General features: G+C 32.6%; 2 protein-coding genes across 2 annotated transcripts; both read right to left on the bottom strand.

The window, feature by feature from the left end:
- Window positions 1–37,344: 37,344 nt before the first annotated feature.
- LOC126890985 (uncharacterized) lies at window positions 37,345–40,899 on the bottom strand. Its single transcript, XM_050660166.1, has 2 exons — window positions 40,636–40,899; window positions 37,345–38,170 (listed from the first exon to the last, which is right to left on the bottom strand). The coding sequence occupies exon 2, from the start codon at window positions 38,119–38,121 to the stop codon at window positions 37,345–37,347; it is 777 nt and encodes a 258-aa protein (XP_050516123.1). The 5' UTR covers window positions 38,122–38,170; window positions 40,636–40,899.
- A 10,015-nt stretch (window positions 40,900–50,914) lies between these two features.
- Window positions 50,915–51,640, bottom strand: LOC126890984 (uncharacterized). The gene has a single exon (XM_050660165.1). It carries the CDS (start codon window positions 51,638–51,640, stop codon window positions 50,915–50,917), a length of 726 nt encoding a protein of 241 aa, XP_050516122.1.
- Between the last annotated feature and the right edge of the window lie 20,449 nt (window positions 51,641–72,089).

Below are 72,089 nucleotides of genomic sequence, written 5' to 3'. Positions count from 1 at the left end.
TATGGGGGCTCTAGTTCTCGAGGTCGGCAGTTGCCCCTTGGTGTCGACCCGCTCTAGTTTTCCGACGGCTGTACGATCTTCTTACAATTACGACGAATGTGGCCTACGTCTCCACAATTCCAACATCTAGGCTCGCGTCTCTTTGGCATCTGATTACTTAATACTCTCCGTATCATTTCCTCCAGACGTTCATCGTTGTGTTCGTCACTTTCTTCAATGGTTCTTACTCTATGGCCTCGTGAAGTTTGACTAGCCGTTTCGTGTTCCAATGCAATAGCAAATGCTTCATCTAAAACTTTCGGTCTTGCTAGTCGTAAAGCTTTCTGTAGTTCATTATCTTTCAGCCCATTGACGAAGGTATCTACTGCAATTTCTTCTAAAACGCTGTCTGGCACCTCTGGATAAGCCAACCGCACCACACGAGCCACATCTGCTTCAAATTCTTGCAGATTCTCACTTGCTCGTTGACTTCTACTTCGCAGTTGTGCTTTGTATACTTGTTGTAGATGGGCATCTCCATAGCGTTTTTCTAGACGAGTGAACAAGGTCTGGTAACAATTTTCTTGACCCTTGGGAATTGACCTTAATATATCTGCAGCATCACCTCGTAAAGCAGCAGTCAAGGAAACAGCCTTTTCTTGTTCGGTCCAATGATTGGCGGTCGCAATAGCTTCAAACTGTCTAAGATATATGGACCAAGAGGACTTTCCATCAAATGGTGGTAATTTGAATCTCATATTATGCGACGTTTCGTCTCTCGGTAGTTCATCTTTCATTAAAGGATCTAACGTTGCTGCATTAACTGATGGTTGTACTTTTGTATCGGTTATCCTGCTCTCTAGCTGTTTGATCTTTTCTTCTACGGTCTCTACACTTTTCTGCATCTTATCGAATGTTCTAGAAACTTCTTCAAATTTCTCATTGTTCTGTTTACAAACTTCTTCTAGTTTTTCGTTGTTTTGCCTACAGACCTCTTTAATTATTTGAGAAGTCTCATCGAATCTTTTAGCAACATTTTCGAATTTCTCGTCGCTTTTTCTACTAACTTCTTCAAGTTTCTCGTCGCTTCTTCTACTAACTTCTTCAAGTTTCTCGTCGCTTCTTCTAGAAGTTTCATCGATCGTTTCAGAAACAGTTTTTAATTTCGATAAGATTACTTGTTCTGCTGACTGGAAGTGGAACGTCTTTGGGTCTTCTCCGTTCTTCGTGAGGACATCCTCGAGTCGTGCTTGTAGGACTATCTTGAGCCCACTGCTGTCCAGATCCCGTTCCTCGAGCTGTTCACGGAGCTGTTTTACTGTAAGTTCTTGTAGCAACATCTTTGGTCGGCACACACGTACTTTCCAAAATGTCTTTTAACAGTCTTTCCGAATACCGAACAATCAACGCACTTTAACTATTCCCGACGAATAAAGTCCAAAAGTATTTTAAAGTCTTTCCGAATACCGAACAATTAACGCACTCCGGTTATTCCCGACGAATAAAGTTCAAAAGTATTTTAAAGTCTCTCTGTAATTCACTTATTTATATCGCACTAAGTTAACCGAACACCGACACCAACTGTAGCGTGATTAGTGTAATTACTTCTAATTACAATAAAACTAGCGGTTCGTAATTTATATACGACTTTATTTATATAAGTTACAGACGAATTTATCTTATACACTTTAGCTTAAGACTAACTCTATTTACAAATATGTCCTATTTATATATGCGATACAGATATTCCAGAAATATCTATATATCTCCAGCTATGTCCATGTGACTCGACCGCTTGCACGTCATCGGCGCTGCATCGGCGTATCTCGAAACATCGATAGTGTTCTGTGTGTGCGGAGACGGGAGCTGGTATACGAGGGTAGGTCAATAATTATTTTGTTACAATATTTATGTTTCGGTAACAACGTTAATACAAGTTTGGGATCTTTACCATTAGGAGGTATTATATTTTCAGGGCAAAACGGTAAGTCGTTGTGATGATCATGTAATGTTTCAGGATATGTTAAATCAACTTCCAAAACATACCCCTTCGGAGATTCATCATCGATTGATAAACAAATAAAATTAGTGATTTCTACACCATCTAACCACCGAAAATCACCATGTGGAAGATATTGACTCATGGCGTAACATAAAGATTTGTCGCGTCTAAATAAAGAATATAGGAGGTAGGTTTAGAACAATCATAATTTTCACAATACTGATTATTTGCAGTAGCAAATCTAGTGCTACATTGACTTATACCTCCGCGTATCCCCTTTTTAAAAAAACGAAGCATATCAATATCTGTTAATAATTCAAGCTGAATATTAGTTTTACGCAACATGGCATCCCAGCTAAGTGATGGAGCTGTTAAATATTGAGCAGGATCTAATTTATAATTAAATAAACAATTACGCCGAAAATTTTCAGAAACATCAGCTAATAATAACATCGGAGTACTCTCCTAAATTTTTACAATCAAAAACTTCCCAAACTTGCTTAGCTCGTAAATATTTTTCATCGAAAATACCTTCACCTTTTAAAACATTGAAAAATTGTTCTTGCGCAGGTAAAGATACCTCATCAAGTTTTGAAAAGTTATCCAAGTATGAATAAGGGCAAACACCTTTCTGTCGTAACAATCCGAACTCTTCATTTGACCGACAATATTTTCGTAACTCTAGACATTGATCACCGTTGAGAGTTTTACTTAAATTATCTAGTGAATGAGGTAAAAATCTGAAAGAATCTACAAACCTTAATTTTAAATATGTATTTTGCTCTAAACCGCGATCAACTAAAAGTAATTTGGTGAATGATATATATTTTTCTTTAGTTTGTGCAATAACATCAAATTTTTTCGTTATTGTGAGCTAATTTTGTTATAAAAAGATGTGCATCGTAATTAGTTAAATTATGCATAAAAACAGGAATAAACTTCGGTAATTTGTAATTTAAATTACAATCGGTATGAACTGCCCCCGAAAACAACCCCGTTAAATGTGAATGATCTCTAACCTTCATTTCGTTAATATCAAATGGTTTATCACAAATGTGACAACACTTACTTTCAAACATTCTAGTTCGGATCTCTGAACAGTAAACATATCGAATACCTGCTCCGCATAGCAATTAGTGATAAGTTTTTAGTGTAATTACTTTTACGATTAAGGTTGTACATTTAGATTATAGTTTTAACAAACTGTATAAAGGTAAGAGATTTTAATATATTTATTTTCCAATGAGCGTTACATCTGATGGGGGTAATAAACCCCCAGATGATATGATTATTGAGGAAAATGACATAGGTAAATATAATTTGGATAACAAATATTCAGAAAATGATATTGGTCCCTATTATGTTACTGTAGAACCAAAAGAAAAAACAAACCGTTTGTCAGCGGTAAAAATGGGTTTCTATCTTTTTAATAATAATACATTTAAAAATGACGTTTTAGATATTAAAAATGTAGGGAAGGACAAAGTTAAAATTATTTTTAAAAGTTTTAATGTTGCTAATTCAGTTATTGGTCATGAAATAATAAATTCAAATAAATTAATAGCGTACATTCCTCTTTTTTTCAACCACAAAAGAGCCATTATACGCCAAGTGGATACATTCTTTGACGAAAAATATCTATTAGAACACATTGAAAGCGATAGGAAAGTTGTTGAAGTAAAGAGAATGAAGCGCAAAATTATTGATTCAGATAAAGAAGTACAGTTAGTTTCTAGGCAAATGATTAGTTAACTTTTTAGGAAACAGCCTACCGCAAACAGTAAAAATTAATTTGGTTCGTTTTACGGTAGAGCCGTATATTTATCCGGTAGTTCAGTGTTTCAAATGCTTTAGATTTGGACACACGGCAAAGTACTGCAGGAGTACAAACTTTAAATGTAAGAGATGCAGTCAAGAGCATAGTGACGAGAATTTTCAATGTAATAATGTAGAATTCTGCATTCATTGTAATAAAACTGGACATCAATCTATTTCAAAAAAGTGTCCAAAATATCAAACTCAACACAATATTAAAAAAATAATGTCAGAAAAAAAATATAACCTTCAAAGAAGCAGAAACACTAGAAAAAAATCCAACTTATTCTAAAATAGTACTTAATAATAGATACGATTTATTGAACAATCAAGAAAATTTTCCTTCTCTTCAACATAATGAGGATAGTAATTCATCGGCTAAAAATTGGGTACCTAAGCCAGTACATCATTTTCCTAAAAAGCGTAAAGCTAACTTTTCCATAGAAGTTAAAAATGCACCTACTTTCACACCTAAAGCAATTACCCGACCATCTACTTCAAAAACCATTTTACCCAATCCTTATAGAGACGAATTTCAACAATATAAAGAAAAACTTCAACTAGGAATTTTAGAAAAAATACCCAAAATCTTTGAAAATATTTTCAAAAAATTTGAAATGACGGTACCAAATAAACATATACACAATAACATAATACCATAAATACATAATAACAATATGAAACACAAAACGAAGTAAAATACATATTAAACACAATATCAATTAGTGATAGCGAAGACGATAACTATAGTTAAAATGTTACATATACATCAATGGAATTGTAACTCAATTATTAAAAATAAAGCTAACTTACAATATTTCTTAAATTCTTCTAGCTTATCATTTGATATTATTATTTTAAATGAGACTTGGTTATCCAAGAAAAGAACTTTTTCTCTTAGTGGATTTAATTTTGTTCATGTGGATAGACAAGATGGTTACGGAGGGGTTGGTATACTTATTAAAGACAACTTATGTTTTTCGGAGTTAAATTTAATAAAAAATTATAACGGTGATATTGAACTTTGCGGAATAAAACTTAATACTTTCAAAATTTCTCTGGTTTGTATTTACAAACCTCCTAACGTAAAGGCTACTACAAATGATTGGTTATCAATATTTTCACAACTACATGGTGATGCATTGATATATGGTGATTTCAATGCCCATCACACCAATTGGGGATCCGCACTAAACAGTACACAAGGGAACAAGTTGTCAGATGCAATCGAAGAGACTAAATTAACTATATTAAATGATGGTAGACCAACTAAACTAAGTCGTCCTAATGAAAGACCATCAGCTATAGACCTTACTCTTGCCTCCGGAAGCTTAATAAGCCAATGTGAATGGAACCCATTAGATGATGATTTCGGTACCTTACATATTCCAATTGTTATTTCTGTAGGTAGGGACCAACATTCTCCTTCTCCTAACTTAACTAGGAAATGGATTGAATCTACTGCCGATTGGCAGCTTTTTCAAAACCTGGTAAATGAATATATAATAAGCAATAGGGAAGATAAAAAACAAAATAATAATTTTGAATTACTTACAAATGCTATAAATATTGCAGCTTCTAATTCTATAAAATCTCGTACCTGCAAAGTAATGAATCACAAAAAACCAATTTGGTGGGACGAAGAATGTACCCGAATGGTTTCAGAACGAAAATCGGCATTGATTGATTACAATCAATTGTCAAACTTTCATAACTACATCAACCTTAAACATGTTCAGGCCAAGACGAAAAGATTGTTTAAGACAAAACAACAGGACAGTTGGATAAAATTTGTTAATGGATTGAATAAAAATACACCAATATCGAAAATTTGGTCCTTTGCAAAAAAAATTTCAAATAAAAATTCTTTTTCAAAAAAACCACCTATTTCAGAATCCATTATCAATCAAATTTTCGACATAATATCTCCAAGTCTTGCTCCGAACATTCTTAATAACTTTCATACAGATCAAAGAATATATGAAATTGAAAACCCGTTTGATATCATAGAATTGGAAGCTGCAATAAAAAATGGGCCGAGTACGGCCCCTGGAAAAGATTTCATTACGTACGAAATAATTAATAATCTATCGAGTGAAGCTAAAAATATCTTGTTGGAAATATATAATGATTGGTGGGTTAATGCAAATTATATTAACCAACTAAAAGAAATAACTATTTGTCTCATTTTAAAACCGAAAAAAGATAAGGATATGGCAACTTCTTATCGTCCTATATCCCTTATGTATTGTCTAACAAAAACTTTTGAAAGAATGATCAAAACACGTGTTGAGTGGTTTATTGAACGAAATGCCTTATTGCCGCAAAATCAATATGGTTTTCGTAGGGGTTGTAGTAGTTTAGATGCAGTTACCCATTTAGTTAATGATATTCAGATGACACTCTCAGAAAATAAATATTTAGTTAGTCTAGTTCTTGATATAAAAGGTGCATATGACTCCGTGGATTTAAATTTACTAAAAAATAAAATGATAAATATTGGTCTCAGTAATAATGCTTCTCATGCTATAGTGCAGATTTATCACTCGCGCAATATTTACATTAGGGATCATAATAACGTATTACATGGCCCCAGAACTGTCTATCAAGGTATACCTCAGGGTTCTATATTAAGTCCTACACTTTTTAATATATATTCAGCTGATATACACTCCTTGGTTAACAAAATTCACGGAATTCACTGCATTCAATTTGCGGATGATATATGTATATATTCCATCCAACAAACATATGATGGTTGTGTGGGGGCTTTGGAAACCATGATGCAAACTGCAATTAAGTGGACTCACGATACTGGTATGACATTATCAACAGAAAAATGCTCAGTTCTCTTCTTTACCAGGCACAGGCTGCGCTCGCCGAGGAACCTAGCCTTGTGTGGGCGTACCATAGCAGTGGTAAATGAATATAAATATTTGGGCATAATTCTAGATACTAAATTATTATGGACTAAACATATACAGTACGTCAAAAGTAAATGTGACAAAGGTTTTAATTTATTAAAATATGTCACAAATTGTAAATGGGGCGCCACTCCAGATATTGCAGTTATGTTTTACAGAGCCTATATACGATCTATTATGGATTACGGATGTTGTCTCTACGGATCCGCGAGTAACACAAATCTATTATATATTGATAGACTCCAGTACAAATGTCTTAGGACTTGTATGGGATCAATGAAATCAACACCTGTGAATGCTATATTAGCTGAATGTAATGAACAACCATTACGGTTCCGTAGAAAACTGCTTGCCCAAAAATATATTATTAAACTAAAAACTCGGGAGTCTACAATGATAGACAAGTTAAACAAATTAGCAATCGAAGACCTAACCAATAAATATTGGAAAATTAAAAACAGTCCACCACTAGCAGAAGCTGTTATCGATACCAAACACCTTTCCGTTACTTACGGCAATTATAAAAAACTACCAATGTTTAACATAAATTATATGCAATTAATTAAAAAACATAGAGTCATAATACCGAAGTATACAGAGTCCAAACAAATCAACAAAGCAATACTAAATTCCGTACTAGAAGATTTTGTAGACAAAGACATAACTACTCTTTACACTGATGGATCTAGGACGATAAATGGCGTCGGTTGTGCCGTTTTTATTCAAACCGCCAACCAATCATTATTGTATCAGCTCCCAAAACATAGCAGTATATACACTGCAGAATTATTTGCTATTCAAAAAGCCATAAGTTGGTTAATATCAAAAAATATTGAAAAAGCAGTTATTATGTCAGATTCTCAATCTTCATTGATGTCTATTCAAAGTACCAAATTCGAGACGCTAAAATGTCCAATATTATGCGACATTAAAAGATACCTTCAAAATATTGATGTAACTTTTGTTTGGGTAAAAGGACATATAGGGATAATGGGTAATGAAAAAGCTGATCAATTGGCTAAACTTGCAATTACAGAGGGAGAATTCTGTAATATAATTACTGAAAGAGATAACAAAAATATTATACAATTTAACATCCAGTCGCAATGGGAAAATCAATATATTAATCTAGCAAATTCATCATTCAACCCATACTTTAGTATTCATCCAAAATTGCCAGGTTCTTCTTATTTTAAATTAATGCACACACACTCTAAATTATTTTCCGCCTGCTTATTTCGTATTAAAACAAACCATGGCAAATTTCCTGCTCACTTATCCAAATTAGGTATAACACAAAATGCATTATGTAGCTGTGGGTCTTTCGGAGACTTAAATCATATATTTTTTAATTGCAATAATTATAACTTAAATACAAAAATTCTAATACAATCACTTATTCAAAAGAATTATTTACCACCTTACCATATCCATAATGTTGTCTGTACCACTGATATGAACATATTAAATCTGCTAGTTAGTTTTCTCAAAAGTAATAATATATATTTATAAATGTATATAATATGAATTTATTTTATTATCGTACATAATTATCTTGATAATTATGACATAAAAAAAATCTGTGGCAAATGGACTTGCATCCAAGCCAAAAACAAGAGCACACACACACACACACACACACTTACTTTCAAAAAATTGTAATTCCTCTTCCGTTGTGAGTTTTTTCATGGGTTTAATATGTTTAAGGTATTTATGATAAATAGTGTAAACTTCTTTTTCTAGTTTTTGAATAAATGTTTCAGCCACATTATCACCGCGGTAAATAATGAGTTGTGATAAGCTATCATCAAAATAACATTTAATATAAAAACCGAATGAATATGGTGTGTGCTGGTAGGTTTTAACAGTAAATGAGGAATTATCAGAAGGTGTCGCATGTTGTATCGGTTGTAGTATACTTTCAAAATCAGCGTATATAACAAACGGAACTTGCATTTGTTTATGAAAGTTGGAAAACTGTAAGATATTTTCTTTTTGTAGATACCCGAATTTATTGAGAATCATGTCTGTAGTTGGAAGCTTAGTATATACAAAGTTACAATCATTGTCTTCATGTTTGTGAAGACGTTCCAGGGATGATAAAAATTGTAAACAACCATTACATAGAAAAGTCTGACCATTATGATGTGATTTTTGACTTGATATTAACCGCGATAAATTTTTAATATAACAATAATGGCTATTCCCGTTATCATCAAAAATAAGTAATAAATTAACATGTGTAGATTTTTTAGATTTTGTATGATACAGTGGTCGAACGATTTCCAATTGTGTAACATTATTTTTAAAACATTCACTGATCCCAAAAACGTTAATTGAAATATTATTTAGTAATTCAAATTTTGGTGTATCAGACAATTTCATAGGGAATTCTATAATATGGAACTGTAAGAGACTAGTATAATGCGGATAAGAAGTAGTAAGATTGGATTTACCTGTCGGGTTAAAAATGGATGCGTTTACCGCCCAACCAAAACATGCTTCATCTTTATTCATTATATTAATAACCGCTTTTTTACCTCGATTTGTCGCGGTAACCTGATATATGAAGAAGATCGTAGAGGGTTGTACTTATTGATATTAACTTATAATGATTGGATTTGTAAAAGACTCCATCCAGATTCCTTTTCTTGTATTTCCGAAACCTTGGGTAATATTTCACTAATAAAATCTTGATATGCTTGTTTTAGATTAGTGAAAATAGTAATAATTTGATTTTGAGTATTAAATGATTTTAAATCATAAGTATCTTTTTCAGGTATTGTATACATAAAGTTCAACATTAACTTTTATCACTTTAAATTCGTGTAAATAGTTATGTAGAAGACTCAAAACGTTACCCTCAATTTCATTAAAAAATTCCAAGTGGCCAGTGTGATGTTTGCTGCTAGTAAGACGGTAACTACTAATACGATTTTTAAACGAACTTGATAGTTTCTCAACCCCACTGTCTAGATAATGAATAACACTTTTGTGTGAATTACTACGTAAATGCCCTGTTAGCGCTCTTCCACAAAATTTTTATAACAATCTTGACATTCTATAATATTGGATCTAATCGTAACTGAACGGGTATTAGATGCTTCTGCGGTAGGACGGGAAGTTGCTACTGCAGTAGCCGAATAGTTTATATTAGCTGATGTATCAACACCTGAAAGTTTCACCTTTTTCACTTTATTATTAAACCGTTGTGGGCAACTTTCCCGTTTATGTCGAGTTACACTGCTTCTGCTGGATAAAACTTATAAACATGAGTCGCACTGCTTGTTTTTTGACTGAAGCTTGGTGAACGTATGACACAAAAATAAACAACGACGAAAGAAGTGTGATGTGTAAATATAAACCGGTTTTCGAATACCGGTTTTGAACTGGAAATACCAGTTTTAAACTGGTAATACCGGTTTTGAACTGGAAATATTTATCCTCGTTATTTTCAAGTAATAACAGATTAGTATTCCTGACTATTAGGTAGGATGAAACAGTTTTTACCGCTTTATCGCGCTATGTGTGATTTTTTCTAAAAATAGTGATAGCTTCACATTCTAGACGTCAAGACCTTTCATTAGAGTGGTTGGAATGTGGAAGTAGGATGAAAAAACAGGTTTTACCGCTTTATCGCGCTATGCGTGATTTTTTCTAAAAAATAATGATAGCTTTGCACTCTAGACGTCAAGACCTTTCATTAGAGTGGCTGGAATGTCTAAGTAGGATGAAAAAAACAGTTTTTACCGCTTTATCACGCTATGCGTGATTTTTTCTAAAAGATATTGATAGCTTTGTACTCTAGCCGTCAAGACCTTTCATTAGAGTGGTTGGAAGGTGGTGGTAGGACTAAAAATAAAAAAACCTCAAAAATAAAAATATATAAAAAATATAAAAAAAAATGGGAAAAAATAAAAAACCTCTATACCAGTGTCAGGTAAACCAAAGCCTTTAGACCAGTGTCAGGTATTTACCTTGACCGGTTATCCACCTTTCTTTGTTTGAGAACTGGTTTCAGAACTGGTATTGTGTCGGGATGATTTAGAACTGGATCTACCCTACCACTTTGTTTGGTTGAGTTCACTTATAAATTTAAATTTGAGATGTTCCCTCGATTATTCCAGTCGTGTTTTTCACCCGCCGCTGAAATGGATTTAGATGATATTTTGAATTTTGAAACTATTAAATGTCACACACAGTGTGTAAGTGCCGGAAAGCGTGTTCTGTGTGAAGAGTCGGAGGTGCCGCCGTCGAAAAAAAGACGTGATGTATTTAGTGTTGATCCGTCGGTCGTCCCTCCAGCGGTATCGGGAGTGAGGGATAGCAGAAAGAGAGCGCCGTCAGAGGAAAGTGTCATTTATGTGGGGAGCGAAACACTCCCCCTAAATCAGCCACGCAGCGAGATGGGTTGCTTAATTTTAAAAATTAAAAAAAATACAGCGGTGGCGGCGCAAACTTTCAAAGTAGCGGCGGAGGTGCACGCTTCTCCAAGCACTTCTACATCAAAATTACACCACTCTACATCTTTCGAAGATATTTTCGACCCTGAAGACGGGACACCTGATGTTAACCCTTCACTTCAAACCCACAACAAACCCTCTATCGAGGGTTACCCCTCTATCGGAGATATATTAAATATCTACGAATTGGGATCATCACCTGAAGAGGGATTAACACAGACACCTACGACTGAACCTCAAGCTGAAGAGGAATCAACGCAGAAATCCATGACTGAGACCCAAGTCTGGGAAAAGCAACTAATAGCAAAAACAGAGCCCTCACTCACTAATGTAGTGACAAGAGTTCTCCAAATCCCCAGCCGCGCAGAATCTTACCACCAAGCATTTTGTGAGGATTTTAAGGGAGGACTTGTGTCGGCTCTTGAACGTCATTAAGACCGTACTCAGAAAAGATTGGATGAGAATACAAAGGATAGTGAACTCCTTAAGAAAGCCATCCAAAATATTTTTTCATATGCTGAAAAAATTTCAGAGGCTTTCCACGAGGAAAAAATCCGCCTCACACAGGATCTCATCAATACAAAAACTTCCCTGACCGATGCTGTGAGATCAGATTCTCGAGGTAAGAATTTTTAATTACAATATGTTGCAACAATTTTACTAACAAAATGTACAGCAATGCTAATAATGACAATCACAATACTGATAATGTTTTCCATGAATTTTTACAAACGAAAATTTAATTTATTCTCTATTACGAAATTTTAATTTATTCTTCATTAAGTGTGATCATTAATTTTTGTACACCATTATGATATTTTAATTTGTTCTACATGTTGCTATAGAAATTATTAACTATTTAGTAATTTTTTTTCCACCAATTTTAACAAATTGGCAAAATTACCTACTAAAATCACTAGCCAATTGTGTCTGAGTTTAGCGAACCGACTATACTAACAAAATTTAGAGCAATGCTAATAATGACAATTACAATACTGATTATGTTTTTCGTTTGTTACAGACTTATTCAACAAAAATGCCGCTGGTCATGTCCTGAGATGCGGGATGCGGGATGAGGGTGCATAAAGTGGTATATATTGTGTGAGTTTTTATACAATTTTTTACCTAATCTAACTTTTACTTTTTACGAGCATAATAAAACAGTTTTTTACGAATTTTTACAAATCCTCTATAACGGAATTTTAATTTGTTCTTCTATAGTGTTTATAGTGTCTTATACTGTTTTCTAGAATGTTGCTATTTCTTTGTTACAGATTCTACCCCGTAGGTGACCCCCTGCGACCCTGTATAGTTAGTATTAATTATTTTTTAAGTGTATATATTGAATCATAGTTTGTATTTATGTTTATTTTTAGTTAGTATTAATAGGGAACTTGCATAAATTTTTAAATTCGAAAAAAATGTTATAAATCACAACAGAACATAATTTAAAACATGTATCAAAGATAAAAAAGTTTTGTTTGTCTTTCGTTTGGCCCCTAAAGACGATTAAAAATTCAAATTCAAACAGGTGGTCCAAAACGCATCGTGACGTCACTTGGTTTTACATTTACATTTTTCCAATAAAGTAAACAGAATTTTAAATTAGACGTTATAAACGTCAGTAGAAAATACATTTATGTGACGTTACAAGTGTTTTTGATCGTTTGACCTATTCATAGAAAATTTGTACTTTTACAAAATGGTTTTATTTTCAATAGTAAACCTTCGTTTCTTTCCTTCAAAAACAGTATAAAACTACAATTTTAACAAACTGGTATATATTATTACAATGACATACGATAAATGTCATTAGAATATAAATATTTTTGACTTATTCCACGACGATGAGCTTGCCAAATACCCAAGTAGGTGGAGGCCAATAAACTAAAGAATGAGAAGAAGAATATACCTAAATATAAGGTTGTGTCTAGGTATACGCTAACGTGTACGCAAATAAAAAAGTTAGAGTGTCAGTGATTTCTTATTTTTTATTTGTTTAGTGTTTGTTTTTAAATTAACTACGGAGTGCGGACAATTATTTAGTTCTTTTAATGAGTTTAAGAACATTTTAAAACAGTACGCAAAAGATAAGAGACTATAAATTAATATATATTTTTTTTAGTTATAAATGAAATAGTATTTCCGTAAAAGATTAAAATAAAAGGAAGACCTAAAGCTTTCACAATAATAATTAACTTGTTTTAAAGCTATTATCCTTGTGGCATTTTTGTAATCAACTATTCTAAATGGGAACTAAGCCACAATTTAACTAAAAAATTGATTTTATTAACGTTTCGACTTCTAAACCGGATGTCGTTGTCAAAATACAAAATATTATTAAATTAAACAAAAATGTTGTTGCTTAGTAAAAAATTTTTTCCAATAATTTATTTAATCTGACTAATTTTTGTATTTTGACAATGACATCCGATTTGGACGTCTAAACGTTAATAAAATATTTTTTTAGTTAAATTGTGGCTTATTTTGTATTTAGAATAGTTGATTATAATAATTCACTTATGTATAAAAATTATTTTAACAATATTTTGTACCTACATGTCATGTCAACTAAATACATATAATTATTTTGCTAACCTAAATATATTCTTTTATATATACACATTGATTTATTACAATTAAGTTTGAAACATCTGAATATTTCTGCTTCCCGTCCCTTAACAAATATGTTTCCATCAAACAAACACTAAACATATCAAAATAGCATGTACCAAAATATATAGTAACTGCGCAAGCTAAATAATGACGTCACTGGCTTGATGAAGTTTAATTCGCGTCTACCTAACTTTTTTATTTGCGTACACGTTAGCGTGTACCTAGACACAGCGAAATATAACCATAATAAAAACTAATGCAAAACTATGTGACGTCACGTGCCGTTTGAACTATTTTATACCGCTGAAGACTTTAAATATGTATTTCTAAGTTATTACGAGTTTTTGAAGCGTGAAATTTTGGAAATCTCATTTTTAAACAAAACTGAACATTTTTATCTAATAAAATAAAAATGTGTAAGTTTCCTATTATTTTTTAAGTGTATATATTAAATTTTATTTTTTAATAAAAACGTATTTAACAACATACATGAGTTTTTCTTAGTTTAAACTTAGAGAAGTATTTAATTTTTATAAAATGATATTCATGTCAAAGGGGGGTAAGAAACAAATTTACTTTAAAAAAAAGTTAAAATATTATTTTAAATTAAGCTTTTATACCTATCAAGTTCATATTTTTTTTTTATTTAAAGTAAGCCGCATCAACCATATTGGTTATTAGCGGATGGATTTAGTGTATACAATAATGACTAAAAATAACATAATTATATGTGGTACAATATGTTACAGTCTCTTAAAAATTTCACAATATTTTCACTGGTACAGACACTAAAAATCTCCGTTATAACTGATGGAATGTTATAAGTTAGTCTTTCAGCACTATATTTGGGACACTCTCTTAATACATTTTTCACTGTTAACGGCACATCACAACTCGTACATTTTGGTTGAGGTTCCTTCCTCATTAGATATTCATGTGTAAGTTTGCTGTGTCCTAATCGAAGCCTGGTTAATACTACCTGAAAGAAACGGCTAGGAGAGTTGTTATTCCATCGTCCAAAATTTGGTTTTATTACTTTCAACTTTGAAGATTTTTCTTCCCAAAATTTAGTCCAATTACATATAAGGTTTTGTTTGAAATACGGTTTGAGATCTTCTGCTAGTGGTTTAATTATCGGTCTGATATTTGGAGAATTTGCTATTTCTCGAGCATTTTTATCAGCTAGTTCGTTTCCTTTAATGCCTATATGTGACGGTACCCAAACGAAGACTAATGTTTTGTTCTTCAGCTGCTGAATCTTGTTTTTAATTAATTTAGCAATCGGGTTGCAGGTGTGCATTTTTGATAGTATATGGAGGGAATTAATTGAGTCAGTAATAATAAGGAATTTTTCTGATTCGACTGTTTGTATATGGTTTAGAGCTCTGTATATTGCATACATTTCTCCAGTTATCACAGTGTATTCTGTGGGCAATTTGAAGCTTTTTATTGTGTCTCTTATAACAAATGACGATCCTACACCAGAAGTTGTTTTAGATGCATCTGTGTAAACTTGGATATATTCAGGAAAAGAAGAAAGTATTCTATTATAATTGCTTATAAATATTTGTGGATTGGTTTCGGATTTATGGTATGATAATAGTTGTAAATTTAAAGTAGGCAAAGGTGTTAACCAGGGAGGTGCCGTGTTTACATTTGCTGAATGTGTTGAGGGAAAGTTAAAAATTTCAATAGAGTTTAAAATGTTTTTGGTCCTTAATTGAAATGGTAAATGTGTCCTTATGTTGATATTAGATAACGATGATGATTGTTTTGAAACGTAGGATAAACTAAGTAATTTTCGTCGTTCATGTAATGATGGCTCTCCAAGTTCTCACTCGAGGCTTGCAACAGGATTGCTGTAAGCTCCAGATATTATGCGTAATGCATTGTTGTGTATAATGTCTAAGATTTTTAAATTTGTCTTTGACGCTGAAGAATATGCAATACATCCGTAGTCCAATTTTGGTCGGATTAGTCTTCTATACAACAGTAGTAATGTATCTCCGTCAGCACCCCATTGTTTGTTGGCTAAACATTTAAGAAGATTTATACCATTTTGACATGATATTACCAATTGCTTAATATGTGATTTCCAACTTAAAGTTTCGTCGAATGTTAAACCTAAATATTTTATCTCTGTACATCGTTTCAATAACTTTGTGCCGAATTTTAAGGTAGGTATGTTAGTGTGAATAGGCTTTTTGGAAAAAATAATATATTGTGTCTTGTCAGCTGAAAAATTGAATCCACTCGTATTAGACCAACTATCAATTTTGTTTAGTTCTTCTTGTAAAAATTTGACCATGGAATTAATATTTTTTCCTTTGACTAACATTATCATATCATCAGCGTAGAATCTAGACTGTGCAGGTCTCTTGAGATTTTTTATAACATCATTCATTGCAATTAAAAAAAGTGTAGGGCTAATTACAGATCCTTGTGGTGTTCCATTGTCCTGAGACTTAATAGTAGAATGTTCTCCATTACTTCGTACTGAAAATTTGCGTTGATGTAGAAAGTTATTCAAAAATGCCAACATGTTTCCCTGAATTCCCCAAGTTTGTAGCTTTTTGAAGTTATACTTCTTTACCGGCGATAGAGGGTGATTTTTTTTTATGTTAAAACCTATCAGCCCGGCGCATGCGCATTATAACTTTGTTCTGATTGGATGTTCAAATGACATGTCAAAAATTATCCGATATGGCAGCTGTGGTTTGGAGGTAAAGGTAAACAAATGTATAATATATTAGTTTTATTGTTGTGAGGACAGAAACAAAAAAGTTTATAATATTGTAGTGACTTTTAAATAGTTTTTAAAAGCAACAGGTACGTAATACTTGTTAATGTATCATGGGTATAAACCTACCTATTTGATCTGCCAAAATACATAGTATGTTATACTTTTATTTATATAATTTGATTACCATCAAAATTTCTATCAATATTCACCTAATATATTGTTTTTTTACTCTGTTTTGTTGTATTTTTTCAATTCTAAATCATTTCAATTCAAAATTAAAATAATTTGATCAATTTTCAAAATATCAAAATATCACAAGTTTCATCCGTTTAGTTAGTCGATCTTCGTAAATAATGACACATAGTGTCCGTGGCTAAGCGAGAAGACGAATGAATTCCAATACCAACCGCTCTTATCAGCGCTAGTTCGAGTCCCAATAGAAACTTTCCTTTTTGTTTTTTTTTAATACATTTTATGATTGTAAGTATATTTATTATATAATTGTATTTTCAGAAAATACGTATTTAGTTAAAAAAAAAATTCGACAATTAATGTTCAGACATCATTTGTGGCTTGTTTAATGTGTTTGTGTGTGTTTTATTCTTTTATTATTTTAATTTTTGGCACTGTTCTAATAAAAATGTTTGAGAAGTAGTAAGTATAAATTAGTTTAATATTTAAACAAAATATAAATAAAAAGTATATTAATTTCGTTTATATAATAGAAGTATAACCTCTTACGTGCGTACAAAGTACACACACATTCTTTTTTTCAATATTCTGTATCGCCATGCCAAATCAAATGCTTTGTGGATATCAAAGTAAACAGCTATGCATTTTTGTTTGTTACAGAAGGCTTCATTAATTTGACTTTCTAAATGTAAAACATTATCTGTAGTGGATCTTAAGGGACGAAATCCAGCTTGTTCCGGTATGAGTAAATTGTGATGTTCCAAATGCCACATAAGTCTATTATTTATTATTTTCTCTAGCAATTTGCAGGTAGAACATGAATAGAATAGAATTTATTTCATCAAATATACAAAATTTCTTTTGTTTTTGACAAGTCAAAAGAGTACGTACCTACATTATAAAATTTTGACAAAATTTAAAAGATAAATATTATAAATTATAATGAACAGATGTACAAACAGGTACTAACAAATTTAAACAATTTAACACACTATGTAAAAACGTAAAGACATGAAATAAACTTAAAAACATGAAATATCGTCATAATCGGCAAAAAAAACTAGTAAACTGACCAAACTAGTTTACTTATTATAATGTATTATAAGCGGTACCTAAGTACTCTGTCTTTGTGTAAAAACAATGTTTTAAAAAGTGTGATTTTATTTTATTTTTAAATGACTGTAAATGAAGACTTTTTACTTCATCTGGCAAAAAATTGTACAAACTAACATCAGTTGAGTTTTTTATACTTTTCGTCAACCTAAAACGTTGTGCTCTAATAGCATCGCTCGATCTTGTATGGTGATCATGGAAGTTGGAGTTTATGTTAAACTTACTTTTGTTGGAATGAATTTCAATCAGCGTCTCATATATATAGAGTGAAGGTAGTGACATAATACCTAACTTCTGAAATAAAGGTTTACAGTGTTCCCTATACTCCTGCAAGTATCCTCACTACTTTCTTTTGTAACTTAAAAATTCTGTCCGCGTGACAAGAGCCACCCCAAACAGTTATTCCGTACTTTAAATGGCTATGGAACAGTGCAAAGTAGATCACTTTAAGGGTACTTTTAGGGATCATAAAAACTAAGTTGCGTATCAAAAATATAGTTGTAGCGTTGATTGATAAATACGGAAAGATACGAAAGCCTACGCATTATTTTGTTGTCTTTAAAACCTGCCCGTATAGTGGCGCGCCTAGCTTAAATTTGTTGGAACTAGCCTTAGAGGGAAGTGTAAAATTCTCCCTACTTAAGGAACTAGCCAAAACACGCGGTTATTTTACGTGGCCCGTATTCAAAATTTTAACGCAGCAGTCACTATCATATTAATCTGTATTATTTTTTTTGTTTTTGTTTCTGCAAAATTGTTGAAAATATAAATTGACTATAGAGTTTTTTTCACTAGTCTTGACCTCACAAGTAAATACTTTTCGAGTTATTTGCGAGTGAATATATTCATTTCTCAAAAAATAGTACGTTTTTAGACGGATTTTCGCAAATAGTTTAAAAAGGAAGTATTTCACCAAAAAAAGATTCATAGCAAAAATACAGCTTATCAAAAAGTGAAAAAAATGTTTTATATAAATATGACACAATGAAGTCGTAGACCCAGTAAAAGCATAGTTGTAGCTAATTAAAAGTAGGTTCTTATTATTTGTCAAATTCAATATTGAATATTTCTACATGAAATAACCAAAAAATTAAGAACTTTTCGGGGAAAACTCATCATAACTTTTTTAAAAAGTTTAAAACAGCTTTATTTTTTTGAGTTTCTAGTATCAGAAGTAAACAAGTTGCGCTCAAAATAAAGTTGATCCCTTTTTTTTTTGTAAAAAAAATCTAAAAATCATCTCCTAATTAGCATCTTAAATGAAATTAATCAGTAGCGCTTCATAAGTTACTTTACGTATGTATGCTTATAGAGGATCTGCAAGTTTCATCGGTTCAAAGTGCTTATTTTTGAAAGGCTGTAGTTAAAAGGGCTTCAATGAGCCACTAATCACGGCATTTTTTTTTCAAAATAAAAAAAAATACTGTAAAACTAAATTTACGATGAAACTTACAGATCATATTATAAACAATACATAAGTAAAGTCACTTGTGAAGAGGTTACAATAATTTGATTTTATTCGTCTTGAGGGGCCAAACGAAAAACACAAACAACTTTTTTTCTTTTTAAATCGTGTTCTGTTGTGATTTATAGCAAATTTATAATTCTCTTTCGAAATAAAAATTTTATGCAAGTTCCCTTTTAGAGGGTGATTTTTACGCTTTTTTAAAACTATCTTTTACAAAAAAGGACCAACTTTATTTTCAGTGTAACGTGCTTACTTTAATGCTAGAAACTTTTTTAAAAACAAAAACAAAGCTTTTTTAAACACTTTAAAAAAGTTGCGATGAGTTTTCACAGAAATGTGCTTTATTTTTTGGTTATTTCACGTTGAAATATTCGATTTGGAATTTGACCAATAAGAACCTACTTTTCATTAGCTACAACTCTGCTTCTACTGAGTGTAAAGACTTTATACAGATATTTTTTTTTTATTTTTTATAAACTATATTTTTATTGAATTATTTTTTCGATAAAATACCTACTTATTGTGTTATTTGCGTAAAACCGTCTAAAAACGTGATTTTTTTTTGTTAAAAAACGAACATATTCACTCGCAAATAACTCGAAAGTATTAGCTTAGTGAAAAAACTCAATAGAACAAAACTTGCTACAATTAATCAGTTTATCCATTTGCTAGATACTAGAGAGTATTAGACTTATTGATATTACAGCTACCTAGCCTTATACAAAGTGGATTTAGAAAGTCCACATCTACATTAGACAACCTAGTGGATATTGAATCTGTAATTCATGGGTCATTTGGATGTGATCAAGTATGTTTTACTTATGGCTATCTTTTATTATATTTTATAACGCGTGCCATTTGGGGATTAGATATAAGAATTCTATTAAGTTGGTCAATTCCAGGAAATATAAAATTTATTGGTAATTTCCTGTATAGACGAAACTTATTCGAATAGATAACGTTATTTTAGACTCAAAAATCCAATTAAACGACATTCCTCAATGGTCTACTCGTTGAACTTTTCCTTATTGCCATCAATGACATCGCTAAATCACTTAACCCACTAGTCATTTAGAAATTAGAGAATTGGTCAAACACTACTGGCCTAGAATTTTCTCCCACTAAAACGAAAACAATAATCTTCAGTAAAACTCCAAAAAGCACATTATACCACCAAAAATCTACCTAAAGAATTTCTTCTTCTACTTTTTCTTTTATATAGGCAGTACTGCGTGTTTTTCTCCAACTGTGCCTTTCATTCTGTCCCTAAATTGTCATTCCATCTTTTCCTTGGGCGTTCTATACTTCTTCGGCCTAAGTGACTTGTCCCTGGCTATTCTTACTATCCTTGATTCAGACATCCTGCTTATGTGTTGATTCCACTCTTCTTTTCTATTCTTTACCCAGGTATTTATATTGTCTACCCCACATATGCATCTGAAATCCTTCTTAAGATCTTCATTTTGTTGGTCTCCAGACGTCTTTGTATTTTGCTTGCATCTGGTCTTGTTTCGGCAGTGTCAGTCATAACTGGTCTAATAACTTCAGTCAAATGACTTATATATTCGGTCCTTTGTTTCCACTCTAAGGTGTTTGTTTTTCGAAATTGTGTCGTTTAGGCATCCGGCCGTTCTACTGGCTTTAATTATTAGTCTTTAACCTTTTCTTCGATATTATTGTCGGCTGATAGCTTAACCCGGGAGTAGTCGCGCTCACTTCTGTAACGTCGATAGTCGCGTGTGAGATTCTATCTCAAAATACGAATTTAAAACAAATTTTTATTTTTTACTATTTTTATCTACTTTTTATATTGAAAATATATATTTCTAACAATTTGATTAAAAAAACCTGTGTTAACGGCCACCTGCCAACGTCGGCCACCGGTCCTAACGGCCAGTTTAAAAATTTCCCAAACCAATTATATGTAGACTACAAAAACTGACAATACCGTCCACCTTTCTATATCGGCCAATAGTTTTTTCATTTTTAGTGGCCGTTACTGACAAATTTTACTGTACAGTAAAACCTGTGTTAACGGCCACCTGCCAACATCGGCCACCTGTCCTAACGGCCAGTTTAAAAACTTCCTAAACCAATTATATGTAAATCTAAACGGGAACTGGTGTATGTTTTCAAAAGACTGATAGTGTGTAAATAAACACACTTTTATTTACACACTATCAGTCTTTTGAAAACATACACCAGTTCTCGTTTAGATTTATATAGAAGTGTGTACAAGTCAAACAGTCTTTTTCTATTCAATTATATGTAGACTACAAAAACTGGCAATAGCGGCCACCTTTCTATATCGGCCAATAGTTCTTTCATTTTTAGTGGCCGTTACTGACAGGTTTTACTGTATTACGAAAAAGGATGAAATGTGAGATTCTATCTAACGGCGCGACTACTCGCGGGTTAAAGCTAATTGGCTCTCCCCAAAGCCATAAATTACAAAAAAAGAAGAAGAAGAAAAAAAATTCCTACGCATTACTACACCCTTCCTCGAGGCACTTACGAAATTTTTTCAAAATTGCAAAATTTTTCATCAAGTTATCGCGAAAAGGGATAAAAATTGAGATTCTATCTCACCGCGCGACTACTCGCGGGTTAATTCCCAGGTATTTACTTTTATTGTCTAAGTCCAATATGCATCTTATTGGTTCTTTAGATATTACTAAGCTTTTTGTTTTTTGGGCTGATATTTTCATATTCATTTCTTTTGCGTTAATGTTGAATTCGTGCAGTAATCTTTGTAGGTCGTCTTCGCACTCTGCTACTAACACGGTGTCATCAGCGTAACAGAGTATTTTTATCTCTTTATCGCCCATTTTTACCCTCTTTTTTTCTTCACTTGTTTTATTATTGCATCCAGCGTTATGTTAAATAGTAGAGGGCTTAGTGAATCTCCTTGCTTGATTCCTGTGTTTGCTTCTATATGGATTCTGTTATTATTCCATTGACTTTCATTTCTATTTTATTTCGTACATAAATGTTTTCTATCCATTTTATAATATGAAGTGGTAAATTTTTGTCATATAGTAGGTGTATCACATCTTTTAATTGTATTCTATCAAGCGCTTTCTCTAGGTATATAAAACAGAAAAACCCTCGTTTGTTATATTCTAATGATTTCTCCGCTATTTGTCTTATCACAAAAACTGCATCGTTATGATCTTCCACTTCTAAATCCTTGTTGTTCAACCGATATATTTATGCACGCCATTATTTTCTTCATCAGTATTTTTGTTGTGAGTCTCAGTATTATAGTGCTCCGTAAATTTATCCCTCTATAATTACTGGGGTCTGCCCTATCACTTTTCTTAAATAACGCTATCATCTGAGTGGTACTCCATTCTTCTGGAATTCTTCCTGTATTTAATATTTTACTTATCAGGATATTCAGTTCTTTGTGAAGTCTCTCTCCTCCGTATTTTAAAAGTTCATTAGCTATTCCATCTTTCCCTGGTGCTTTTCGATTTTTCATATGTTTTAAGGCGTTCGTTATATCTTCCTCTTTAATTTATGTTTGCTCATCGGATTCTAATCCTGGTTTTCCAGTTCTTCATGATTAGCTGTTTGATACAGGTTTTCTAGGTAAGTTGTCCATGTATTTGTATCAATATGTTTTACTTCTATCAATTCCTTCATCTCTGCTGTTTGACCTCTTATCATTTTCCACATTTCCTTTTGCATCCCGTATAAGTCGTGCTCCATCTCTTTTGAAAATGCTTACCAATGTTCTGTTTTCTTCCTTCTTACTATTGAGTTTACCTCATTTCAAACTCTCTTATATTCTTCATATGTTTCTCTCGTTCTTTTGAATTTTTATTCTAGCTTGATTTTCTTTTTTTCTTGGCATTTTATTTTTACTTCTTCACAGATCCATGGTGTTCTCCTTTTCTTTCGTATATGTTTACTGTTTACTTATCTAACGTTCTCCAAGTACGTCCGTTGCTGCCATTTTGATATTATCTCTAATTTTCCTCCAACTTTCTTCTATGTCTTCATCTGGTGTTATGTAGTTTTCGTTCACTACTTTTTGCAGTCTTCTCTGGTATAGATTTCGTGTTGGCAAGTCTTGTAGCTGTTCTACCTTTATTCTTGTCTCACATTTAATAGGGTCTATTTTCCTGTTTTTTTTTGTAGATGTATTCTGATTTTTCCAAGTACTAGGTTGTGATCACTTCCGATATTAGCTGCACTTAAACATCTTATGTCTAGTACTAGAAAATGATGGATGTTTCTGTTTGTCAATATATAATCAATATCGGATCTGTGTGTTCCTGTATTTTTGAATGTATATTTTTGTTGATCTTTGTGTCTGAAGAACGTATTGTTTATTCGAAATTCGTTCTGAGAGCAAAAGTTAATAAGTAGTTCCTAAAGAGTTTACAATAAATTATTCAGAATTGATTAACTTCTTGGGAATAAAACTGGATAATCGTCTATCTTGGTAAGACAATATACACTCACTCCGACTGTCAGCTCAAACGGGCTAAAATTAATGAAATATCTCTCATAAACAATGGGATGTCGACTTCCAAACTCTTATGACTGTTCACTGAAATTTGGGTTTCAACCTGAGATACAATACGCTAAAGTGTTACGTTTGGCTTGTTATCTTGTATGGAATGAAAGCATGGATAATAAAGGCGAGCTCCACTAACAAACTTGAAGTCTTTGAAATGAGTGCCTGCACCGAATGCTTAAAATATCATGGACATACTTAGGGACATATTGCGAGGAGAACGATATACTTGTCGGCAACTGGAACTCGAAGGAAACATAGAGGGTAAGAGAGGTCTAGAAAAAAGATGTCATGGCTGGGTAATATTCGCCAAATGATATTAATGAAATTACTCTTAATAGAATAATATAATCTTGACTATCTAATATCTCACCTGACAATACAATGCACGGTGGACGCCTACGCAGAAATACACGACACCTTTAAGAAGTAAAGTTAATAATAAATAATTCAATAATTATACTTAGTCACTCTTTTCCCCTAACTCGGAAAATATCGACCGAACGGAAAAACTTGGAAGAAATTGTAGGAAATCGCGATTGCAACAATTTACGAGTCCTTGCCATTTTTCTCTCGAAGAGTTTAAAGTGGCCGAGCGGGTTACTAAGTCAATTTCATTTAAGTAAATACGGTTGCAATATCTCCAAACAAAATACCTATACAATCATCAGAAGAGACTGTAATTAATGAAAATAACTACCTAATTTTTTATCGAGATTATGAGGCAAATAAGAAATGTACAATATCTAAAATCACCCACTGAGTATTTTTCTCGTTAAATAAATTTTTTATTAAATAAAATATATTATTATATATACGTATTATATAAAATTATTAAATAAACTTTAGAATATTCAATAATTTGTTTCAAGAATTCAAATTAAAAGACAAATTACAACTACAATTATTCTTGCTAATTTAAAACCGAGTTTAGAAAGTAATACATAGGTACACTCCAATAATTATTTTAAAGATTGCCATTGTTATCGTTGAATGAGAACTCAAATTTAAATGCATCAAAAGAAATAAATAATTTTTATTATAATCCGATCAACCCGACCGACCACAAATTCCGATAACCAAAGCTACCTGAATACGTCTGTCTCATCGTTGTCTCAGGTAAATTTAATCTCGTACCTAGAAAGCTGCTAACGCCATCTATTTCTAAAACCACTGGTGTCGTATATAAACGCTCATTTAGTTTCGTATCTTCCAGTATAATTTATCAGTCAACGGTTGTAGCAAGTTTAGAACTTAAGTAGTCTGTATGAGCACTCCAGTCCAAATTATCATCTAGGAAAATTCCTAAGAGTTTAACACTATTCCTAAGACATACTTCCGGTCAGAACTAAACATCAAATTCTGATTTTTGTCTTCATTTAGCTTCAGACCATTACGCAAAAACCAGTTTTTTGCTTTCTGAGTATCACTATCTATTTTAATTTTCAAATTATGATGATTAATGTCAGTATTTATGAGAGTGGTATCATCTGCAAAGCACACACATTTTATGGGAAAAATATAGTGAAATAGATCGTTCAGATAAATAAGAAACAAAGTGGGTCCTAGTATTGAACCTTGAGGAACCCCGTATTCGACCGTGTTCAAATCAGAATAGCTATTATTAAGAAAAACTGCCTGTTTTCTATTTGTTAAATAAGATCTAAATAGATTGAGAGTGGTTCCCCTTATACCATATTTATGCATTTTTTCAAACATTAATTTATGCGAAACACAGTCAAAAGCCTTGGATAAATCACACAATGTCAAAGACACGAAATGACCTTCCTCCATGCCGTCGACTATATCTCTCACAATTTTCTGTATAGCTTGTGTAGTGCTGCACTTTTTTCTAAAGCCATATTGATTACAGTGAAGTATTTTGTGTTTATCTAGATATTCTGTCAAACGAGTATTAAGAATGCTTTCAAAAATTTTACCGAAAATGGGAATGATAGAGATGGGACGGTAATTTCCAATTTCATCTAAAGACCCTTTTTTGAATAGTGGCAACACTTTTGTTACTTTTAGTACATCAGGGAAAATCCCCTCAGTAAGACAATTATTATTGTAGTAAAAAAAAGTAAAACTAATTTGTCAATAACAATATCAATAGTTTCGACAATTATTTTTTTGTTTAAGAAATAAAAATCTGTACAATGTGAATTTTTCAAGCCACGCAAAACATTTCTGATTTCAATATCAGTAACAGGTAGTAAAAATAAAGAGTGGCAAGGAGAGTGTACATCTTTCAAAATATCTATAGCTACATTTTCATTTGTAGAACTGAAAGAACCTCTAATATTTTTAGCTACTGAAGTAAAGTAATTATTGAAATCGTTTGATGAGATCGTACTAGGACTAACTTTTTTATTTTGACCTTTATTTCTGTGATAGTTTATAACTTTCCAACTGTCACGAGATATATTTTCAGAATTTGAAAAGAAATACCCATAAGCTAGTTTTTTCTTTAATGATATTGTTGATCTATAATGCTTCTTAAACTTATTATATTCACTATAATTTTTTGTAACGTCAGCAATTACCTTGACTGTGGAAAGATTTTCTCGCATAAGTTGACCATTCATCATCAAACCAAGAAATTGGAGCTTTATTCTGACTTCGCAATTTTTTTAATGGAAAATTCATTTCAGTTAACTTTTGATACATTTCAGTAATAAATTGAGCTAATTCTGTTGCTGTTTTGAGAGAAATAGCTAAAGACCAATCAACGTTATTTAACGAATGTTTCAACTTCAGTATGCCATTACTCGTTATACGTCTTGTGTATGTATTTGCACTATGATTTTTTTCAGATTTTATTTTTAAGTTAATAAATTGAGCAAGATGATCAGAGATACATGGGTTCACAATTCCACAACCAACTATCCCACTGTTTATGTTTGTTAAGATGTTATCTAAACAAGTTGCTGATCTAGTTGTTATTCTAGTATATTCATTAATATTTATTGTTAAGCCAAAAGTAGAAATTAGATCACGGAAATTTCTGAGTTCATTAGAAGATTTTTTAAAATCAATGTTGAAATCCCCAATTATTATTATTTCCAAAAAATTAGCAGAGCAAAACACCAATAACTTTTCAAAAAGGTCTAGAAATATTTTAAAATTCCCATTTCCGGTTCTATACACTGTTACTAGAATAGTTTTAATATCTGTAATTTCTAATGCACAAAATTCACCCTCATATTCACATGATATACCATTCAAACAAACTGGTCGTGTAGAAAATTTATTATCGCTAAAAATTGCAACACCTCCATGTTCTCTTACCTTCCGACAGAAAAAAGTTGACAAAAAGTACCCATCAAACTTTAATGTTGTTAATTCGTTTTCTCTGAGCCAATGTTCAGAGAAACATAATATATTGTATCTTTTATTTTTCAAAAAAACATTAAGCTGATCTATTTTGTTTATTGTGTGTGTGTGTGTGTTTATGTTTTATTGGCACTGGTTTAAGCAACCAACTGGCCAGTCAATGTGTTTTGAATTCTCTCTTTTACAAAATATATGCTTAGTATCTAAATTTAAAACTATTAGTACTACTGTTTTTTTTTACTCTGTTTTTTTTATTATTTTTTTTATTATATTTTTTAACATTTTTTATTTTTTTTTGTTTTTTTTTTTTTTTTTTTTTTGTATATTTTTTTATCGCGCTAAGACCTAAACCCGATTCAACCTCGCGGAGGTTTAGATCTTAGTAACTTTTTATTTTATTTAATTATTTTTTTTTTATTTTTTTTTCTTTTTTTCTCAGAGCTTTAATTTTAAACAATTAACATGGTTGTACAAAATTTTATAAACATCTAGATTGTTTGATTGTAAAAGGTATATAAGATTAAAAGGAAATTGTACATTAACTTGAACTAGATTGGCAAAAAAGTTTGATATTTCAATAAAATGTAAAGGACATTCTAATAGCATATGTTGTAGATCAGCTAGCTCTCCACATAAACATTCATCATTATCTACAAGTCCTATTTCTCTTTTGTAGACTGGAGTCAGACAGTGATTACTTCTTATTCGACAAATAGTTTTGATAAAGCCTTTGTTGGAAACTTGATTAAACCATGTCTTGATGGGAAGTGTAGGCTGGATTTTTTTGTAATAATTTCCTTTGTCTGAATTATTGTATTGTTCCTGCCATTTCGTCCGTTTGATAGATCTCATAATAGAAATTATGTCTCCCATAGGAAGTTGATAAGTATGCAGAGTGGATTCCTTCGTTGTTGCTTTTTTAGCCAGATCATCTACTATTTCGTTGTTTTTTATACCAATGTGTGCTTTTATCCAACACAATATTATATTTTTGCCCGATTTCAAAGCTTCACTGTTCATTGCTATGATGTCACTGATGATATAATTTTCTGCAAAATTATGTACATTATATTTCAATTTCTTTACAATGCTTTGGCAGTCTGTAAATATAACATAATTGAGTTCTTTTTGATTAATACATATTTTGTATGCTTCTTTGATTGCAATGAGTTCAGCTGTGAAAATTGTCATTTTATCAGGTAATCTGTTGTTTATTTTTATACTTTTTTGTGGGTAATATATAGCATATCCAACTTTTCCTTCCATTTTTGAACCATCCGTATATAATTTCTGATAACTCCCCCAATTTTTTTGTACACACTGAAGGTGGTCTATTTTAGTAAGGAAGTCTGTCGCACGAATATTACTTAAATGACAGTTAACTGGAGATAAATAATCTTCATAATTTAGCTTTCGAGACGAGCTTTGTTCAATTTGGTGTATGTCGCCAATGGAATTAGAAACGTTGAGGAAGCTTTCCACAACTAAAAGCAGTTTCTTTTTTTCCCAGTAATAATGAGTTAGGTATGAGGTGGTTAAATGAACAATTTTATTTAATAGCAGTTTATCGTTAACCGCTGTTTTAACTATAAATTTCTCACTTAGGTATTCCCTGCGTAATGAAAGTGGAGGTTCATTAAGCTCACATTCCATGACCAATATAGGTGTGCTACGAAGATAACCAGTGCATAACCTAAGTGCCTTATTTTTGATCCTCTCGATTTTTTGGAGTACAGAGTTTGATGCTGAGCCATAAAAAATAGATCCATAGTCTAAGATTGATCTTATCAAATTTCTGTATAGTAATATTGATATGTTTGGATCAGCTCCCCAGTTACTGACACTTACAGTCTTCATGATATTCATTGCATTTTCCATTCTTCGTAATATGTAATTTGTGTGTTCTTTCCAATTTAATTTGGAGTCTAAAAATACGCCAAGAAATTTTATTGAAGTTTTATAAGGAATACTAGTATTATCAAATTGTAGATGGCTTTGAGGAACATATCGTTTTTTAGTAAAGGTAACAATGGTTGATTTACTCTCTGATATTGTTAAGTTATTATCGGTAGCCCATTTTTTTATAATATTCAATGTCGATTTAAGGTAGTTATTACATCTATCTATTGACTTATTTTCTGCATATATCGCAACATCAACAGCGTACTGTAGGATTTTTATGTGTTGAGGAAGTTTAGTTTCTAAGTCAGCAGTATACAGTATATATAATATAGGACTTAGGATGCTACCCTGAGGTAGTCCCAAAGATGTGTATCGGGAGTTAGATTGATCTCCATTTAATCTAACGTGAACTGCTCGATTAATGTATAAGTTAATGATGTTCCATGTGACTATCTCGGGTATTCCTATTTCCAACATTTTCGCGTATAGTATGTGAAGATTAACGTTGTCGTAAGCCCCTTTTATATCTAAGAACAAAGCACTAACTGCTTTCTTATAAGTAAAGGAACTATAAATGTCTATTAAAAAGTGGCAGAGGCTATCTTGTGTGGATTTACCTTTTCTAAAACCAAACTGACTTCTTGGTAATAGGTCGTTCTTTTCTAGCCAAAATTCCAGACGGTTTTTAATAAGTCTCTCATATGTTTTTAGTATACAGGAAGCCAGACCGATTGGACGGTAAGAATCCCAATTCTTTGATGATTTTCCTGGTTTTAAAACCGGGATAATAGTGTAAACGTGCCAATCGTCAGGAATCTTTATGCGGCGCATCCAAATTTCATTATATATATTTAGTAGTGCAGCCTTACCAATTCTTGAAAGATTTGATAGCATCGAGTAATGGATATTATCGGCACCTGGTGCTGAATTTGAGTTTTTCTTCAACGCAAAGTTTAGTTCAGTGGCAGAAAATGGTTTGACTAGGAAACGGATTGGTTCTGGATAGTCGTACAGAGCATTTAGTTGTAAATCAGGAATTACTAATTCTGCAGACGGCGGTGTGATATTTTGATGGAACTCTTCTATCCACGAAGCTTCCGACAGAATAACAGGGACTTTGTTCTTTGTTTTTCTATTTTTTATTCGGTTAACTTTTGACCATACATCTTTAATAGGGACTGACCTATTTAGGGATCCGACATAATCTCTCCAGCTATTTCTTTTAGTTTGTTTAGTGATCTTCTTGACATGTGCATCATCTTTTTTATACTTAAGTAGGTTTTCATGGTTTGGATTTTCTTTGAATATACAAAAACTTTCCTGTCTTCTTCTGACTGCTTCTTCACATTCTAAATCCCACCAGTATTTTCCTCTGGAAGTCGGTTTTTTTATTTTAAATTTGGGGATGCAGTAGGATGACGTTGTATTTATATTGTGCAAAATTTGTTCATAAGAATTTATATCTTTAAATTGAGAGAATACATCTTCCGAATACTGTTCATATAATTTCCAGTCGGCATTCTTTAAATTCCACTTTTGTGAATATGGATTATATGTATGAGTTGGTTGATCCTCTAACTCTACTCTTATAGGTGTATGGTCTGAACCAAATAGGTCTTGAAGTGTTTTCCAAGTGATCAGGTGGTTTAAGTCAGGATTACAAATGGTCAGGTCTATTGCCGATTTCGAGAAGTTCCTAAAGAAAGTAGGAGAGCCATCATTTTTGAATATTAAATTATTATCGTCTATACAGTCCATCAAGATTTTACCTTTCATATCTGTTTGGTTGTCTAGGCCCCAGGCAATGTGGTGAGCATTAAGGTCACCTCCTATTATAAATGGTCTTTCTATAGATGTTATGAAATTGTTCCATTGTTGTAACAATAACTTGGTTCCTGGGGGAACATACATAGATATAAATGTGACAGTATATGACTTAAACTTTATTTTTATTGCTACTTTATTGACGTTTATTAAATCTACTTTCATGGTGACTTCCTCGTAATATAGGTTTGAATTTATTAAAATTGCTGAGCCACCGCCAACAGTTACTGAAAAGCGGTCGTCTCTGACAATATTGTACCCGTGAAAGTTATAATACTTTTCTGGTTTAAATCTAGTTTCTGATAATAATGCGATATCAACTTTCTGGTCTTCTAATAGGTGGATAAGGTTTTCTCTATTAGAGTTAGCCGATCTACAATTCCATTGACAAATTACCAATCTATTCATTATTATATAAGAGAGAACTTAAAACTGATTGAATTGAATTTACTAGAACTGATTTTTCTGGAATTTCAAAATTTTTGTGATTTATATTCGAGATAATACTTGTAACTATATTTGATATTAATTCTGTTAATTCTTTTGATGGTTCATGTATTTTAGATCCTTGTTCTGGATTAAATGTAGATTGATACGAAGAAGAGGTGATAATACCACCAGGTCTGTTGGACATGGGGTTTAACTTTATTATTTTTTGATGTTCCATTGTTACTTGGTCTGGTGAGGAAGAGATAGGTCGTTTGTATTTTGGTGGTTTTATTATTGTATATCTATTTGAGACTGAAGGTAGAGCGAACTGATTGGAAGATGTTTGAGACGTGGACAATTGAGTAAAGGAATATGAAGAGGATGGTGCATTCATATTTGGAGTTTGATGAGAATTTATTGAGGAATTATTGGCTGCTATAGATGCATAAGTTATCTTAGGAAAGAGTTTAATTGTTTCCTTAAAAGATAAGCTGTTTTCAGACATATAATGTTTTATTTTCTTTTGGCGATCAAATTCTGGGCATATCTCCCATTCATTAGTGAAGTGTTCACCTTCACAGGATAGACATTTTTTGTTAAACGATGATAAAGGACAAGAATCGGAAAGGTGAGATTCATGACACTTAAAACAGCGAGGATTACTTTTACACTGCTTACTCATGTGCCCATACCTATAGCAGTGGTAACAGATAATTACCTTTTGCTGGTATTTTTCAAGTGTGTAAGACATGATTAATTACTACATACTTTGGTATATTCTGGCATTTAAAAGACACAATAACTGATTTTGTTGGATTAAATATTACTTTGTCATCTGCTACTATTTTTCTTGTTATTCGTTTCACATACTCAACCGAGAATTTGCAATGGTGATCAAATTCCTTTATTCTATTTTTAAGATATTCTTCCGATATATCTGAATCTATATCCCTTACTACACCTAGTTTAAACAATTGAAATTTTGGAATGTATGCGGTCAGATTTTTTTGAATAAGGAATTTGGAAGTAACTAAAGCATTTGCGCTACTATAATTTTTAAATGAGACCCTAACTCGGTTGCGTCCGATTGAGTCAATTTTTTTTATATAATTGTCAATTTCTGGATGTAACGTAAATAGGAGCTCGCCTATTTTAACAGCGTTTAATTTTCCTGTAAAATTTAAACTGGAGTTTTCAATGAAAATGTAAAAAGGTCCTAAATCAATTTTTTTGTATAAATAAACAGGCCTGGTTTTTTCTGGTTGATCTGAGTTTACTAAAGTATTTTGTTTTTCATTAATATTGTTAAGATTAATACTACTACTTATCTTATTTTGAGGCTGGTTGGGTAGAAATCCATTTAAATCTTGTAAATCACAGCTACTATCCATCGAATTCTCAATATCAGGCGGTTCGCCTCCACTAGATGACTCCATAGAGGAGTTTTCAAGTAACGTTTAACTTATGAACACTTTCAAAATGTAAACTAAATAAGGAAAAGTTTAACAAAACTAAACAAAACTAAATTAGAACGGTATAAATCAAATAATCCGCCAAAAATTAATATTTTTCGGAGAGATTTCCAAATTTAAATTAACTTTGACAATTATTTTGACGTATCTGTAATTTGTTTATTAAACTTTGGGTGTTTACATGAAAAATACTAACTAGACTAATTTGGTCAGAGTTTGCTAACGAATTTTGTTTATTATAAAATGGTACAGAGTTTTTTAAAATAACACTTTCACTGTTGTCTTTTCCTGTTAAAGTATCTACCTTGGTTAGGAGGTTTATTGACGGAATATTTTCTGCGAAAAAAATATTCACTCACCTCTATTCCCTTTGGCCATGTCTGTGGTTGAAAAAGAATATCCTTCAATTCTGCATCTGCCGTAATCCTGAAAGAATTGGATCCATTTACCTTATTCTCGTATAAAGTGCACGAGAACTCATGCCCGGGAAACTTTGTTTGTAGGTATGTTTCCAATTTTTGTGTACTATAAGATTGTTTATACTTTGCTGCATAAATCCACACCTTGTCTTTTGTTGCAAGCTCCTCACTCTCGCTGTTATTGCCCACAACTTTTGCATCGGACCGAGTTTTGTTTTGGTTTTGACCAAGACTGTGGATATCATTCATTTTCAAACTTTGTTGAGCCTGCGTTAGGGCGCTTGAGAATTGCTGGTTTGTAATTGTTATATTCTCACGTGTCTCGTGTATGCCCTTGGTTTTCTTTCCTTCAGCTTTAGCGACGGAATTTGGAGGATGACCGGCAACACCGCTTTGTTTGTTTGTATTTGGCACATGGTTAACCTGCAAATTTGCTGGGTTTTGTAGCAAATTTATAATATAATCTTGATTACTAATCGTTCGTTCAAGTTCTTTGATAATACGTGTTGAAGCTTCTAGTTGGATGTTTGCGACTTTGAGGTCATATTTTAATGTTAAGTGACTTACCGCATGAGCGTGGTCAGTTGAACTATTATCAGATATTTCAGTAGTTACATCAGGAAACTTGGTATTTTCATCACTTTCCACATACTTAACCACTTTATCACTTGATTTTATGTCCAAAGGCACTTTCTTTTCAATTATTATCCTTATTAGATCACTTTTATTCAATTTGTTCAATTCTTTCTTAACTTCCTCGATCTCCGCCATGTTGCCAATGTAAGTGATATTGGCCTATATGATTCTGCTGCTGTTGCCGGCTTGTTAGGTTTTAGAATAGGGATGACAATAGCTTGTCTCCATAAGTCGGGAAATTTTTGTTTACACCAGATTATGTTAAAAAGATTCAATAGGAAGTCTAAAGCTTCGTTAGGTAACTGTTGTAGGAATATTGCGGGTATGTCATCTGGGCCTAGTGATGTGTTTTTTAACATTTGGACAGCTTCTAACAGTTCTGTTTTATTAATTGGAGTATTTATATCATCGTTACTAGCTACAACTTCTATTGGATTTGCTTCTTCTTCTTCCCGATAACGTAAAAAAATATTGTTGTAATTTTCATTTGTAGACTCTTGTCTGTATGTTTCAGCTAATTCTTCTACAATTTTTTTGTTTTCAATAATTAGGTTTCCATTTCGTTCTAGGTATTTTATTCCATTTTGTGTATTGACGCCAGCTATTTTCTTTACTTTTTTCCATGCGGATGACATGTTAGTATTCCTGTTAATACTTTGAACGTATTTTTTCCAAGACTCTTTTTCAGATCTGGTAGTAATTAATTTTGCATATGCCCTTTTTTTCCTTAGCTCTATCAAGTTCTCATTAGTTTTATGTCTTTTGAAAGTATTTAATGCTTTTTTACTTTGCTTTATTGTCAATTCACACTCTTCATTCCACCAGGGAACAACTTTGTTTTTTGCTATGTACTTTGTTTTTCCCATTGCAATTGTGGCGGCTTCAGTGATTAAGTTATTAAACAATTTTAAAGTTAAGTTTATGTCTTCTTCACTTATAGGGATATTTGATATTTCTTCGGTAATTTTTGTTTTAAAGATGTTCCAGTTGGCTTGCTTAATTTTCCACTTTTGAAAAGGATTGGTTTTTGTTGTGGGGTTGGAAATTTTTGTTATTATTATTGGATAATGATCACTTCCATATAAATCGTCTACGGTTTGCCATGTGTGATTTAGTAACGTCGATGGGTCAGAAATAGACAAGTCAATTGCTGAAAAATTTCCAGAAGCTGTGTCGAAACGAGTTTTAGCTCCATCGTTCATTATTGTTAAATTCAGGCTATTGATTATGTTTGCTAATAACTTTCCATTTTTAGTAGTTTTTTCGGAACCCCATAGGAGATTATGGCTATTAAAGTCACCAAGAATTAATTTTGGTGATGGAATTTGCATAATTAAGTCGGAAAGTTCATTTCCTTGGATATTATGGTTCGGGGGAATATAAATATTACATATGTTCATTTTTTGATTAGTACCTGTTGTTACTGTTACTGCTATTGCTTCTAAGTTTGTATTAATTGTGATTCTGTGTACTTGTAAATAGGTTTTAGTATATATTGCAACACCACCACTGGCATGATTTGTCTGTCTATTTTGATAGTAGACATTATACGACTTCAAGTCATACACATTGTTGTCTTTAAAATTAGTTTCTTGAAGACATATAACATCAGGAGAATATTTCCTAATTAAAACCTGAAATAAGGGTAGGCGGGTGTGAAAACTGCTTAAATTCCACTGTAAAATATTATTATACATGAATTATTTTTTTATTTAAATAATTAGTTTTGAGATACATCACTGTCGAAGTCAGATGAAACAGAAAGTCGGAGCACTTGTTTAGTTAATTTTTTAGTTAGTCTAGTACATTTGATTTTCATTTTTCGATCTTCAGTCTGCGAATGTATTGCATTTATCATATCTATAAGAGATGGAATATTTTCGGTGTAGTCTTTAGCAATGCTTAATGCATCACTACTACCGTGAGTATTCTCTAACAGATCAGTGAATTGTTGACTATCGAGTGGGAACTTAGGATTGTGGTTGTCAATGAAATTGATTATGTTTTGGGGCAGTTCTCGAAATTCTAATGAGGGTTTGCTTTCCGACTTCAACTTTTTCTTTGGAGCTTTTGGGACAGGTTTTGAATTTTTGAGCCCAAATTTTTGAGGCCCGAGGTTCGGAACCAACAATTTGGTAAAACGTTTACAACTTACATTTGTAGCAAACATTATTACCGCAATTCTATTCCTACCCCCCCTTTCATTTCACTGATTCATTGTCAATATGGAAGAAGCTAAAGCACCTGGCGTGTATATGGGAAAACCGGAAAACAAACGCAATCCCAAAGCCGTACAGGGCGACCGCCCTCCCAGACCTGGCAAGAAACCAGAAAAGCCCCCCCTCCCCGCCGCACTCCCACCCGGCAAACACGTGTCCGCCAATCCACCCAAGAAAGACGACGTGACTTCTAAACCGACAGCTCTTGAGCAGTCGGCGTTCCAGAAGAATCAGACCGTCCAGGAAGTTAACATTAATGTTACTTTCACTCTCTCTCTCTCCTCCTTTATCGACCTGGTCGATATGACTTTTAGAGAACTGTCCGTGGATAATCCCAATATGGCGAAACAAACGACACTAGAAATGTTTCAGTACTATTGTGTTAGCCTTTTATGGCTACGCATCCTTCATTTAAAAGCTAATTTCCAGCAAGATTTGACCGAGATTGAGGTCCAAGTCATTCAGAAGTATGAAACATCCATCTACAACATCCCAGAGCCCATTCGCCTTTACCTTAATTCTTTAGGTAAAACGAAGACACTAGGAGGCCAAACTCTCTATCCGGCCTTCCCCGCTCTGCCAATCGACGTAATCGGTGGCATTCCCGCAAATTGGGGTTTAGTCGATGACATAAACCACAATTTATATGAGGAAATTCCTACTCTAGGCCTACAGATCGTCCAGCTTAGAGGCATCCTCAACGACGCCATCCCTTTCGTCCAACCCGCTTATCCCATGGTACCTGCTGGCAATCAACCAAACGCCAATCTCCTAGGTTATCATGTCTTACGTCGGCCACGCGCTGAAGCATTAATGCAGCTAGAAAGCGCTGGAGTCACAGCACTCCAATTTCCAAACTCCCCAGCGAATAGTGGATTTAACTCCACTTTCCTCAAACTCATTTCCTCTCTGATCGCAAACACAACCACCTTCAAACTTAATGCAGTCAATTCGTTCACTGCATCCGAAGCGGGTTCCGCGAGTCAGACCATCCGAACAATCCCTTCCGCCATTAATGGCGTAGACGTTCGGAGCATCAACGCAGAGGCTACTCCCTTTGCCCTGAACGGAGAAGCGTCCTCCCTCTTTGAAAGTAAGAGTTTGCTTCTGAGGAATTAGTAATATCTGGTGTATCTTCTGGACTAGATGTTGCATTTCGTTTAGAGGTCGTAGGATTAGTTATTGAAGTTGTTTGAACTTCAAAAGAAGTGGGTATGTCGTGATTAGGCTCATTGAGTATAGGAGTAATTGGTGTTTGTTCACATCATTTCAAGGTTAGTAGTATTTGATATAGAGATATAGCCTCACTTGAATTATTGCTGTCTGAGGGATTGTCTAGAGAGGAACGTTGTTGTTGTGATTTAGTATATGGAGAAGTAGGAGCTTGGAGTTGGAGGCTGGCATATCGTGATGCCAAATGACCTGGTTGTTTGCACGTATAGCATAATGTATCTGTTGTAAGATATATGTGATATGTTAAGTCATCATGATAAATTTCTAATACTTCGGGAATTTGGAAATTATCTTCTGGAGGAGATATGTACACCTGCCTTCGAAAACTAAGTATGTGACTATACGCTGGATCAGGTGCTCCAATTCGTAAGAATGTGATAGGTGACATTAGCTGTAATCCAATAGTTTTTAACTTGGTTTCCAATAAATTATGTGGAATTGTGGGACTTACGTTGGATAGAACAAGTCTTTGTGATGGGATAACTAGCTTTCTTACTGGTATTACTCTGTTATTAATTTTAATAGAATTATGTTCTTTTAAAAATTTGTCTACCACTGATTTACTTGATAAGTAGACACAAACACGGTTGTTTGAAATCTTGGATGAAAATATAATGTTTTTTGGATCTACAATTGGTCCGAGTTCTAATAAGTAATCTTGTAGTTTGAGGCCCTCTATTGCAGAAAAGATAATTCCCTGTTCTTTGCTTGGAAAAGTTATTGGTGAATGAGTCAATGCTGTGAAATATTTTTTAGTGTTTGGTGAGTTATCAGTATCAATAATACCATTGCTGTTATTATTATTCATTTTGGTCGTTTTCGATTTTTCGGTTTCATTAATTTGGCTGAGTACGGACCTTGTAACAAAAAGAAGAAAACTTCTGTTGGAGTGAAAGTAAAAAGAAAGATATACTCCAACAGAAGTAAGGAAAAAAAAGAAAAGACTAGGTAACTAAGTAATTAAATAGTTGGGGATCTTATGAAAATAAAAATGAAGGGGCTTCAGCGTTGAAGCCGAAGTAGGAAAACAAAAAAAAATACTACTTTGCAGTAGTACTGAAGAAAGGGGAATAAAAAGGGGTATAAGTAGAAGTGGGAAGAGACAGAGGCAAACTGAATAGAGTTGGCTAGCACGAGATGCAAGAGAACAACTTGACACTCAAGGATGGATACGGCTCGTTTGCATGCCTGTCGAAGAACAGTAGCTCTAAGTGGATAGTAAAGAGGACTAAAAGGTGAAATAATAAAATAAGAATAAGGTACTGAAAAGGAATGAAGATGAATAATTTCTAAAGACGAACAAGATAAATAAATCTAACAAATCATGGGCGCCATGAAAATGATCTTCGATCATTTTCCCAGGTATCTTATACTGCTGTCAAATATTAGGTATATGAAACCTGTAATAATGAACATAAAGGAGTAATAAAATAATTGATATACAAAATAAGTAAATATTTATTAAAAATAACTACTAGATCTTTGACAATCTCTGAGTTACACAAAGTGCATATCATGTGACTCTAAAATGACATAAGTTATACAAAAAGTTATATTTGAGATAACTACAATAATGTCATCTATTACAAAATTACAGGTATAAGTACCTCTTACTTACATATAGGGTACAACTCACATGAGATTTCTACCCAATGGTTATAGTACGCTTGCTACGTACAACTTAATTGAAACCGACGAAGATGAAAATAATGCAAATAAATATATATAAATAGGCATTAGCCTAACTAAGAGAAAATACTAAATGAATTAAGCAAAGTTAAATATACAATGAATGAAAGTTATAGAAATGAAGTTAAGATAAATACCGAAACGATGATCAAAATTACCCGAGCAAATGCAATAAAATAAAGTAACGACGAATTAACCGAACAAATGAAATAAAGCGAATAACAATAAAATATTTTGGAAACAAGCAAGTAATATTACAAAATAAATTTACCCGAATTACATAAACCAATATCAAAGCAATAATAAAGTATTAAAAACCTAATTTTCTCTAGGCTTATTCCTGTGCACAAGAAGTTACCGTAGATACAAAGTTTGGGAACCAAATACAATAATATACAAATATGTCATATAAAACAAAGGTACGCTAAATCTGAAAAAAATAATTAATAAACATAGTGCATTACCAAAAGTCCGAAATATAGAACACAAAAGTTACTCAAATCACCAACTGAGTGTTCCCAAACCAATCCATTCCTCAAATGTATAACCAAAAGGTTCCCAGAAAATGAGCACGAGGATAGTGCCAAACCATGCTTCCTTTAAGCACAGCTGTAGACAGAAAATGAAGCTGGAACGCTTCGCTTGCTCCCAGGTTACTGACTATGTAGCCGGAATAGGTTCCTCTCAGGTGGGTGAGGGTCTATGATTTCTCATTTCGCTTTATATTATTTCCCCAAAAGGCTAAAAAAATATTTCCCAGTATTAGTTTCAATGCCAAGTCTAAGAAAAAGTCAAAGGAGAAAAAAGAGAAACTAAGAAGTGGTTTTTAATATAGATTTTAATGTAAAAAAGGGCCATTAACATACAAGAAAAACTTTCATTATTGGATAGTACATGACCAAATTTGACCTTCAGAGCGAAATATGTGACAATTTCAAATTACAGTAAAGAATAAATATGATTTCTTTAAAATAATTATAGGATACTTATTAGATGTTGCAATAAAATATACAGATATCAAAGATACCTACATATAAATAGCTAAAAGTTAGATCTGTAAATATGGGAAGGAATCAAAGATACTAAATTCACTAATAAATTTACTATGAATACTGAATTGGAAGAAATATTGTATTAGATGTAAAAATAATTTAACATGCAGTCATTAACCTCTGTATGTCAAAAAAAAAATATATGGATTTAACTATTTACCGGATTGATTTTAGTGAGGTTCCATCGAAGTACTTCAATCCCTACTCCAGAAAACAAGGAGTATTTTCCTCTCACTGGTGAACTAAAAGGCTTTACTACCTAAAATTGAGATTATCAACCCGCCATTTTGGGTACTGCAGCTTACACAGCTGACCGACCTATTCCGGGCACAAAAGTCGAGTGACCAGTGAGATCCGTTTCTCTGACAAGGTAAACGTCAAACTCTCTCAGAACACGAAATAATTCTCGATAGGTGGCGTACATAGTACGTTCCATCACCGAGGTATGACGTCACCTCAGTAGTCCTATACGAGAAATTAGACAATTTAAATGAGAGACCGAGGAAAATAATTATAAAAATAATTAAAGAGCTAATTTTTAGAGCAGATAAGAAAAGAGCACGTAACGTGACCGTTACAACCTGTTTTATTTAAAAGTTGACGAACAACCAGATTTTGATAATTGCTCTTTTTATTCTAACCAAATTGTTAGGTTAGTCAGAACAATGGTCAGTTTATTATCATGCAATCAAACAAAATGAGAGTTTTCTTTACTCACGTATGATTTCCTGCACTTAAATAATCACTATTATCACTTTAGTAGTAATTTTAACTTGTTAATTATCGATTTTTACTAATATTATTTCAGAGCTGTTTATAAAACCAGTTGCTGGTAACACGATCAGGTCTGGAACCTCAAGTTCATAATTATTCTAGCATAACTTTATTATCATTTTGAATCAACTTTTTGTGAACCAAGTTTTATAGTTCAGCTAGTCTAATTTTTATAAAATTTCTTCTCTCCATCTTAGTATATTGTCATTTGCACCATAATTCTATCGCTTTAAAGGTAGTTTTAAATAAAAAGCAAAAAATTGTAATTTGGTATCCATCTTAACCGCTTTCAACGTAAAGAGTAAAAAATAAGTTTTTTATTATCAAACAGTTTAGTATTAATTTTATTTTTGGGTAGTAAAATATAACTTAGCAGGTTGCAAAGCAGTACATAATTTAAACATTTATTAAAGTTCTATTGAATCTAGTTTTAAATGAAAAAACGGTAAAAACTGTGGTTTGCAGGTTGTAACAAAAGGGTGGAAATAAGTTTGTAAATAATTTTTTATTATCAATTACATTTTCAGATGGTATATAAGTATACAAAGTAAATTATAATTTAACATGCTACAAATTATTATAACAGTTAATTCCAACATTTACTTAAAGTTCTATGATTACATCGACAAGATCGGGAGGTACAATCATAGCTTTCCAACAGATTTCTTCTATCTCACACACACGCCCGTTTTCTATAACCATATTATCATCAACGTTATCTTCTTCATCTATTTCATCCTCCGTCCCGTCATCCTCTGAAGAAGAGTCCTCCGGGATTGTTGAGAGGCTCCATACAGATCGCAGCAGGTTTGTTGTAGAATCGCATGGGCCGGGATCAATAGTGCCGCTACTTACCACCCAGTCGGTGCTAGAATCACATACATCACTATCAACATTTACTAACATGTTTGATGGAGAATAGATTTCCGTAATCGCTACACCTCTCGAACTCTTCTGTGCGACTATTTTCGATTTCTATTACAGATACTACTCCCACCACCAGACTAATAAGGGTGAAAGGTAGGTAGGTGGACAACAAAGAAAAATGATTATCCGGTCACAGACAGATCACTATACCTCTCGAACTCTTGAATGTGGCTATTTTCGATTTCTGTCGCAGGTACCACTCCCCACTACCAGACCAAACACTGAGGGTGGGAGGTGGGTAGGTAGACGGCAAAGAAAGGTGAATCTCCGGTCACGGGTAGTTAGGTAACAAAAAGTTAAAAAAGCGGTCAAGGTTTTATTGGTTTTATCTCTTATTGTTGGTTTTTTACTTTTTGGTAATATGGGAGGTTGGTAGGTAGACAACAAATTTTTCAATTTATTCAACCACTTAGTTATTATACAATATACATATAACAGACCTAATTAATATACTTATACCGACTGATTCATCCGGAGGCAGACCTAGACACAAGGCATCTGTTTGTCGGATACCTCCCACTGATGTCAGTCAATATAATATACAATGTACATATAATTTATTAAATACACTGTCTATAATATGTATAAATTAAAGTAAAATATAAATCAAAACATTCAATAACAATAGCAAATCGATACATTTCTTTTTAGATTTTAACTGTTTATGTGATTTAGTTTTTTTTTTATTAGATGATTATTAGATGATTAGATGAAAGAGTAAAAAAGGAGAAAATACGAATTGGTTGTGCAAATCAAATTCAAACATTTTCAAATATTTTAAACATTTCCGGGTTACTGATAATTAAACTCTTTACTTCTTTACTAAATTTATGTATTACATTAATTTCTTTTAAATGCGTTGGTAACATATTAAATAGTTTAGGACCATAATAGGAAAATGATCTCTGCGTCACAGTTTTTTTAAATAAATTAGTATTTAGATGTAGATTAGTAGCTGCTCTAGTAATTGAAGTTTTTTTATTGTTTTTTACTTTTGAAAATTGGGTCCTTAGGAGACATTGGTGTATATAAATTTGACGTATTTTGAATAATTTTGTTTCTTGGTAGAGTAGAGATGTTGAGTGTAATCTAGGTTTTTTAAATATTATTCTAAGTAAAATATTTTGTGTAGTTTGCAAATTTTTTAAATTAGTAGAGAATGCACCACCCCAAATAGTTATACAATATCTTAGAACTGATTCAACTAATGAATTATACATCATAATAAGATTGGACTTAGATAGGATGAACCTTACTTTATAAAATTTATGTATTAAAGCTCTTATACGTTTAGAGACATAGGTAATATGATGTGACCACCTTGTGTGATGATCAATCATAACACCCAAATATTTTATTACAGGGGTTTGTTCTAGTATGGGGCAATCACATATATTATCTTTACATCTGGGATTATGCAGTCTAATCTTTAAAGATGGTTGGTCCGTAACTGTTGGGGAAAATGTTACATATTTTGTTTTCTCGACATTTAAAGTTAAAAGATTATGATTTAGCCAAATTCTAATATTTTTAAGACAAACCTCTGTCGCAAAATGCACTTCTTCCCAAGTATTTCCTGTAATTATGAGTGCAGTATCATCTGCGTAACATACCAACTGTCCCTCAAAATTCTGGATTGTTGCAATACTATTTATGTATACGAGAAATAAAATAGGTCCTAACACCGTTCCTTGTGGTATCCCCATCTGAACATTAATATTAGTGCTTATTTTGTCACCGATTTTAGTTTGCTGCGTTCTGTTTGTTAAATAATTTTTAAAAAGATCTAATGCAATACCCCGAATACCATAATTATTCAATTTACCTAACAGTTTGGCATGAGATACCGTGTCAAAGGCTTTAGCCAAATCCAGAAAGACTGCTAGGCATTTTTTAGAATTATCGAGAGCTTTAATTATTGTTTCAACTAGATTCAATGCGGCATCTTCTGTACAGGATTTTTTTCTGAAACCGTATTGAATTTTAGAAAGAACATTATGCTGATCCAGAAAGCTAACCAATCTATTTGTTAATACTTTTTCAAATAATTTAGCAAAGTTATTTATTACAGATATCGGTCGATAATTAGTTAGTTTATTTCTAGAACCGCTTTTGAAAATGGGAGAAACTATAGATTGCTTCCATTGCGTAGGTATTTGTCCTGTTGAGAGACTGAGATTTATTATATGAGTTAATGGGCCCAATATATTAAGATGAATATATTTTATTAATTTGCTACTAATCTTATCGGGACCAGGAGAACAATTATTCTTTAAATTAGATATCAAAATAGTTATTTCGGCCTGTGTTACCGGTTTTAAGAAAATAGACGATTCTATATAAACATCTCTCAACAAATTATCAGGTAAATTTGAATTTTCTATTTTATTTGCCATTTTCATTCCTAAGTTTATAAAAAAATTATTAAACACATTTGCCTTATCTGTATTATTTTTAACGCAGTCCCCATTTTCATTAACAATATCAATATTAGAAATATCTAGTGTATTTTTACTTCCTGCAACCTCATTAATAATATTCCATAATTTTTTAGTATTCCCATGAGTACCGTATAATTTTTGTTTATAGTAATCATTTTTCTGTTTTTTTATTAACACATTAAGTTTATTTCTATATTCCTTATACTGTGCTTCTAGAATGGGTGTAGGCGTTTTATTTAGTTGTTTTTTGAGGATATGACGTTTATGAATGGATGTTATTATTGCCGTAGATATCCATGGTTGTAATTTTTTGTATTTGTTATTTTTGTTGACAACAATTTTAGTGAAAGAGTTTGTAATTGTGTTTATTTTATTAATGAAATTGTTGTAAGAAATTTGAACATTATTATTATTAATTACTTCAGACCATGATTCATTTTTTAAATAATTATTTATTTTTTTAAAGTCAATTTTTTTGTTGTAATTTTTTTCTTTATGTTCTGTATTTATACTGTCACAGCTTTTAAAGGATATCAAAACAAATGGCGAAAAATGATCTGTCATATCGGTTTGAAAAACTATCGAATCTATATCAATTTTACTTTCTATATTATTAGTTTTCCTAATAAATATATGATCTATTGTTGTCTTAGAATCAGAAGTAACTCTTGTAGGTTTATTTATATAAGAGATGAAACCATATGTATTTAATATGTTTAGATACCTAGTTGTATCGGGTGTATAGGATTTTAACAAGTCGATATTTATATCACCTACATAAACTTCAAGATGTTGCATATCCAACTGCTGCAGATATTGTTCCAGATCGTTTAAAAATATTTGAGTATTTGTTGCAGGTGGTCGATAATAGGCAGTTATCCCAACTGAATAATAAGTATTTAAATGTTTCGTTAAAAATTTCACGCGGAGAAATTTACTATCATTTATCTCTATAGTACTAATTGTAGATGATATACTATCTTTTATATAAATCACCGTACCATCGCATTTATTTATACACGATTCATTATAATATATTCCGTAATTCGGAATATGAAAATCATTTATATTTACCTCCCTAGTTTCGGATAAAATAATTATGTCCAAAAGATCCTTACCTGATTCTAAATATATGAGCAGTTCATCAAAATGCTTTTGTAAACTTCGAATATTAAAGTGAATCACACCAATTCCATTCTCCCATTTTACCCTCTCCAGTTCAAGTAAGTAATCTTGAAAATTATTATATTCTTTTGTATCGATTTCCTGACTATTATCTAAAATTTCTAGATATTCAAGCATTTAGTCATAAATTGTACCTGATATCCCAAAATTTAATCAATCGTTTATTAAAGCGAAATAGAAAAATGGTATCGAAAACAAAAATTTAAAGCCTTAAAACCTAGAGAGCATTAGCAATAATACAATTGATAAAACACATATTATTTACAAATTATAATGAGTTCTGTATTCATCAAAGTCTTTAGAATTTTTTATTATTTTTACGTTACCGTTTCGACAGACGTAGATTTTACCATTGTCAGTCCACACATTTTTTAAACCCACAAGACTGGTTAGCTGATTTACCAATTCCAATTTTAAGTTAGTGAGATCTTCCTTAATAACTACCCCAGTACCCTTTAGTAGCTTCTTCTTAGCGTAGACTGTTTGCTTATTCTCGATTGTATTTAATTTAAGATACACAGCCCTCCGAGGCGTCACCGAGGCGTCACCAATTCCATCACCGAGGTATGACGTCACCTCAGTAGTCCTATACGAGAAATTAGAGAATTTAAATGAGAGACCGAGGAAAATAATTATAAAAATAATTAAAGAGCTAATTTTTAGAGCAGATAAGAAAAGAGCACGTAACGTGACCGTTACAACCTGTTTTATTTAAAAGTTGACGAACAACCAGATTTTGATAATTGCTCTTTTTATTCTAACCAAATTGTTAGGTTAGTCAGAACAATGGTCAATTTATTATCATGCAATCAAACAAAATGAGAGTTTTCTTTACTCACGTATGATTTCCTGCACTTAAATAATCACTATTATCACTTTAGTAGTAATTTTAACTTGTTAATTATCGATTTTTACTAATATTATTTCAGAGCTGTTTATAAAACCAGTTGCTGGTAACACGATCAGGTCTGGAACCCCAAGTTCATAATTATTCTAGCAGAACTTTATTATCATTTTGAATCAACTTTTTGTGAACCAAGTTTTATAGTTCAGCAAGTCTAATTTTTATAAAATTTCTTCTCTCCATCTTAGTATATTGTCATTTGCACCATAATTCTATCGCTTTAAAGGTAGTTTTAAATAAAAAGCAAAAACTTGTAATTTGGTATCCATCTTAACCGCTTTCAACATAAAGAGTAAAAAATAAGTTTTTTATTAAATTATCAAACAGTTTAGTATTAATTTTATTTTTGGGTAGTAAAATATAACTTAGCAGGTTGCAAAGCAGTATAACATTTAATTTAAACGTTTATTTAAAGTTCTATTGAATCTAGTTTTAAATGAAAAAACGGTAAAAACTGTGGTTTGCAGGTTGTAACAAAAGGGTGGAAATAAGTTTGTAAATAATTTTTTATTATCAATTACATTTTCAGATGGTATATAAGTATACAAAGTAAATTATAATTTAACATGCTACAAATTATTATAACAGTTAATTCCAACATTTACTTAAAGTTCTATGATTACATCGACAAGATCGGGTGGTACAATCATAGGTTTCCAACAGATTTCTTCTATCTCACACACACGCCCGTTTTCTATAGCCATATTATCATCAACGTTATCTTCTTCATCTATTTCATCCTCCGTCCCGTCATCCTCTGAAGAAGAGTCCTCCGGGATTGTTGAGAGGCTCCATGCAGATCGCAGCAGGTTTGTTGTAGAATCGCATGGGCCAGTCGGTGCTAGAATCACATACATCACTATCAACATTTACTAACATGTTTGATGGAGAATAGATTTCCGTAATCGCTACACCTCTCGAACTCTTCTGTGCGACTATTTTCGATTTCTATCACAGATACTACTCCCACCACGAGACTAATAAGGGTGAAAGGTAGGTAGGTGGACAACAAAGAAAAATGATTATCCGGTCACAGACAGATCACTATACCTCTCGAACTCTTGAATGTGGCTATTTTCGATTTCTGTCGCAGGTACCACTCCCCACTACCAGACCAAACACTGAGGGTGGGAGGTGGGTAGGTAGACGGCAAAGAAAGGTGAATCTCCGGTCACGGGTAGTTAGGTAACAAAAAGTTAAAAAAGCGGTCAAGGTTTTATTGGTTTTATCTCTTATTGTTGGTTTTTTACTTTTTGGTAATATGGGAGGTTGGTAGGTAGACAACAAAGAAAGGTGAATATCCGGTTATGGATAGTTAGATAACAAAAGGCTAAATAAGCGGTCAAGGTTTTATATTTTATTGTTGGTTTTTTTACTTTTTATTAATATTATTAACTTTTTCTTCTGTTTTATAGCGTAATTAGTGTTATTAATGGGTCGAGTTTAAAAAATATATAGGCTTATACCCCCTCCATTCTAATTTTACATTATATAAATTATATTCCCGTATAACTTTTTAGTCAAACATGTGTCTTGACGATGGTAACTTTAGTAGTATGCATTCGTTTGAGGATCGTTTACTATCATTTCAATATTGGAGAGGTCTAGTCGACCCCGTGTTGTTAAGCAAAGCTGGGTTCTACCATAGAGGGGTCGCTGATGTAGTTTGCTGTTTCTACTGTAAAGGCAAAATACACAAATGAGAATCATACGATATACCTATTGAAGAACACATAAAGTATTCAACATGCCTGTTTGCAAGACTGATGAAATCGAAAACATTTGAACCTGACGATAAACCGAATATGTTGGTTAAATCAAAACCTAAACTTGAAAACTTTAAAATTTATGATTGTTTTTTAACTATAATTGTAATTCTGACTGTTTTATATACAATTTGTAATAAATTATAAAATATTTTTGTACTACTTATTAGATTTAAATTTACATTGGGAACAAAGAAAGTTGGTTAACCTCTAACTTTGCTAAGAAAACTGGTTCACCTCTAAAATTTGCTGTTATCGACACGAGTTTTAAAACCTGTTTTGATATGGTGGAGTGGGGGATCGATGGTATATAATTGTATTGATGTAATCATAAAATCAGTTTATGAGTAAAAATAACTATAACCATGCATCAAGAAAGTATTGAACTTATTATGGATAAAGTGAATAAATTAGTTACCAGTGAAACATCGATACCTAACTTAACATCTATTGGATATTACACCAACAAAAAAAAATTAAATAAAATTTGTGTAAACTGTTGGGTAGAGGTGCTCTGTGAACTCGGACAAAACAACATGTTTGATGATGTGTGTCTAACCATAAAATTGCTTGTGTACGTTAACAAATACCCGACGATGCGTTATCTATTAGACACAGCTTTGCAATGAATTTTTGAACTTTCCGACGTTTGGTTTTGGGTGGAACAATTCCTAAAAAAGACATAAATGACCTTTTGATGACCTTTTCCCAAAACTTGTCCAATACCAACAATTGGAGCGTCTTAAGCCTATAGAAGACCTGCTACCACCAAGGATTCTAAAACGATTGAAGGGTGCGCGGTATCAACATCCCTACAAATGTGAAGGTTGTTTAGGTAAAATCCTGTGAACTGTTAAGCTCATGGAACACCTGGTACCACCAAGGATTCTATGATTCAAGCGTAAGTGGTGTCAACATTCCTACGAGTGTGAAGGTTGTTTGGCTGGATCCTGTAGGTACAAGTAGACTATAGATAGAATTTATTATTGTAGTTTGAGTTTAAAAATAAAAAAGTATAAAATATAATTTTTTTATTAAAATTTACTCCATTACAAAATTATCATATATAAAAAATACATTTGAAAGAGCACATATACATTTTTTTCAGAGTGGTAAAAACATTTTGCTTCCGATACTGGTAGTGGTGGAAATTCACCTACTTCTACTACAGGTGTAGTAGAATAGAGAGAGAGAGACATACTTTATTGATACAATGTACCAAAAGGTCATCGACCGAAGTCTTTCAGCCAATTTACACAATTAATATATATATATATATATATATATATATATATATATATATATATATATATATATATATATATATATATATATATATATATATATATATATATATATATATATATATATATATATATATATATATATATAATCGGTTTATAACGTTCTACGACGTCTTCCGATTCCCAATCGCCATTGCTCTCGATCGTAGCACATGTCTTCGTTCAAGCCTCTTTACAATTAATATACATTATTACAATATATGTTTTTTGTTAATATTAATACAATACAATAATTAAAAAAAAATATTTGTATGTGGCGGTAATCACAATATCACTGACAATTAGTTACAATACAGATGATGATTTGAATAGAGTTGTTTATTGTCTTGATGTGTAGCAGATTTCTTCAAAAAGAGTTCTTCCTGGATATCTACGGGCACTGTCCTCTGGTATCTTCACAATGTGGAGCTCAATCAAATTTTTGTTACTGTCATTAATAAAGAGATATTTAAACAGCTTATTGAGTCTCTCATTAATAGGTTAAATTCCAGTTTCCTCGTACAGCATTCTGTTGGATGGATTGTGAAGTGGATTATCAGGATGACGCATTCTAGTAATTTGTCGAAGGCTAGTTGTTTCAGCCACTTTTATATTATTTTTGGCAGGGCCTTTAGAATTATAGAAAATTGCAGAACCATACTCCAGCATGGGCCTGCAAATCATTTTATAAATATTGGCTGCTGTTTCAATCGTAATTCCCTCATTCTTGTATGTTAAACTTCTGAAGTGTTTTGCTCTAGTTATAATTTTCCTTTTTATAACTGCTGTGTGGTGGTTGAACGTCAATTTGTTATCTATTTCTATTCCCAAATACTTAACAGTTTGGGAGGGTTTAATAATATTGTCGCATATGTTTATAGTTGGTGAGTGGTCTTGGATTCTATGGTTAAATATTATTAGTTTTGTTTTAGAAGGATTTATTGTTAATCTCCATTTATTCATCCAAGATATTGTGTCATCCACCTGCCTCTGCAATAAGTCCATTGTTAAATTTTTTCCATATGATATCACTGCAGTGTGTAGTAGAATATTTTCTTATGTAATTCGCTTTTTCCAATCCTTTTACATAGACTATTTCAGCTTTCTCTGTTATTTCCCTTATAATTTTTTTAAACTCGTACAGTGGGGTATAACCTTCATTCCAAGAAATGCAGTGATGGTGTTTACTTAACCATGTCACCTGCTGAATTAAATTGGGAGGTAACATTCGTAATGGAAAAGGAGGCTTAAATATATATATATATATATATATATATATATATATATATATATATATATATATATACTATAACTTTATCTCCTGAATAACACGCTAATTCTTTACAAATAAACTTATTATTCTCGATTTTAAAACCTTGGATGTCAATAACAAGTTTCATATTTTCAATTGTTTAAGTTTTCGAATAACCTGTTTTAGGGCTTCGTACTGCTGAATTTGTTTTTAAGTTCTTTTAAATGGTCTATAAAGTTATTTAACGTGTTTTCATGTGGGCGATGCATCGTAAACTAACATTTATAATTGTTACTATCAAATAATATACAAATATAACGCCTGTGTATTAATACTGCTTTACTATTTTTGTTAGTGGATTGTATGTAAATTCCTTCTCATGTAAAATTAAACAATAAGCAGATACATCAGTTGTTGAAGGTGTATTTGTTTCAAATTCAATACGGAGAACGACGGACCCATTTTGGATCACTTCTTTCTGTCTAGAGCAATCTATATGTATTAGTGGTGTCTTAGTTTTAAAATCTTGCGGGCTAAATATCGGTTGGTTTAAGTTTAAATTATAATAACTTGTCTGAAAACTTCCAAACATCTCATAAATTTGAGCGAATTTGTTAGTGCCAAAATCTATTTGTAAATCATTATAAGGATATCGTTCAGAATTCAAAAATACCTTTATATTTTTAAGGTCGTTATGTTCAAATTTGCTCATATCTTTAGTAATCTTTGATTTTTTCCCTTTCTGAAATGCGATAATGATATGTCTCGGTGTTTCAATGTTAGTACTGGTTTTTACCGCCCACGTATGCCGTGTCGCATTATTTAATGATGGGTATTCAATCATTTGCCACGAACGAAATTTAATTGGTAGCTCAATATTTTTATGAGCTATACTATTTAATCGTAGTTGTTCACGCATGCTTGGGCTAACATGGGCTACATTCCACTGTAATTTTGTAATTTCGACTTTAGGGCGTTCGGTTTCGTCAATACTCACAATTGCATCGACATCATCGTTTGATCGTATTAAAATAAGCTCCTGCTTACAATTCATTATAATTCGTCTGAAGTTTTCAAAAAAACCTGATAATAATCGTAATGGTATGCAAACGTTAAAGTTACCATGGGCGTCCACTATTATTTTTTCATTTCCTGATTTTGGAAACCATCCAGCATTTTGGAATAGAATACTTTCATTTTCGTTGAGACTTGGATATTTTTTAATCGTTGATACCAGTCCAACCTCTCGAACAGAATCTATAACTCCATTTAATTCATACCGAAGCTCGCGAAATAAAAATGAAATAGCGTTATTTATAAATTTCAGTTTTGTTGGCTCCTTATCATCGTGTGTGAGTAGCTTCCCCTCTATGTCTAGATGATGTCGAAGGTAACGTGTACGCGTCTAGATCTTGAATAGGAATTCGTATTTCATCGTTATAGTTAAATTTTCCGGGAATATATGGTGAATAGCTGTGAAATTGATATTCCTGTATAGTCGTGTCATTATAAGGTTGCCCAGTCACATGTAACACTTCCATCACACTAAAACTTTGAAGCCAAGCTTTTTAATAATAATCGATTAGATGGTGTTAATATTACAGCTGTTTTTTTGAAACTGTTAAATTTTTGCTTTCGGTTGTCTCTTTTATAGTTTTTTATGTAATGTGGTTGTTGGTCAGAAAAGTTTAAAACCATTATATTCGCTGTCGTAAATGTAAATTTATAGTAATCTCTTCTTGTCGAAAATTAAGTAATTTACCGTTTTGATCAACAATTTTTATACTAATGTTGTTGATCGTCTTAACGCTGATGGGGTAATATAAAATATTTTGAGGTGACAACTATTTTATACCCACTCGGTACGGTAGGGAAAAACTGGTGGATTATATGAACTGGGTTCCCATTTAAATACGAGCCTGGAGCGATATTGCAATCCACACATATTGCATTTGTCACTGAAATATTTACTGGTTCATCAGAAACATATGTTTTATTTGCTTCCAGTTCTCCTTTCTTGAATCCAAAAATTTTACCTATAGAGTTTTCAGAAGTGAAATATAGTGGACAATAACTTCGTTATTGTCCAATCTATTCTCTGAGCTTTTGCTTGACCGCACTAAGTATGGTTTCAATTGTTCTTAGGATTTTATCTTGTTCACTAATTTTTTGTTCGTAGGCTTCAATCTCAGCTTTTATGTTGTCTTTGTTACTTCTTCTGGCCACTTCTTCTCTGTATTTATTAATCCTGTGATTAGCGTCTTTTGCTTGCTCAAGAAGATGATCCAAAATTATTTGTACTTTAATCATCTCGTTTAATTTTATTTTATAAGTTGGTTCCTTATGCCATCCATATTTATAATAATACTTTATTTGAAATAGGATAACCTAATATAAACATGCTAAAGTACATATAGTCAAAACAATACAAGTATTGATATAGTCCATAACATAATTTAAAAAGTAAAAAACTAAAACTAATTTAAAATGTCAATACCTAAAGCCACAAACATTTGATAATTTAAAATTTAAAAAGTAAAAAACTCAAACTAATTAAAATGTCAATATCGAAAGCCACAAACATTTGAATAAAATATTAATGCGATTAATGTAAGCACAATAAGTATACATATAAGGCAACACAAATACATTCAACACATCTTATTCTCTATAATATATTTTTTAAACTGTACTTGAATGTATTAATGTTTCTACAAGTTCTTAAATCGAGAGGTAGTTCATTATATTCTTTAAACCCTTTGCAAATTAAAGAATTCATCATAAAGCTATTTTTAAACTCAACAATATGTAGATTATTTGTACCCCTTGTATTATAATCATGTACATCTCTCTGAAAAGAAACATATTTTTGAAAGTAAGATGGAGCCAACGAGTTCAATATTTTATACACAAAAACCATGGTTAGGTAATGCAAACGTTGACGAACTGACAACCATTCAAGTGATTTTAACATAATCAATATTGGCGTTATTCTACTAGTTCTTAATATGATGCGCATCCCTCTATTTTGAAGTTTTTGTAACTGACTAATTTTATTAAGACTGAATAAATATACAATCGATGCACAGTAATCAAAGTGTGGCTGTATTATTGTATTATATACAGTTAATTTAGTCTCAGTCGACAGATTTTGAGCTATTCTGGCGAAAAAGTACAATTTTTTTGAAATTTTTTTACTTATATACTCAAAATGTCCATCAAATGACAGCACGTTATCAAGCTGAAAACCTAAATATTTTGCCGTTTTTACAATTTTGATCTCTTCATTGTTAATGTGTAAATTAATCAGATTTAAATTTATTAAACTATACTTATATTTAGTAGTAAAAATAACAGCTTTGGTTTTATCAATATTTAGTTTTAATTTATTCATGTTGAGGTATTTATTAACTCGATCAAGTGTTCTGTTCATCTTCTCTACAGCATTCTCTAACTTAACATCACTACATGCTATCAAAGTATCATCAGCAAAAAGATTGATAAATTCACAATCCAAAAACAAATCTATATCATTTATATACAGTATGAAGAGGAGTGGTCCAAGGACACTACCTTGAGGCACCCCTACCAAAATGTCTTTCTCAGTCGATACTGTATTATTAAAACATACTTTTTGCCTGCGATTGCTTAGATAATCTTCAAACCAACTTAAAACCTTACCTGAAACTCTATTCTAATTCTCTATTTCTAATTTCCAATTTTTTTTTTATTTCTGGTATGTGATTAAAAACTACAGCTGCATTCGTTAATCGTGTGATTAAATAATGACGCAATAAAAAATTTCATTCGATTTATAATAATGGTATAAGAAGAGGGGGGAGGATGGTTTCCTCTGATTGGCAATTGTATTGGGCACTTAAAAGCCAATCAGAGGCAACCATCGCCCCCCACTAATTATAACATTATTATAAATATAAGAAATATTAAAACAATTGGGTATTAGAAAAATGGATAATATAAGGAGACAACTTCACAGATACAATTAAACGAGAAAATGATAGAACTAAACAACACAACGTTTAAAGCACAAATAGCAATACTTGAGCAAGCAAGTCATGCCAATAACAAGATTAATCAATACGGAAAAGAAGTGGTCAGACTTAAATTAGAACGTAATAAGGTAAACGCAGATATTGAGTCCGAAGTTGCACTTTCCCGCACGCCGTACGTGAAAGTAAATTTTTGTAATATGGCATTATAATACAGGGTGTCCCGGAGAATAGTGCGTTCCTTTAAGGTATGGAGAGAATACACAATTTGGAACAAAAAAGTCCTATACCATTTTTTTCTAAAGTTAACCGTTTCCAAAAAAAAGTTAACATTGTTTTCCATATACCTGTATTTTAATGTTTGGAAATTTTAATAAACTGGCAACATCGTACGCACTACGGCATAATAACATAATAAGAACTCGTTTGTGATTGTGATTAACAGTATTTAAAATAATCCAACCTAATAGTAGGTAATACTTATGTATTTACTATTTGTTAACTAAAATTATTTTCTTTTGAAATGTATTGAAATACCTATTGCATAATTTTAAACGAATTACACATCTTTTAACATAAAACACATATTTTAACTAAACTAGTATTATGTATTTAGTAAGGTTTAAATGGGTTGAATGCTGAGTATTGCTGAGGGCTTTAACTGAATTACATAGTTTTAATAGTTTACAGTGGAACTTAAATACACCAGATAATGTCTCAGTAATTTGTTTACTTGTGAACTGAAATAACAAAGTTGTACTTACTTGAAAATAATTAATATACCGAATAGATGTTTCAAGTAACCTTTCACAAACACCATTCATAGGTAATAACATAATAGGTAATACATTCACTATTCGAAAACATTTTCGGCATTGACACTAAACAGGATTCTTTAAAACTATCTGTTTACTATCATCTTCTATCTATTTACATGGGACTGTCTATGCTTAAATTTGCGTACCGCACATAGTTGTCAGATTTAAATTTGGATACCAAAATACATTTTAATTTTTTGGTCAAACGGTTGCATTTAGAAAAAAATGTTATAAGAGTTTTTTGTTCTACATGGTGCCTTCTACCTATACCTTTAAGGAACGCACTATTTTCCGGGACACCCTGTATATTATTAAGTCGACTTTACATTACATGATTTTATCATATGACAATCATATGAGATTGGTTATGAATCCTCGTTTCGTGATATTGTAAAAATCATATGATTTGTTGTGACTGCTTATGATGTACTTATGATGGAGCATGTGGATATGAATGACAAATCGACAAATGACAATGAGGTTGTGTTGATTTTTCATTTTGCTTAGGATAACAGGATAATAATAATATAAGATTGATATTAAACCAATGTATTAAACACAGTATAGTCATAGTGAACAATATCAGATTTATAAACTATTAAAATGGAAAATGAAACTGTGCTTGCATTGACTTCCTGCCTTTTAATAATAATACGCCCGCAACAACTGCTAACAGCTAAAAATAAGAAGAAAAAGACCAGAAGCCTTTGGGCTCGCAGGTGGCTCTTCCGAAGAGATAGTGGACGGGGGATATCGAATTTAATGTTTAGGGAAATAAAATTCGAAGAGCCCCCAAGTTTCAAAAATTTTTGCCGCATGTCATCAAATGCTTTCGATGAACTTTTATTTAAAGTCGAACCTCTTTTATAAGGTTCAGACACACAATTGCGTGAATGTCTATCTGTTAAAACAAGGTAAGTACAAGTTAATCAAGTACATTTTATTAAAAACTAAATATTGTGCCACTTATTTTATCCTATTGGTTACATTGAGGTATCTAGCAACAGGAGAGTCATTTAGAAGTCTTGGTTATACCTTTCGCATATCAGTTCCCTCCTTATCAAAATGTATTCCAGAAACAGTTTATGCAATATATGCAGTATTGAAGCCGGATTATTTAAAAACCCCAACAAACAAACATGAATGGATAAAGATTGCAGACACATTTGAAAAGGAGTGGAACTTCCCCATGTGCTTAGACAGTCTTGATGGAAAGCATATTGCTTTTAGGGCAAGAAAAGCTGATGGATCATATTATTTTAATTATAAGCATTTTAACAGTATTATTTTAATGGCTTTAGTAGATGCAGATTATAATTTCATTTATGTTGATGTTGGTTGCAATGGTCGAGCTAGTGATGGAGGTGTGTACAACAATAGTTCCCTATGTAAAGCCATTGAAAACAACTTGCTTGACATTCCTGAAGATGCTGTTTTGCCAAAAAGTAATATCAAAGTACCCTATGTTTTTGTGGCCAATAATGCATTTAGATTATCAACCCATTTAATGAAACAATGTGGGCAAAGATGGCATGTTGTGCACTTCCTAATTACATTAAGACAAAGGATGGAAAAAACATTTCTTGAAAGAAATTGATGATGAAAATACAGGGAATGTCACATTAAGTCAAGGCGCTTGGAGATCCAGTGTTTATATAACAAATCTACAGAAGTCAAATGTAAATAGATCTGCTGATGGGCCATTGGAAATAAGGAACAATTTTATTAACTATTTTAATAATGAGGGTTCCGTACCTTGTAGGTCTGGATCCCGCGTATTAAAAGAAAAGTTGATTAATAGCAAGCTGAAAATTTGTTAATAGCTTAAGGGTGTCTAGTCGGATAAACTTTGATATATGGGAACACTGGAACAGGGGCAGTATTAATTGTGGGACAGGTTAAAAATTTGGAACGGTCACACCACGAAAACGGCACATTTATTTTGTCCGACAGAACAGACTTAAAACTCTCCGAACAGAGATTAAACTCTCATGCAAAAATCAGACTGCTATTTATCACCTGTCATAATTCCTGTCATTTGACATATTCTACATGTTCCACTCATTAAAACGCCCATTTGGTGATAAATAGCAGTCTGATTTTTGCACGAGTTTAATCTCTGTTCGAAGAGTTTAAGTCTGTTCTGTCGGACAAAATACATGTGCCGTTTTCTTGGTCTGACAGCCCCAAATTTTTAACCTGTTCCACAATTAGAGTTTCCCCTGTTCCAGTGTTCGCATATATCAAAGTTTGTCCGACTAGACCCCCTTAAGCTGTTAACAAATTTTCAGCTTGCTATTAATCAACTTTTTTTTTCATACGCGGGATCCAGACCTATTGGCAATGGGAGGCAATTAAAAAATTTAATTTCTAAATTGATTGGTTTGTTAGAGGTTTAGTATGGGTTAAATTGGGACATCTAAAAATTAGTTTTGATAGGAAGTTAGCCTAGCTTACAATAGGTTATACCGTTGATTGATAAAAGTACTGGTATATTTATCAATCAATGGTTATACATAGTTTCAATGGAAAATTGCTTTGTTAGGGGCATATCTTAGGTTAAAATAGGTTATACGTAGATTTATTTGAAAATTGCTTTGTTGGGGACTTAGTTTAGGTTATAATGTCATGTTGGAGCATTGATATGGTACTTTGACATTACTCTTTGGCAAAACAGCATCTTCAAGTTGGAACCATATTATTATGGTTCCACCATAGAATTCTCTGGATAGATTTTAACTTGAGAGCTGAAGTAGATAATATAATAGACACAAAATTTAATACACTGTATATACGGCAGCGGGTATGACCTATAGTAGTAGTGCGTGTTTGGACCTACTTGTCCCCATCATGATAGTCCCTCACAGAACGTTTTCGGCGTGGAAGCCTGAGGGTATTTGAAACGCAGCGTTCCGCCGCAAGGGATGACTGTATTTCCAAAGCCCAAAAGTTAACGAGCAAGGTATATTTATGTATTTAAATCAACCTCGCATTTGTTAAAGTAGCTATATAGTAACTGAGAGCACTCTAGACGACACGTTTATTAAACCCCGCAGCCTTGGTTACGTACTTTTTGTACAAAACAGCATATATGTACTGTAAACCTTCTGTTGTGCTATGGATCTCTGGGTCATCCGCTTTTCTCACCAGCATATCAGCAAATGAATCGTAAAAACTTTCATCGTAAACAGGATCATTTTTAAGTTCGGATGCTTTCTTTGCCAGATACTCCGGAGGTTGGACCGTCATCGGAGCCATTTCTTTGGGTTCTGGCTGGTGGTGTGGAGGCTTTTAAACTTTATCGGATTTTCATTTTCCCTTGATATCAACTCGGCCCGTACTTTTACCGCGGCCTCTTCCTCGAGGGTAACCGTCTTCTCTGTAATACTGCTCGTCTTCGTAATAATTATTATAGTTATTATAGTTACCTCATCCTCGACCATGAAAAGCCATGTTGGTTATTTTATATCCCTTTCTCTCATATGTATTTTCTAACAAAGTCTGTGCGTGATCCATCGTCTTATATATGGACGGCGTTATGCATAACTCGACCAAGCGCCATTTCTTTAAAATCGAGATAACAGCGGATTCTGGTGACACATAACTAAAACTATCTTGGAAAAAATTCCTGTCATTGTCACGTGAACGGTTACTAAGAAAAACAAAATTAAACCAAGCGGCATTCTATCTATTGCCATAAGCGCCAAAAACTTTGAAGCCATTTATCTCAAAACTACGTTTTGGCGCTTGGTCGAGTTATGCAAAAATCGACGCTAGCTGCTCCAGCGGTACAACGGCTATAGACGCTTCAGACAAAACGCTCCTTAACAAACCATACAAGCAGTACACCGCAATCACCGCTCAGCTACGATTGTTAAACGATTAGCGCAACAGCCCGCTCTAGTAAAAACGTACCTTTAAGCTGCTACAAATGGTTGAATTTCAATTCTTGTTCTTTTGGTTTTTCCTCTACATTTCTGGAGACGGCCGTATATGTTTGTTTTCGCAGGAAACAATGACTATGTATTCACATTTACAGCAGTGGCGGCTCGTGACCTCAGTATGCGGGTAGGCGACACATATACTTCGGGTAGGGCGACAAAAAATATCCTACAACTTGTATACATTTTGAGCCGTCTTACAATACTAAATTTAATCTATGAGCGCAACAATGTGTAAAAATTGCTTTTGGAGCATCTACTTTAATTTTTGATTGTAATCCGTTTAAAGAGCCAGTAATTAATTTAATCCATTACACTTACACCATCGTAACATTGAGCAATTAATTAAACGCTTTTATTTAGTTCAATAGATTGCGTCAAATCTTTGGATGTTAATTTGACTACCTTTTCTTTCATGCAAATGAATGAAAATTTGCAGACATATGCATTCGCGGTGACAATACACGAATAGACAACAAAAAATTTTTGTTTATGTTTATTAATTGTTTAAAAAAAAAACGATTTTAATGGAAAAAGGCCTAAATTCTCTTGTTTTTTACAATGTAGAAACTTGAAACTTTTACGGATGGTAGCTAATAATATAACCTATACATAATTTCACTTTTTACGTTAATTGTTTACGATATGCGTCATAAATAAACAATAAAGTTTTAAATTTTGAACACTCATATATTTGTTTATACAGTACGATGCAAGTGAAAGGAATAAATTCGTTATTTCGTAAAAAGGCGACTTGAACCCTGGAATGCTACCTGGGGTACACTTGTACCCCCAACCTTGTTTGTAAGTTACACCAATTTGCAGTAGTGGGTGTAGAAAATATGAAAATAAACTTGTGAATAATAATATAATAAAATATTTTTGCATATAAAATAAATTATTAGCATGTTATCTTAAGATTGTTTTTGTCATAAGTTCTTAAAACATACATATATAAATATTTTAGGTCGATTTTATTTGGGGTACCACTGTACCTCGATGTAGCAGATTGAGTTTAGAAAATAAGTGTAGCAATCCAGGGTTAAGGAAAAATCCCGAAAGAGGTCGATTTTATTTTTAAATTACGATATTTTGGCATATATGTCATACTAGTGACGTCATCCTTCTGGGCGCGATGACGTAATCGATGATTTTTTTAAATGAGAATAGGGGGCATGCGATAGCTCATTTGAAAGGTCATTCAATTCTTTATTCAGTAATATAAAAATTTATATAATTATTTGTACAGGGTGTCCAAAAACAATTTTTTAATTAAATTATTTGACAAAAAAGAAGAATGTATGTAATTTATTTAACTCAGAATACATTTTACAGTTGCCCGTAAACAGAAAAAAATGTGTATTTCAGAAATAAACATTGCTTTTCGATTAAATTAAATATTCAAGCCAGCTTCCGCCAGCCACCTACCTCTTGGAAATTTTAACATTTAATTTACGCGAAAAGCAATGATTATTTGTGATTTAAACATTTTTGTCTGGTTTCTGACAGCAGCAAAATGTATTTTAATTTAAATTTAATAAGTTACACACATTCTTCATTTTTTTTGCCAAATTTAATTTAAAAGAATATTTCTGACACCCTGTATAAATAAGTATGTAAATGTTTATATTACTGAATAGAGAATTTAATGACCTTTCAAATGAGCTAGCACACGACCCCTATAATAGGGAGAAAATAATTATCATTTAAAAAAATCATCGATTACGTCATCACGCCCAGATGGATGTCACTTATATGAGATATAATATGCCAAAATATCATAATTTAAAAATAAAAATCGACCTATTTCAGGATTTTTTCTTAAATGTGCCGGTTTACGAAATGATGAATTTATTCCTTTCATTTGCACCATACTGTATAAACATCGGCGCTTATTCGTCTCAAATTTCAATATGATACGAAACAAAACTTCGACCAAAACTCGAATTCACAAGATTCGTGTTTTTATCGTTGTCTTAGAAAAACCACCGGTAAAGACGTTTCGTGCTACAATTAACATTAGAATTCGTTTTGGCGTATAATTTAAAGTTTGTTACGAACTGTTAAACATATTCAACGGTCATTTATAAACAAGTGTGTTTCTGTGACCTATGTGCTGTGAATGTTGTCATGTGATATCGTGCAATTATTAAGGGTCCGGTGTGAAGGTATGTACTATACGCATAAATATTTACTGCGACAATTTGCATTAACTAAATAACTGCTTTTGAGATTTTTTAAGTAATACTTGAAATTTTAGTTTTTTACTAAAATAAAAGAAATACATTTTTTATCGAAATTTAAAATCTTTTCAAACACTTTTTTTTTGAAAAGTCAAAGTTAAGTTTATGCGAATTACTATAAAGTCACACTTTCCAGATATAATATTTTTGATAACATAAAAATAATTTTATTGGTTTGTCAACAAATAATACTGTGACATTCGCTAACAATCAGACAAGTGCCAAAATTTTCAAAATCAAGTAATCTGACGGAACCTTTGCATTTTTTGTGTAGTTTCATAAAATTTTTCACTAAACCAACATCATGTCGATTTTTTTATTGATTATTATTGATTATAGAATGCACATAATGGTTTAACGTAAGAAAATTGAAAAAATTATACTTTAATGTTGGAGTTTTGATTTGTTCATTTAATTAAAAAGTTTATTAATGGAAAAGGCGCAAAATTTCGCCGGTCAAACTTTAATATGTTTTTTGAAATGTATTCATTGTTTTCGAATTCTGAAAAAACTAATAAGTATTTTTGAAAAATTTAAAGACACGATGAAATATTACGTTATTACCGAGGGCCGGAAGTCCATGAAAACTTCTATAATATTTATTTTAATAAATAACAGGGGTGAAAGTAAAAGAGCAAATTTAGTAAATATTTCATTCAAAAGAAACTTTTTATCGATTTTAAGGAACTTTTGGCCCTCGATAACGCAATCTTTCATTCTGCGTATAAATTTTTCAAAAATACTTATTAGTTTTCTCAGGATTCGAAAAAATGAATACATTTAAAACACATTAAAAATTTTGACAGTCGACATTTAGCGCCTTTCCCCTTAAACATAAAAATTAAATTCAGAAAAATGGAGTTAGAAAAACCAAAAATTTTATTATTCTCTCTTTAGCATGGCGAAGGCATCAGAAACGAGCACTCAACGAAAACGAAGATTAGAGAAAGCAAGAAAGAAATATCGCGAGAAACGTGATGCTGAAACTAATAGTCATAAATTAATTAGACTGGCAAAACAAAAAGAAGCGTGTCAAGGCAGACGCGTTCGTAAACAAGCAGATTGCCGAGAAGAAAATCCAGAGGGCAGGAGAACACAAATTACTGCTAGAGTCCGAAATTATTGTCACGAAGAGTTTGAAGCTGAAGTTAATACTTTTGCTGAAAAAGTGTGTGACATTTGTACAAAGCAATGTTATCCCAAGCAAGTTTCAACGTACTTGATTCCAATCGCACATCCAGACTGGATGCCACCTGAATTAATAAATAAAGTTCGCCTTACAGTTTGTCAACGCTGTCAATTTCACTTAACAAGTAAAAAACCAAATTTTCCCGCAAAAGCTTTTTGGAACAATTTAGACCCAGGTGATATCCCGCCAGAAATTCAGGCACTTTCTCAAGCTGAACAACGTCTGCTTTCACGAATTCATCCTTTTTTAAAAATTGTTAAATTTTCTGGATTGTACGGGCAGTACGGATTCAAAGGTCAAGCGATACTTTTCGCCTTGGACATTTTTGAAGTCATTTCAAAACTATCAACGTTTCTACCTCGATCGACATTGGATGCAGATATTATAATAGTAACAGAACGTTTAGAAAATGCAAACTCTACTCGAGACTATACAGTCTCCAGAACCAAACTGATTACAGCTTTGCAATGGCTAAAGGCGAATAACCCTTTGTATCGAGATGTTGTCATTGATGAAAATGCACATCTTGATGAACGTGATTTGATTCGGCTATCAAATCCTATTTCACGTGATGAAGAAATTGAAGATTTGAATGAAAGTGCAGAAATTATGTCGGAGTACGTGGCTATTAACAATAACTCACGTATTATCCATGCACCTTGGCATCAAGGAAACACGGTAAGTTATTATAAAAGTAAGTTAAAGAAAAAAATGATTTCTTACATTATTATATTTTTATTCAGGAAATCTTTAACCCTCAAACCGCTGGAGTCCAATGTTGCGTTATGGCTCTTGCTACTATTGTGCGATCTTCAATCATGGACATGCAACGGTGGTCAACAAACATCATAAATGAAAACATGATAGAAGCTGACCAATTATATTCGACTGTGAATAGATTAATCGTCGAACGGAACGATGGATATGCCGTCCCAGCAAATGGATACCTACTAGTCAAAGATTTTGACGTGGTTAAAAACAATCTCAACATAAAATCAATGGAAAAATCCCAATCTCAACATGTTCGGACGAAGTTTCAAAATACAGATATATTCGGCAGTCTATCTGATCGAGATAATACTCCAGACTTTGGATACAAATTATCAGATGGACTTGTGAAATTGTTCGAAACTCATACAGCAGGCATTTTAATCACAAATTCAAAATCTTTTGCGATCATCAAATCTGGAGATAAATTTTACTTTGCCGACTCTCACTCCTGTGGCCCGAAAGGTTCGACGGCAAGGAATGGAAAAGCATGCGTTATTCAGTGTGATGACATAAATGAGTTTCATCGAATCTGTAAACGAGCTACAGGATCCAGGAACATTGAGTACACAATTAACTACATCGATGTACAAGAAAACGGATCCCCAGTTGTAACCGAACGAGTTTCCCCGGTAATGATTTGTTGTATTATGAATGCATGTCAAAACATCCACAGTTAAATGAATTTGAGATTTTGTTGCAGATTCCTGATGTTGCTATGGCCGAGAATGACGATCGGTATCAAATACAGGAACGAGTTTTGACGGTAATAATTTGTTCTATTATAACTTCATGTAAAAACATCTCCAATGAAATAAATTTAAAATTATGTTGCAGATTCCAGAAGATTTTACTTCAGATACTCACATAGCCCTACAAACGTCAATGATGACTCCCATTGATTGTGTACAGCGCAATGTTGAAGATGAGTTGGAAGTTTCAAATAGATTAAATGAAACAGTTCGAAAAACCAACGGAAATATAGTCAATGAACGCCACGAATTGAAATCTGAAGAATTTGCATGGTTTATCTGTTTCCGTATGGGATTAATGGATTGAATCAAAGGAGATCAGTAAAGATATCACCTCTTGACTAATTTCAATTCCGGATACTTGGAAATGATCCACGATTTTGTCGCAATGATTACCTTTTTTACGCCTTGTCAATGTTCGAGTACTTACGCGTAAAATCAACTATTTCAGCCTGTGGTAAAAAAGTTCAAGGCCAGGATGGCTTAGTGACTGATGTCCATCTTTACATAAAAAATTTAAGAGGGTCTGCTGCATACTGGCACAGCAGTCTCAGTGAGCTCCTCGCGCTCATTCGCTGTCTAGGACCTCCTCATCACTTTATAACATTAAGCTGCAATGATCTATGGTGGACTTCTATGCGAAAAGCTTTACTAATTGCCGACAATAGACCTGACGTCGATCCTGACAGTATGACAGTGCAAGAAACCCAGCGACTGATAGAAGAAAACCCTGTAGTTGTGAGTCGTCAGTTTATGATTCGAGTGGCAGCCATGATGAGAATTTTAAAAAATAACGATGAAGTCTTTGGGTCAGAAGTCATAGATTTTTGGTGGCGAATAGAATTTCAAAACCGAGGGAGCCCTCATCTGCACATGGTCATCTGGTTAGAGAATTGTCCTGCATTCGACACTCCAGAAGGTTTACAACATATTGACCAAACTTGTTCCTGTCAACTCCCTTCTGAAGATGATCCAGAACTATATCAACTAGTTAAGAAATGTCAAACTCATCGACACACTTCTACGTGCAAAAAAAATTCGACCGTCAATTGTCGATTTGGTTTTCCTCGTTCAGAATGTGCAGAAACCAAAATAGTTGCTCATCCATCTGATGAGTTTGTACGAAGTAACGGTCGAATCGTGCTACTGAAAAGACGTGAGGAAGATCAATGGGTGAACAATTACAACCCAACACTTCTGAGGATTTGGAAAGGCAATATGGATATTCAATCGTGCGGCACTAATGAAGCTATCGCCTATTACGTGCCAAAGTATATATCAAAAACAGAACCTGCTGGAGTTGACTCATCACTTGCCAGAACTATTCAAGAGATTCGGCGGGAAGAAGCTAATGAGTCCACCAAATTATTCAAGGTTTGTATGAGGATTTTAAAAGAACGACAGGTATCTGCTTGTGAGTGTGTTTTCCGTTTATGCCACTTACAGCTACGTGACAGAAGAAATTGTGTGTTTTTAAACACGCGGAAACCTGAGCAGAGATATAAGGTTATCAAGTTTGATGAAGGCGGAACAGCAGTAGGCTACTTTTCAAATATTTTTGAAAGGTATGAGAAGCGTCCGCATGAACATCCAGATTATGATTTCGAAAACATGCCTTTGATGGAGTTCGCCATGTTGTTTCAACCCCATTATCCCAAAAAGAATACTGATGACGGAGAAAATGTTGATTACGATTTGTATATACCAGAAGACGAAACAAATTCACCGCTTATCAAATTGCTTGACAATACGAAAATGCACAAAAGAACTCGACCAGCAACTGTTAGGGTGCCTTACTTTAGAGCAGCAACGGACCCAGAGAACTTTTACTACAGCCTTCTTCTGCAGTACATGCCATACCGGAATGAAGGTGAAATTCTGCAAGACTTTAATACCGCTAACGATGCTTTTCGCGCGTGGGAAGATAACTTGAAGATGACTAGTGCTCACATGGAACTCATTAGATAACGTGATAAACATTTGGAAAACGCATTTATCCAGGTGCACGCATTTCAAGTATTAGAGTCATACGAACCAGTTGAAGATTTTGAAGAAGTAGAGGTTCCCGCTTATAACCAGATAGCCGATGAGGAATTCACCAAACTTCGAAGTGCCATGAACGTGGGACAGAGAGACCTTTACAATCGCATAACACGAAGTATCGAAGAACAATCGAAAGGGTCAAAAGAACGAGAATATATCTTCATAACAGGTGGAGCAGGAACTGAAAAAACTTTTACACTGATGGTACTAAGAAATCAAATAAATCGTTGTTACGGTAAAGTTAAATAGCAATTTTTTATATCTTTATGTCTTTATGTTAATCATTATATTATTCTTACACTATGTTAATATTCGAAATTCGTTACAGGTAACAATAATTCCGTAAAAGTTTGTGCGCTGACTGGTGTAGCTGCCCGGCTCGTGAATGGAACTACATTACACAGCACATTTAAACTACCTGTACAGAAGGATGGACGTATATTGCAAATACCACAATTGACGGGAAATTATCTTCGAATTATGAGACTACAGTGGAAAGACATCCAGTTTCTCTTTATCGACGAAATTTCAATGGTTCCGTACGAGATGTTATGTATGATTGAGTCAAGGCTGAAACAACTCAAAAATGCCGATGAACTGTTCGGCGGAATCAACGTTATTGTATTCGGCGATCTTTTCCAGCTGCCTCCAGTTCGTGGACATCAAGTTTTTGAGCAACCGGAACACATGATCCCAGCTTTACATCTTTGGAGATGTTTCTCCCTGTGCGAACTGACTGAAAACATGAGACAAAAAGGTGATAATACATTCATCGACATCTTAAACGCATTAAGAGTTGGTAAACTTCGTGGAGAACATATCAGTGTCTTACTACAAAAAGTTTCCTATGAGACAACGGGTGAGTTTTTGATTGATCGAGCGTTGCGAATCTATCCCACAAATCAACAAGTGTATAACCACAATAATTTGGTATTACAATATTATGAGAAAAAGAACACCGAAATGTTTTTGATAAAAGCCCAAGATCAGATTGTAGACTCAACGAGAAATATCGACAACATTGCCTTGGAAAGCATCATCCCATCAGATATAAATAAAACAGGTGGTATTCCAAAAGAATTGACGATTTTCGTAGGTGCCAAAGTTATGCTCAGGTCAAACGTCGACGTTTCAAAAGGATTAGTAAATGGCGCCATTGGATTTATCGAAGAAATTATATGGCCTCATTTCCGACGAGCTCAAATGTATGATGAAGATATTCCGTCAGTAAAAGTGAAATTCGATCAAATTGGCGTCCACGTAATTCAACCGATTTCTATCCAATTTCCAGCGAAAACAAGTTATGGCACCGCAGAGAGACGAATGCTGCCCTTAGTATTGTCGTGGGCTTCGACTGTCCATAAAATGCAAGGTTCGACTGTTGACTACGCTGTCGTGAACTTGGGCCCGAAAGTATTTGCGGAAGGACAGGCTTACGTTGCATTGAGCCGAGTGCGATCATTAGACGGCTTGCGCATCGAAGAACTGCATTGCGAGAAATTAACAGGGTCTACACCGTGCAATAGTAAAGCATTAGAAGAGATGGAAAGACTGCGAAAACTGAAATATTGATTTTTATTTAGATGTATGAAGAAATTACAGAAAATGTACAATGTATCAAATGTTGAAATAAATGCAAAAAATGTGTCTATCTTATACATCCTTTTTTTTTTTAAACATGACGATATATTCTAATGTTTGAAAAATGTGACACTAAAAAGTAAAAAATAAAAAATATGAAAAAAAATTTTTAGGAAACGCTTTTCTTTAGTTACTAGTGACTAAAATTAAAAATATAAAAAAATCAACTAAAAAGCAAAGAAATAAAAAAAAATCAAACTCGAAGGGTTATTCGAAACAAACTGTTAGACAGATTAAATATACAAAAATCTCACACATTCGTTAAAAAATTGAAAAACTCTAACACATTCGTTAAAGAAAAGCGTGGGGCGCAAAAAGTGAAAAAGTATCTATCCTCAAACCGTTTATTCGATGAAGACGCGCCCCACGCTTTTCTTTAACGAATGTGTTAGAGTTTTCAATTTTTTAACGAATGTGTGAGATTTTTGTATATTTAATCTGTCTAACAGTTTGTTTCGAATAACCCTTCGAGTTTGAATTTTTTTTTTATTTTTTTTGCTTTTTAGTTGATTTTTTTATACTTTTAATTTTAGTCACTAGTAACTAAAGAAAAGCGTTTCCTAAAATTTTTTTTCATATTTTTTATTTATTTTTGTAATCATATGGCTGAAGCACGTTTGAAATTAAACTATATAGATCGTCTGCAGATCTATTCTCGCTAATATCAAAAAACCCTAAAAATCTTTCTGTTACCTGACCAACTTTGTTAACAGAACGGATTGTTAAAGTACACTGATTGTTCGGTTATATCAGTAGTATCGTCCGCTAGTATAGAAAAAAATTGACTTTCATTGACTTCTGTTGAAATTTCATTTTTTACGTAATCGGCAAGACAATCTATTAAATCATTTTGTATTGTTTTTGACAAACCCGTGAACACCCCTTCTATTTTTTTAACATGATCCTGGATCTCCTGATCGCGTTTAACTACTAAATTAAAAATTTCTTTAAAATTACCCATGTTTGAAAAATTATGGCTCTCATCACGACCGCGAAATGCAAGTTCTTGTTTGGTTAACAGAATTGTAACATCAATATGTTAATAAAATTCTATTTTTTCTAACTTCTTCATTATATATCTTATTAGATAGAGAAATATGCTAAAGCACTGTCAATAGTTTGTTTATTTTTTTCTAACCGTTTTAAACCTAAGCAATTGTTTAAATGTTCTTTCGAAGATTCATGTTTCTTTACACTAGCTGATAAATTTTTCAAATCTGAATATTCCTGACTCATCCAAACATTTTGCTTCAAATTTGAGAGCAACAGGCAAGGCCAACAAAAAAGTGAATTTTTAAAATAACTTCCGCTTAGCCATTTATGATTTTCATACCATATTGTTTTAAACGATTACGAAAATGGTCGATTGTCTTTTGTCTTATCTGTTGATAAAATTGTTAAATTTGGTAAAGGCCGGCCCATTGAAATAATTTCTGATCTTTCTTGATTTTGGCGCCTTGAAAAAGGCGTCTCGATCAAACTGCATATTACATCGTTTAAAATATTCATATTCGATGACTAAAGTTTTTCCACCAATAAAACTAACACACCTATGTTTCAACAACGTCAAATATTACTTATTTTATTTATGTATCAAATAATAATTTACTCTTCGAATAAATTGATAAATTAACAATTAACCTCGCTTTAAATTTTTAATTATCTATATAATGTAATAACACAATTCGTCAGTTTAACTTTAAATTATCCAAATTGTATTGAAACACAATAAAAATATAATGGACGACTGACAAACAACTATTCACAGATTTAATTGTCGTTAGTGAATTATTACTAAATTAATATAAAATTAAAATGCCCTTCAATAGACCGATCTCAAATTTACCTGTTTATTATTCAGTTTTCATAAACAAATTTAAATTGTCCTACCTAGTTTTATTGAATACTTAACCTACTAATAACAGCCAAAATCAAAAAACAATTATTTAAAACAGTTTCACAAGACACAAGAGAAGCAACTGATAAAATTTTGTAGGTCCGGCTATAAGACTGTGCCTATCCGCCCTTTCAAAATCGTTGTACGGCCACTGCCAGCAGGCCTTTAGTTCGCGTAAACAGAGAGAGATCGCACGTCAATTCGGTGTTGCCGTCGTTCTATTTCAGGCTACGTTTCCAAGTGCCTGACCAAGGAAGAATATATAATCTTATACAGTACTACTGATACTACAAGGAGCGTACAATAATTATAACTACGGAGAAATTTTTTTGGATATTTTTAAAAATAATTTGGATAATTTTTGCTATTTTGTTGTAGGTATTGTGTCAAAATTTATAAATTACAGTTTAGAAATAAGTAATTTATATTATTGTACAGGCCGACAGTAATCTCGTGAAATAAAGTTGTCACCGCGCATAAAACTGGGTGGAAAGTGGGGGTTTAGCCACGTCCAGTAAAGGCATTCGTGCGCCAGACGTTCTACTGTGAGCTATTCGATATTTTGACAGTGTTGCATTATTTCTTTTCATTTTAGTTGTACTCGTTTTACGCAAAAGTTCTTTTCAAAACTCTGATAAAATTAAAAACTGTAAAGATAAGTAGATAAATTGTAATATATTATATACATATTATATTAATAAAAATCAAATGTATTTCTTTTCTGCATATAATTTTTTTTTTCATTGTGAGATACAATTATTGTAGCGTTTTCTCTTCTCTTCTATTGATTTCTTCTTCTAAAGATCCTTAGATATTTTGATTGAGAAATTGCCACAGTTAAATTGAAAAAATAATTTTATTAGACAATAATTTTGTCGGATGTGTAACCGTGAATATAATGAATGGATTATTATTACCTTATTTAAATATTAAATATTGTATTATATTTTCTACTTCTTCTTCTTCTTTTGCCCTTTAACTCGTCCAATTCTGAACATAGGCTTCCCCCAGTTTCCTCCATCTACTTAGATGGCATTAAATGGGGGTGAACAGAAATGTTGTATTTTCTCCTAACTTCTCCTAACTTCTCCTAAAAAATTCTGTGGAAAAATTGAAAAGCTGATTTTGTTTCATAGTCTTTTTCATAGTCATAGTCTTAATCTGTTTGTTTCATAGTTTTTATTTACAGCCTTTACAAAAAAAGAGATGTTCGGATAATGAAAAAAAAAAGCAAAATCTTAGGGATGCCTCCGAGATAATACGAAAGGATTATGAAACAAAAATAGCCCTTGCAATTTTTCACAGAATTTTTTAAAGTTAGAAGAAAATACAACGCTTCCATTCATCCCCGTATAATGTTATCTAAGCAAAAATTCTTTGTTGCCGGTATAATAATAAACGATGTCAATACACGTACCTACAAACTGATACAAGAATATTGAAAATCGGAGTAAAAATAATAAATATATAAAAAAAGACTAAGTTTTCACTCTAATGGCACATAACATATCCCACCAGAATGAAAACAATGGGAACCTTCTCTGGTTACACCTCCGAGGCTTCTACAATTTGCAAGCCATACGGATGCTGAGACTAAGGAAGATGAGGGAATTCTACAATTTACAATTCACGTCACATCTGCTCAGCGCGGTAAAGTTCCAACGAGACTGGTTCCCTTCATACTCCACACAGAGTAAATGTAAATCAAAAATGAATAATCACTTTCAATTTCGTTGCAAAACGAAAATACAGCCGAACCATATTCCAGTCCAATCAGAGAGTGCTGCAAGCACCTCTACCGGTTTCGAAACTTATTAGTCTCTTATCGCTGGGGTTTGTTTTGGTTGGATCAGGGAGAGCAGCATATGTGCCTCCTGATGAGAGAAATGTAGGCATAATATATGTCTGAATTTTCAATATGAATGAGTCAGATAAAGCAACCAAAACAAAATTTGTTTAGTTTATTGTTTTGTATTTTGATAACAATTTCCGAAGTGAAAGTCGAAAAGTCAAATAAATTTAATTTCAAACTTAAATTGTGGCTTATTCCCAAATAAAATAGTAAATTTCATAAGATACCACAAGTAAATAGCTTCGGAACAATATCATTTCTTTAGATAGTATCGTACTAAAAATACCTAATATTACTGTGATCATCTACATATTGACAACATTGTAAAAATTTTAATGATTCTCCAGCG

The sequence above is a fragment of the Diabrotica virgifera genome, chromosome 9 (assembly GCF_917563875.1).
Source record: "Diabrotica virgifera virgifera chromosome 9, PGI_DIABVI_V3a".
Taxonomy (NCBI): domain Eukaryota; kingdom Metazoa; phylum Arthropoda; class Insecta; order Coleoptera; family Chrysomelidae; genus Diabrotica; species Diabrotica virgifera.
This window is presented reverse-complemented; position numbering and strand designations above follow the sequence as displayed.

What these genes read in the sequence shown, in the direction of transcription:
- LOC126890985 (XM_050660166.1), bottom strand. Translation starts at nt 38,121, where the DNA reads ATGAATAATAATAACAGCAATGGTATTATTGATACTGATAACTCACCA.
- LOC126890984 (XM_050660165.1), bottom strand. Translation starts at nt 51,640, where the DNA reads ATGAATTGTAAGCAGGAGCTTATTTTAATACGATCAAACGATGATGTC.